Source organism: Amphiura filiformis, chromosome 14, assembly GCF_039555335.1.
Source record: "Amphiura filiformis chromosome 14, Afil_fr2py, whole genome shotgun sequence".
Lineage (NCBI taxonomy): Eukaryota > Metazoa > Echinodermata > Ophiuroidea > Amphilepidida > Amphiuridae > Amphiura > Amphiura filiformis.
Window position 1 is genome coordinate 40,077,024 of NC_092641.1, and position 72,089 is coordinate 40,149,112.

The 72,089-nt window shown below is 36.0% G+C and overlaps 2 protein-coding genes and 2 long non-coding RNA genes across 5 annotated transcripts in view; 2 read left to right on the forward strand and 2 right to left on the reverse strand.

The window, feature by feature from the left end:
• Positions 1 to 4,301: 4,301 nt before the first annotated feature.
• Positions 4,302 to 10,730, forward strand: LOC140169021 (uncharacterized). Of its 2 annotated transcripts, none has more exons than XR_011861324.1 (4): positions 4,302 to 4,492; positions 7,318 to 7,394; positions 10,069 to 10,161; positions 10,557 to 10,719. It is a non-coding gene; the product is annotated as an uncharacterized lncRNA (long non-coding RNA). The 2 variants fall into 2 exon arrangements; XR_011861325.1 differs by lacking the exon at positions 4,302 to 4,492 and adding an exon at positions 5,571 to 5,868 and having other exon boundaries at positions 10,557 to 10,730.
• Positions 10,731 to 13,163: 2,433 nt separating this feature from the next.
• Positions 13,164 to 19,723, forward strand: LOC140170080 (uncharacterized). Its single transcript, XR_011861480.1, has 3 exons — positions 13,164 to 13,248; positions 13,820 to 13,882; positions 18,975 to 19,723. It is a non-coding gene; the product is annotated as an uncharacterized lncRNA (long non-coding RNA).
• A 36,955-nt stretch (positions 19,724 to 56,678) lies between these two features.
• Positions 56,679 to 66,464, reverse strand: LOC140169412 (uncharacterized). The gene is made up of 4 exons (XM_072192671.1): positions 65,579 to 66,464; positions 61,282 to 61,415; positions 58,830 to 59,857; positions 56,679 to 56,714 (listed from the first exon to the last, which is right to left on the reverse strand). Exons 2-4 carry the CDS (start codon positions 61,334 to 61,336, stop codon positions 56,679 to 56,681), a joined length of 1,119 nt encoding a protein of 372 aa, XP_072048772.1. The 5' UTR covers positions 61,337 to 61,415; positions 65,579 to 66,464.
• Positions 66,465 to 67,791: 1,327 nt separating this feature from the next.
• Positions 67,792 to 72,089, reverse strand: part of LOC140170081 (uncharacterized) — a 4,936-nt gene continuing 638 nt past the window's right edge. The window contains exons 2-3 of the mRNA XM_072193399.1: positions 69,647 to 70,152; positions 67,792 to 69,070 (exon numbers count right to left, since the gene is read on the reverse strand). Of these exons, the coding sequence (XP_072049500.1) occupies positions 68,417 to 69,070; positions 69,647 to 70,152 (1,160 nt within the window). The 3' untranslated portion in view covers positions 67,792 to 68,416. The remainder of the gene's footprint in view (positions 69,071 to 69,646; positions 70,153 to 72,089) is intronic.

Genomic DNA, 72,089 nt, shown 5'->3' on the forward strand with positions numbered 1-72,089 from the left:
GGGTCCTCTGGACCCTTGCCATTGACATTTTCAAGGGTCCCCACTAAATTTCAAGAAAATTGGAAACATGGGTTGAAAACTTGATGGGAAACTAAAATGCAAATGTACTCAGAGAGCTGGACATATTATGTGAACCAGATTTTGCAGTAGAACAACAAAACTAGGATTTTCTGCTCTTCGCTTGGTTCAATTTTTACGGGTCACGCGGACCCGTACCGTAGGTAATTTGCGGGTCCGCACCTACTTTCTCGGGTATTTGACGCAAGGACGCGCCTTATTTCTAACGCTGGTCAGTTGCCTGATGAAGTCTGGTGGTTCCAGACGCAACGTCGCAATATTTGCAAAAAGTAAGTTCCAGTATTAGATTTAATTCCAAAACTCTGTTTGAAACAACTGGATGACTAAGAACATTCACTCAAATATCGTACATTATACACGTAGTTTAGGCCTATGTTGAATGTTACCTTGTTGGTAATAACCCACGAACGATGGCACTTAGATATGTTAAACTAGTAATTTTCTGAATCCTTATGACAAGAGAAGGACATTGTTTTATACTTATATACATTTATTTTAACCCATGCACAAAGTTTGCGTTCTGTTCAGGTGTCACCTGAATGGATGGCCTCATCCTACACCCCATGTTTGGATTTTTTTGATAAGGGATGTGTTGATATCAACTGGAATCGCGCAATCCATATTAAACTGCAAAGATTAAGTTAGGAAACAATCCATGCAAAGTGTATCTCTCTTTATAGGGAAAGGATTATAATTATTATTTGTTTCTTAACTTAATTAATGTTGTATTGTGGGGAGAAAAACAGAGAAAACATTCGGCTTCATTTGGCCTGATATTATTAGACTTGTCCAAACTCTTCTTCGAGAAAAAACATCACGTGTTAAAACTAGGATTAAACTCACCTTAATACAAGCAGTCTACTAGCTTCTGCCACTAAAAATGGTTTCTGATTCTGGTTTGAAATGTATGATCTCAGCTTCAAATTATTTTACCAATCAGCCACGTATGATGAGCGTTTTATCAGGAACTATGTAATTTTATGACGATGTGATATCAACCCTAAGATATCAACCCTCTAATAATTGTTTGCAACAAGTGGACGATTATATATACCTGGTGTGAACGACAATGCCGACAAACATAAAGTTAACTGAGGATGAACTGCCAGGGATGCTTTCTTTACCATGTAAGACAATATACGTTGTAGTTTATAACAATAACTACCAGCATATTGTCTTACAGTATAAACGTAATTTAACGAAAACATCACCATTGTTTCTCCCCTGTGACCATATTGTGTCATATACTGACCGCAACGGTTCGTCACCAATAAATCAACCCCCTATGCCACTATATTATAAATAATTATTACAATAATTATATCCAAAGTTCTAAGAAAATATAATAAGGTATCACTGGAGCTGGAACAAATAGGTAATCATAAAAGATGACAAAGTGTATTGCTAAATTTGTGAGATACAACCACTGACCTCTATACATAGATATCGGGCGGCGACCGAAAAGTGAAACCACTTGGCCGCCATATTGGTGAGGGAAAAAATTTCACCTCACTGAGTGAAAAAATTCCCCACCAACTCTGTATAAAGGTATACATTAAAATTGAAATTAAAATTGAAAAAAAAATCGCTTCCAAAGGCGGTGTAAAAGATCATTGTATTCAGTAAAAAGTTGTATATATACTGCGCCAATAAAGTATCCTTACACTTAGATAAATAATCACAATTTCAAAACCGAACAATATTGGGGGAAATTTATATTTTTAATAGATGCACTATCTAATCCTGCACATTGTGACACCACATTGAATCCAATGTGACCTCAAGAAGTAAAGTTACAGGCAATTGAATAGGCGAAGGTCTAGTTTTAAAAGGGACAAACTGGCCTATACAAAGCGCAAACAGATTTCAACAAGCACAACAAAGAGACAACACAGTTTCTTCAATGAAGCGTTATTTAAAGCAGTTTTTACTTCTCTGTACTTTTCATAACTTTCATTTTATTTGTCAGTTCTTTTGTTTCAGTTTTCTTGTGTTCCTTTTGTTTTAAATTAAAGCCAAACGCATAAATTAGCCATTCACCACTCTCAAACCAGATGTCTGGTCTGTGGAGTTTTGAATAGGGCAGTTTGTCACTTTTAAAACTGGACCTTCCTCTACTCAAATGCTTGTAACTTTGTTTCTTGAAGTTACATTGGATTCAATGTGGTGTCATAATGTGCAGATTTAGATAGTGCATCTGTTAAGAAAACAAATTTACCCCAATATTGTTCAGTTTGGAAATTGTAAATATTTTTCCAAGTGTAAGGATACTTTATCACCCGCGTAACGGTGGTAGTTGATGTCATGCAGTATCATTTTACACCTCTCCCGCTACAATAGATATGCATTGCATGTTATATTCTTTCTGTGTTTACTATGCCAATGTTTCAAATGTTTGAAAGAAGTACATTTTATGCAAGCGGTTACATTTCAGCACATCACATCAAATCTCCCATTGGGCGCCCCATTCCTTTTTGAATGAATTTTTATTAAATGCTAATGGCCATGTGTCTTGAGGTGCTTATACTTTTTTTCTTTTTGTTTCATCACTAAATTTTTATCCTCGCGCATCTATTTTTGGTTTTGGAAATGTATCTTTAAAACTAAAGTCCCAGTTACAGCAAAAGTTTACACTTTTTGGAAAGCTCATGTTCCAAGGAATCCAAATGTGCACAAATCAAGTTGTTATAAAGGGTGCGTGAGAAAATATATAGGGTGATATCATGAAAAAAAATCCCTGATTTTACTTGTAAAATGATAATTTATTGCATTTGCTACTTTTATGAAACACCTCAAAAGAAATCTAGTTTAGTTACAAGTTAATAAAATGTATACAACAGGCATAAAAAGAAACTCGTTAGCTATCATCATCCTTGCTGTTGAGCAACCTAATAATTTAGGATTATTCTGAAAAAAAAAACTTTATCAATTGGACTTTGCTTTCTCATTTGACATCCTGTTCGTGAAGATCGAGCAAGAATTGACCAAGATATGCGCCTCCAAACCCTCAAACCCCAAAATCAAAAGTTGCAATTTTAACGATTCAATTGTGCCTGTTACATTGTGTGATTTATCGATGGGCCCGTGGTGTTTGTGTGTATTACAACAATTCGTTCCCGATGCGTTCGTTGAAATTGCAACTTTTAATTTTGGGGTTTGAGGGTTTGAAGACGCAAAACTTGGTCAATTATTGTTCCATTTTCACGAACAGGATGCCAAGTGAAAAAGCAAAGTCTAATTAACAAAATGTATATTTTAGAATAATCTAAAATTATCAGTAGGGGTGGGCAAACAAAGACTTTTTAGGCAAACTTACACAGGAACCAGTTTTTCTATGGCCAAATTGCATCAGGAAATTTTTTTCTGTGAACAGGGACCCATTTATAATGAGTAATGTGTCTTTTAGGTGTTTTCATGTCGCAGACTATTAGTCTCTATACGATAATAATCGATTAATAGATTATAGTTGCAATATCTGACCTTGTTTTTTGGTAGGCACGTCTGTACCAATCATGTCATTTCAGCTTCATAACAGCTCATCATAGCAGCTGAAAAGCAAACACGGACCCACGATATCGCTAACGTCCTGCTGGATCCGCGGGTGGATCAGCCCTACAACGAGCAATGCAAGTTCAAGTCTACCGCTATAAGAAATGGATGCTTTGTGGTCGGTAGAATTATATTTCAGTGTCAACAGGCTAAAAAACTGACAACAGTCAATATCACAAATAACTTCAATATCAGCCAAATTGTGGCATGTGAACTAACAGAGGACTGAGTTCAGAAGAAAGTGTTGCTATACCCTGACTTCAATATTTCATCAGAGTTGAGCACTTTGAATGCCTATACATCAGCAATTATTATACTACAACTTCTAAGCATGTCATCAAGTAAATCAAATCCATAAAGTCCAGATAGACCGTCATGCCTACGAGACTATCAGTCCACGAGATCTAGCAGGCATCATATTTCACACAGTAAACATTGTCTTTGGTCAAGAGTTGGAAAGAAGGAAATGTTGATTTTCTTAGTGATATTTATATTGACAGTGATGATGCTGAGCCTGAGCCAAACAGAGATGGTAACACAAAAATGGCTGGTCACAAGCTCTACGACATGATAGCTGAGTGACCACATACAGGCGATTCTTTAAACAGTACGCATTAGCCAATATGTACTGGAAAAAAATAGTAAGCATTAGGCAATTTGCGAAATTATAATGTCTATATACTGGCATATGGATAGTAGCATTCTTTAATGCTACTACCGTACAATTCTCGTCAGCATAGAGTTCCGTTAAAATATGATGTGGAAATGTTTCGGGAACCAGCCAGTTTTACCAGTGATAACCAAGATGGCGATCTCCATGCACTGACGATCGAACACGAAATCAGGTAGGACCCTGTGCGGAGAGGTACGTAGTAGCAGCTTTTCTATGTAATTTATCCCTTTTCCTTACGTTTGTCGTGGATATACCTAAGGTATAATTATAATTGTCATTTTGCGCGGTTTTGATCAGGCACAACCACACAATGATGTGAATGCGTAGCCTCGGGAATGATTGAGGGTGCCGAATTCTGCGTACTTGTGTACGTACTGCATTTGTAGGGAATAGGCTTTTTTAATACCCAATTCTCTCGGTCGGGGCTAGTCCTAGAACTCTGGCCATAGTATCTGCTTTTACTTCCACTAGGGCCAGAGGCACTTACATTGAAAAATTTGTTTGAGATGCTTGAACGATCCAGTACAAAAAATCAATGCTTGATCGAGCCGAAATAGTACAAATGTGTGTCAGGTCACTAATTAACATGATAAAACCCACTTCAGAACACACAATCACCAGTCATTTCTAAAGATGCATTTATACTCAATCGCTTTTGCAGAAATCTGAATCGCACACATGATCAGTGTACTAAATCGCCGTCGTATTTGCCTGCTGAGCATGCGCATGAATCGCTGTTTTTCAAAAGCGACACGTAGGCCTATATTGACACCCTCTGTCGGTCAACGTTCTCTAGAACTGCACACATAACTTGTGCAGTTAACGACAATGATTCAGACAGTGTGATGATGCGTAACCTATGGGTATAAACTATAAACACAGCTTTAAACAATGACTAATTTACATAGGCACAAAAGACATGAAAGACCATGTTCATGTACTGTTACTCAGCCAAACAGGGCAGAGTACATTGTAGGTCCCGGATGTTCGGTACATGTTCCTATCTCGTCAACGTTAAATACCTTTCCAACAAGGAAAGAGATACGAAAAGCGAACGTCTAGTCGGGGCCACGTCACATCCATTTATGCATTGGAGTGAAAACAACTTATCGCAAATTTTTATTTGCAGAGAGTCGAACCTGGCACAATTCTCTTGGTCGGGCTGACGTCACAAAGGGGAAATAGCCTTGTAAAACCAGTGTGCGCATGTGCAGTTCCCCTTTCTCGAGCTGGTTGCTATGCACACGCTTGTGCAAAGGGACGAAGGGGACAATGTTCCCGGATGTCCGACCGAGTGAATACTCAATCATGTCAATAGTGTACAGGCCAGGGCAAAGTCAAAGTGGCAGAGCAGAGTTCAGCGAATGTTGTTTTCACTCCAGTGCAGTGCTATTGTCAGCCGGTTCATGCCCGGATGTCCGACCGACAGAATACGCATGATACACTAGAACATGGAAACATTCAAACATTAAAAGCTAGCACACGAGATCAAATTAAAGGAGTACCGGTACTTCTACTTCTACTTCTACGAAAATACTCGTCAACGCCTGCTCGGCAACTAAACGAGGGTAGTATTTCGTGATCCTATCATCTTCTTTTTAATACATGACATTTTTCAGTAGATATTCGCGAAAAAAGCTTATTCCCAAAATTTAAGTTGATTCCGATTTTGTGTTTGTGAGTTATTTTTTTGCATGATTATGTGTACTGCTCCATACGCCATAGACAATGTTACATGGGTCAAATCAACAGTGGTCGAATCCATGGGTTCCTACACTTCTACTTCTGTACTCAGTAGGTTCCACATGTGGATGTATAGCCGAGGACTTTGTCCATGAGTGGTGCAAGAGTGAGTGTGTGTATTAATACAAATACAGTGTGCGAGTAAAAAACCAATAGCTGCAGACTAGATTGATGCCGCCACAGCTCCCCTGAAAGTCTCAACAGACGGTGAGACTAGGATGGTGCCGGGAAGTGAGTTCCACCACAGTCTGAGGGCCAATGACCAGGCCGATGACAAACATTCAAATTTCACGATATCTTTGCTAAACGAATTAATCTGCAAGAAATATTTTGTACATAAACATTATGTAGCCAGAGGTTTCCAGTGCTATAAAAATCTCAACTTTTTTTAGAAAAGTGGGGATGATGATGTATGGCTCAAAATTTGGACTGCTCGCCATTCAGTTTTAAAGATGCTGCGATGGAACTGTAATTTAGGAAAAACAATCTCATAACTTGGGGAGTATAAAACCACAAAGGTCATCTGAGGTCAAAGATCAGGTCAATTTCAAAGTTGCTCCAATTGGTTTGTAAGTCGGGGGAAAATGATCCCTGACACTTAACTGCAAAAACCATATCAGCGGCTACCTGATATTTGTGTTTCTTGAAGCCAATCTAATTATCTTTGGTGTGAAGTCTGATCCCTTCCCTACTACTAAATTGAAATTGAAATGTGACCATGGTAGTTTAATTTATAATGCAGGTGTGCCGCATTCTATGTCATGGGTTCTAGGCTTTTCCTATTCAAGTACAATGTATTCATGCTTTGCTTGAAATGTTCAAAATGTCATGTTTTTGACCCGCGTTTTTTGAAGAATGAAGATATTTGGGCGTAATGGGGTCTGGCCCAAGTGTTGGGGTGGTAGGCTTGCCCATGAACATCAAAATGATTGGAGTCTGCAATACATTTGTTACCATCCATGAAGGACCCATCGGTGTTAAGTCGTAATTTTGAGTTCTTAATATTAAACAGTTGAAATCTTTTTCAATCAAGCTTTAAAATGATATATAACTTGTCATAGTTGCTTGAGAAATAGGTGCTCAAAAAGCCAATTTCTCTAAAATGTCTTTCTTTTGCTGTTAAAATATTATTGCAAAAAAATAATAAAATAAGTTTTCAAAAATGTTTTCTGAAAGCTTTTTATACCTATTATATACCTTACATTTTTTGTATAAAGCATTTTGTTTGCTGGGATGTAATTACAGAGTTGTATCTTTATTTCTTGTTTTTACAGGGCTAACATAAAAAACATGACTTACAACGGCATGGAGGTTGCATATTATGCCACAATCGTGATGCCCATTGCAGGAGGTAATTAAATGATATTAATGTCATCATGATCATTTAGACATGAAAGTGTCAGCCACAATACATCAGGACTGGGCTCCACCATGATTGTTGACACACACTATTTTAGCTGGCCTGATATCACTTATGGAGCGCTGCCTGTTCGTGGATAACATTTTGACCGTCGGTTGTTTTGGTGTTTTAGAGGAAAAAGAGGGGAAAAAAGGAAAAACAAAACAAAACAAAAACTCATTAGTCTGAGGAACCATTTGATTCACATATATGCAATACAACACATATGCAGGGTGGAATTTCGCGGGAGTCTGAGAGTCGACTCTCGCAGAGACTCCCCGTAAAATCCTATTGCGAGAGTCCATGTGGACTCTCGCTGGAAATGATCGGATCAGCGAACTTACGTTTAAGTTCAACCCGCCTTAAAACTCAAAGCCTGCAAAATATAAAGGAAAAGTCGCCAAAGATGCAATGACATATATGGAAGTGAGAGTAGGGCCTATGATGACACATATATTAAAAACTTAACTTTGTTAGTTGATTTGTTAGCTTGTTTGTTTGAATGCATTTTACGTAGGCCTACATATAATACCTTTTGGACTCCCGCAAGATTGTACAACGAGAATCCATTTACGGAATCCATGGACTCTCGCAAAACTCTCTTGCGAGAATCCACTTGGACTCCTGTGGCACTTTACGAAATTCCACCCCTGATATGGTCGCATGTCATGAACTGGTCATCTTTCGTGTAGCATAATGTAAAATGAGAAAAAAAATCACCAATTTTGATTCACTTAAACACAACCTTTAATGAAAACATTTTAGACCATTAAAAGTATATGTTTCTGGAAAGCTTATATTACAAGGATGCCGAATCAACAAAGTATAACATAATACAGGGTGGGTAAGAAATATACAAGGTGAAACAACAACAAAATTGCATCTTTCTTGTCATGATGAACCCCTTATTTTTCTTTTCTGAAAGCTATGTACATGTAGCTCAAAGTAAATATGGATTCAGAAAGACATTGCATGGGCCCTTCAAGCAAATTAGGAAAAAAGAGTTTGCTATCCCTTGCGTTAAACATACATAGTGGTCAAAAATTGTAAAATAATTGTACAATTTTAATGACATTATCAAATCAAAACTTTTCCCCTCCATTTCTGGCACTAAAACTAATAGCATAATTGAATTTCTCTTCAAATGTCCTTTCAAATATGTGTACTTTTGAATAAGCAGGGTGACTCTGGCAAGAGATAAGCCACTTAGAAATGTCGGAGTGTTACGTGCACACTTTGTACAGTAACATATAGGGAAAACTGTCTTAATTAGCATTTAATTAGGCAATTTATTAGTTTGTTATAATATTTGATCTACTATGAGGTAGATCTACAATCCAGGATGATATATGTTTATTCCCATTTCTCAAAAATTATAGCGCATTGGTGACAAGTAAGATATGTAGGGGCAAGGACTACAACTACTGCACTGAAAATTCAGCAATTCATGGCAAATAGTTATTGATATATTGTTCAAATATTGGTTTTCCCTCATTTTTGACTGTAACACCACAATTAACTGTTGTCTGTGCTGAAATAAAATTTCTAGTGCAGTAGTTGTAATCCTTGCCCCTATAATATACATGTACAATTGTACATATCTTATTTGTCACCAATGCGCTATAATTTTTGAGAAAAATGCAAAAAGAGGCACAAAATTCGGCAGGGGTGTAGTACCCCCTTAAGATACAAAGGTTTAATGTTGGCCATATTTTCTCAATTTTGTGTACAATCCTATGGGGCTCTCCCACCCCGGATCCTCCATTGACACATCTTACATACAGTCAATGGCACACATACAATATAATGATATTGGCTACAAAAACAAGCACCAAAGTAAATCAATATACGAAGCAAACAGTTTGCATGAAATGATTAGATCAATATCAGCTATGGAAGATACTTTTGGCCGAGATTTTCATTGATTTATCATCATTAGTGGCATGTCGGGGGGTGCTTTGGGGTGCTCAGGTGTATTTTTGGGATTTTATCCATTAAGCTCCCTACATAACTCTGAAAGGCCCTCCGAACCCCACACAAGAAAAGATGCTGGACACGCCGGTGATCATGCAATATTATTCAGAATCATTCATTCTAATTCTAAGTTTAGGGGAACTGTATAAGGCCAAAAAAACCAAGTTTGTTTCCTGTAGCGCGCACAAATTTAGTTTTTGACAGCTTATGTTGCGAATTTCAATTTTTTTTTCCGCAATAAACCGAAAAAAATTCCAAAAATAATATTAATATATAACACTACTGGAGTAAAGACATTATACAATAAATGAGCGTATTGAAAAACTACCAGAGATCAATAACATTCTTGAATATGAAGAAATTTGATTTTTTTTGGTGTGTGTTGGAGAAACCCACTGTAAATTTCCATTCCAATTTGCAGCAGAAATGGTAATTAAATTGTTGTTTATTTTTCATTTCAAGACATAGCTTTAAAAAAAAAGCTTTTTAAATGCATTTTGCATTTGACTTTTTAGATCTGCTACAGGAAACTGTTTTTTTTTTGTCATAACAAAGTTAATGTTTCATATCAAATGTTAAGATATAATTCAAAGTGGGGAAAATGTATCAATTTTCTGTTTTCACCTTTCCTTTTTGTTCCTTTTCTCTACAGAAAGCATACTAATAATGCATCGTAGTAACGGAGAAGATGGTTAGTAAAATGATGAATACAGAGAATGTGAAGAAGCAGTGGGGCAATTTAAGAGTAAGTGCAATCGGGTGTAATGATACTTTAGAAGCAGAAGAAATATGAATCTCAGAACATAGAAATTAGACGATATAGGTTCAAGTGTATAGGCTTTTGATCAATTTTTTTATTTTGTTATTCTTTGTCAAAATGTATGAAACAATATTAGCAGAAAGTCTTTTTGTCATTTTATGGCAAGTCGTTGCGGTGCATGAGCTAGAGCATTTGTGCTCATATATTGAAGAAAAAAAAGCCAGGGAAAAGTGTGGGTGGTATGTGAGATCCCATGCCTCATTGTAGTTTATTAATTAAATGAGATTCTGGTTATAGATAAAAAAAATTTGAAGTACTCGCTCGAAATATTTCAGTTCCAATCAGGAACCTTGTGAAATTTTTGGCACTTATTTTTTCAGGCAACCTACAAAAGTGGCGACGTCATCACAGCCACCTAGGACTGCCGACATCTAGAAACACCACTTACAGTCATTGCAAAGTGAACAAGGTTCCTGATTGGAACTGAAATATTTCGAGTGAGTACTTCAATTTTTTTTTTGATCTGTAACCAGAATCTCATTTAATTAATTGACTTTTGAACGATCCTGATGAATCTCATCAATAATCTCATTGTAGTTTGTTTTATGTGCATGATTTTTCAGTGGGGGGCTGGGGGGGAAATATTTTGTTTTTTGCCTAAAATAATGTCTAGGTTAAAATATAACTAAATAAATGCAGCACGTATGGAAATATCAATGTGCCCATTTCATATAAAGATCGATGTATCAGCATGCAGAACTAAACTGTATTTGCCAATAAGCCCTTTGGATGGTATATGGTTAAGCAAAAATTACCAAAGCTTGAAAAATATGGTACATTTCTTGGTAGATTGTACACTGATGGCCTAGTAGCTGTGACCCCACATCTAAGTTCATAGGTAATAAAAAGCAAAATATGTACATCATTGTGTAGTATAGTCCAATTATCACTAATTTGGTAGCTAGCTATAATTTGCAATAATACTGGCTTTAGACACAAGTCTTCACAATGCACATACAATCAGTTCAGGTGGGTTAAGGGTTGTCAGAGTGAGTAAATGAGTGTTGGAGGATTAAGAGGTGCTATCATATGTGAAGTGTGTTGTATTGTGTTAAGGGGTATCAAGCAATAATGTGTGATTTGCATAAAGATATTGATTCATATGTTAGTTTTCACTGATTACATTGTCCCCATTTAATTTTGAGCCTAACAAACGAGGTAAAATGAAGAAAATTGTTATTTCATTCCAGCGCATACAGTGCGTGTATTAGCTCGCTGATTGTATTAATTACTGGGGAGCTTTACGCAGCTGGGATGTATAATATCAGACGTACAGTATGAAGATAGTGATATGTACACAATTTATACATCACTGATTCATTGATACATCATGCTCATCACTCGGCATTGCAATCATGCAAGTAGAAATTCAAGAAAAATTAAGGGTGTTGCTGTGGAGCAAATCACACATTATGGCTCTAACCCTAACCGCCTAAGGGCTTTTTGGCGACGGGAAGGGAAAGAAGGAAGGAATAAAGAGAGAAAAGAAGGAAAGAAGTTGTTTGCTCTGGGTGGGATTCGAACCCGAGACCCCTCGCATGCCAGGCACTCACACATTATGGCTCTAACCCTAACCGCCTAAGGGCTTTTTGGCGACAGGAAGGGAAAGAAGGAAGGAATAAAGAGAGAAAAGAAGGAAAGAAGTTGTTTGCTCTGGGTGGGATTCGAACCCGAGACCCCTCGCATGCCAGGCACTGGGTCGGCGACACTTTGCCACAGGTCTTGGGCTTCGCTGGCCAGCGAAACTGTGCCTTTATATCACTTAGGGCGATTGCGTCATCACACCACATGGGATGCATGCACGAACAGCGCATATATCAAGTAGTATTTTGTAGTATACCGTCCTGTTAGGGTTAAGGGGTGTATATGATATTACAATTGGCTAAGGAGTGTTATGGTGTTTTAAGAGGTGGCACGTTTAAGGGGTGTCACAGTGGGATAAGGGTCTGTTATGGCGGGTTACAGTTCAGTGTTGGCAAATATGTGTGTTGCTCAAACACAGCTGTGCAATCTAGTTGTGTAGTAAAGTAAATCATAATTCATAATAATGCATGTTTTTTAGTGATTTTGGTCATTTTAGCCAAAAATGGACCCTTTTAACCATTTTTTTTTGCTTTTTCTTACATTCCAAAAGTTTGAATTACACTTAAGGTGGTACTACACCCCTGGCCATTTTTTGCCTATTTTTGTATTTTTCTCAAAAATTATAGTGCGTTGGTGACAAGTAAGATATGTATATTATAGGTGCAAGGACTACAACTACTGCACTGAAAATTCAGCAACTCATGGCAAGTAGTTATTCATTTATTGATCAAATATTGGTTTTCCCTTATTTTTTATTGTAACTCCACAACTGTTGTCTGTGCTGTGTAGTAGTTGTAGTCCTTGCCCCTATAATATACATATCTTACTTGTCACCAATACGCTATCATTTTTTTTTTTTTTTCAAAAATAGGCACAAAATTTGCCAGGGGTGTAGTACCACCTTAACTTTATTAATAAACAAGGCTTCTTTAATTTTAGGGTATTGAGAGCATTAAAAGAGAATGCAATTTCCATGGCAATGGCCATTAATGCTCACTTTAAGCAGTGTAAAATTTCCCAGTAAAATTCACAAAAAATGGGTGTAAATGGCTGTTTCCATGGGAATTTTAGCTTATTGCAGTCAGAATAGAAATTTCAAATTGATAAAGAATCATTTGACCCCACAAACACTATTCATCTGCATTTATGCAAGAAAATTGAGTTTAATGTGCTCGAAGTTCATCTGGGCAAGGAACAAGCAAATCTAGTGCCACTTGAAACTTGTTAGGAACTGATTTTCCTTTTACTGGAGGGCAGGCAGTCTGAATCTTTATTTGATACTTTGGGTGGCATCTAGTTTAATTTAAATCTCTCACAGTATCTTGGAAATATTATTTGAATGTATTTCTTGTTTGCAATTAATAGAACCCAGAGCAGTGGCGCATATTGGTTATGTAGTATCAGGCGAGAAAGAAGGAGCCAGTGGAGGTAAGTATTTATGTAAATGCAAATTGTAATTTAAATGGAAATACTGAATTCAATGAATAGCTTTGCAGTCAGGATGGAAATCAGCAAGGCAGCAGTTGACCCCGCACACTGTTCATCTAGCTGTACTTATTAAAGAAAATTGACTTTAATTTGCCGTTGTAGTGAGTGATTCATCTGGTTTGTGCTCAAGACTTGCATGGGTTGTACACCTGTTAGCAACCCATTGACTCAATTTTTAACATCGCACTACAACGATGAATAGCTTAAAGTTCCTTTGCCTTTCTCTCGACCCAAAGGCAGACAGTCGAAATGTCCATTTGATATGCTGAGGTATGTGTTTCTTTTCAGTTTAAATCTCACACTGTTTCTTGGAAATATTTGCTTGAAGTTCATCTGGGCAAGAAACAAGCAAATCTAGTGCCACTTGAAACTTGTTAGGAAACTGACTTTCCTGTTACTGGAGGGCAGGCAGTCTGAATCTTGTTACTTTGGGTGGCATCTAGTTTAATTTAAATCTCTCACAGTTTCTTGGAAATATTATTTGAATGTATTTCTTGTTTGCAATTAATAGAAAACAGAGCAGTGGCGCATATTGGTTATGTAGTATCAGGCGAGAAAGAAGGAGCCAGTGGAGGTAAGTATTCCGGGGTATTTACATTTCCGGTGTAAACTCCAATTTATATTGAATTACTAACCTTTTAGGTAAGTCATTACGGGCAAATTTCTCTTAGTAAGCCTTAGGCTTAAGGTGGCCTTGAGGCTAAAGCCTAGCCTGCTCTCGAAGCCCGAGTCTTAACTGTAGCCGGATTTCTTGAAGGCAAATTCAACCTGGTCTTAGAGGCCTTGCAGGCTTAACGCTTGACAACCGCGTCCCTTTCTACCAGCGACTTAATTGTATAGGCAGTTGGAGGTAGATGTGCATAAGCTGTTGTCCGTCACGGTTTACCGTACTAACAAGGTTACCCTCTTATTATCGCAATGATATCAGCGCAAAGACTAGCCTAAACCAGCGGTCTTATGTTTGGGCTTACACCGTACACAACTTGATGCAAGACTATTTTTTCTGTTTTTTGTGTCTTTTATGTATTATTTTATTTTCACTTTACTTAATTATGAGTCCTGCTTGCATGAATGATACTTCTATGCTTTTTACTTGACTCATTAATTTTTCTTTGCATTTCAAAAAGGGTCAAACTGCAAGCCTACAGAAAAGGAAACTTTGATTCCCCTAAAAGTAGGCCTAAAGCAAAAATTGTTTCACAATCATACACATGTTTGTCAAAAGTAAAATAACATTATTTAAGGATAATTTTGGTGCAAAAACAAAAACATAACCAAGCATTTGACAACCATCTTGCGTGCTATCTACTGCTGATATTTTCATGTTCTATTTGCGAATTTAGCATGAGTGTATAGTTGATGATGATGATGATGATGATGATGATGATGATGATGATGATGACGATGACGATGACGATGAGGAGGAGGAGGAGGAGGATATAAGAATGTTTTGTACAGAATTGCTTCATGTCATTGAAAGCAAGCAAATCTCAGGCAAAAAGAGGAAAGCATGGGAGCAAGTTCATGTGAAACGTCAAGGTTTTTGGACATGTCAAAAATGGGGGGGCACTTCTTGTATAGCAAAATATCGTAAGGTTAGCAATATTTGTTGAACAGGAAGGAGAGGGTTGCTCCTATTTGTTGACCGTTACAAGTTAGGTTCAAGCCAAGCAGATCAGTAGGCCTTAATACCGGGTGTCCCAAAAGTAACTTAACATTGTGAATTTGCCATAACTTGCGTTGGGTTAATAGTGTTGTTAAAAAAATTGCACAGTATGTAGATAATTCTTTTAGAAATGTTATGATACCAAACATGCCTATGTGGTCATGACCCTTTGGCATGAAATTAACGGATATCTACCGTACCGTACAACCCACCTTTATAAACGCAAAATAAGTCTCGTCATTTGAGACGTGATAACACGATATAACGTGTTATTGTTTTAAAATCTGTTTTGTTTAATTTTGCTGTGTTTGATTATTTGTTTGTTTGTTTGTTTGTTTGTTTGTTTGTTTGTTTTCAATGCGTAATCTTCATTTTCTCTTTATCTGGATTTTATTTGGAAACTGCTTAAGATCTTTTCTGAGGATTCGGTGAACAGTTGTACGCGGTACGTTGTTTTCCATTAAAAGTCGACGTACTGATCGTCTTGGGCTTATCGCCACCGCTCTTCGTATGACATTGATGTATGTAGCCGATCTTCCTGTTCTTCCACGTCCTGCCCGAGATATGTTGATAGGAATTTCTGCACTAGTTGCTTGATTGTATTTCGGCTGGTTAATTTACATTAAAATGTTGCTTAAACTTTGCTTGAATGAGTTTGTCCGACGTCGTCTCGGCAAAGAACCATACCATCTGAATCCGTTGATCTATAGGAAATTTATCTTCACTTAAAGTTTAATATTATCAATATAATCCTAATTATAATCTAAATCAGCATTCACGCTTACCATGCTTACGTTAGGACATGTAATCCATGAATTTTCTTAACTAAATGTAGCGTGTGCTGTGAGTGAACCAACTCTATTGTTCAGAGAAGCACATCATTCATGTGCTTGAACAAAAGAACATAATTATAATGATCTTGCTTTTGTGGGTATGATACACACATATATACAGTCGCGCAAAAAAGGTCAAGGGGTCATCAATAATGCTGTTTTGGTATCAGAATAATTCTAAAAGATCAATCTACGTGAATATGTTCTCCATTTTGGTATGAAGTAGGAAATATTTGAGATATAGCAAATTCACAATGTTAAGTTACTTTTGGGACACGCTGTACATTGTCTTTACTGAATCGGCAGCGCGATTTAAATTTGGTATCCGAATACTTCAGAAAAGGATCATTCCTCTCCTGAAGATGCTCACAACATTTATTATTATATTTAAAATGTTGAAATGTTCAACTAAATCGAACAATAATTATTACTTACTCTATGTTGAATGAAAGACAGCATCTGTTTCGATTTCTCAAAAATATGAAAGAAAAACTTTGCATTACAATTTAAGCAATTTGTCAATTGAAATAGATCACAGCTTACGACCCAAGACCTGCTCTGAGGCAGGGCCAAGAAAAGCCGCTGTAAGCCTGACCTAACAGGCTTGCGTAGACTACGGCTACTAGAAGACTGATTTTGAGAAATGCAAATTTTACCGAAGCCTGGGGCTAATCCTACAAGCCTGGCCCACAGGCTAACGAAGCCTCGAGGCTATGGTAGCCATGCTTCGGGGAACATGTTTTCAGTTAAGCCTGATCTTACGACCTAAGCCTTGAGGCTAGACTAGCCAACTGCTAAGCCACCCATCGAGAATTCACCCTACATGTACAATTATAAAAATAACCATTTTAGTATTGTTTTAGCCTGTGTAGTAGATCAATGGGTATAGATTTTCAAGGCATGTGATGGTTAATCACTCATTCATTACATTTCATTTGATTAACAAAGCACTGTGGCCCTAAGGCCAAATTAAGCAATGTTTACAGAGAAACATCAAATATTTATCAAGAAATTGATTAAACTGCAATGATACCATCTAAAATAGGAAACGTAATTAACCTATGAAGCGCTCTGTTGCAAATCCACTTTTGGCTGAAATTGAGTTATTGGTATAATGTTATAAATATACACTTTTTTTTGGTTGTTTGACTTTCATACCACCTTCCTTCTGCAGATATCGTATTTTTCCTGTTTGGAAAATCTATGGGACATACATACATACATACATACAAAGGCATTTATAGGGCCATTTCATAAAGACCATGGCGCCAAGATGGAACACAAAACATTTGAAAGGCAAAATAAAACAGCAAACTGAAACAAAGCCACCAGATTATTGAGGGAACAGGAATGTTATGAGACCTTTCTTGAAATTTGGCAGAGAAACAGCAGGACGGAGTTCAAATGGAAGTGAGTTCCAGAGTGCAGGTGCGGTGAAAGAAAAACTCTTGTCGAAAGCTGATTGCAGGCCTTTATGGTTGACTTTTAGTATAGAGAGACGTTTAGTGTCCATTGCAGAATGCGAGCCAGGACAAGTTTGGTTGTACAATGAAATTGATTCAATGAGATAATTTGGTCCATATCCATGCAGACATTTTAACACATAAAGCATGATCTTATATAATTTTGATTTGATTTGTTCGGGTTTGGACGAGCCTGGATAACCCAAGAAAGCCTACATTGAAGCTTATTTCCATTGGGGTCCATTTGAATACCGGGACGGGTTGGGAACAGTCAGGAGTTAAAACCCTACTCTTTTCGAAACTGGCTGCGAGATACATGTACAGTAATGGCTCTCTGCACACGGGAACGACGGCTTAACATCCCATCCGAAGGACAGGGTAGTATCATGATTCATTTACACAATTCTAAATGAACCATGGGGAGAGCGGAAAGTTTTTGACATCATCCAGAAGAAAAAGAGCTATATTGATGAAATTTTGTCAGTGTAATCACTGGTCCTTATGTACATTATGGTCCAAAAATGGTCTCATAAGTATGTTTACTTTCTTTACAGGTGGCGCTAGATGGGTAGTAGGCGCATAACCTGTAAGGTAGTGAAAATTGAGGCACGCATATTGATTAAGTTCCTGCATTTGGAGGGTTAGGCCTACAATGCTCAGAAAATCTATGATGAAATGAAAGCTATCTGTGGTGATGATTGCCCATCATATGGCACTGTTGCTTTTTTATTATTTAATTTCCAAACTGGCCGCATGTCCCTTACAGATGAGCCAAGAAGTGGACGTCAATCATTTACGGATGATGCGGCCACAGTAAAGAAACTCAAAAAAGTGGAGGATCTTATCATGAAAAGGTTATGTGCCTATTGCCCATCATAGCGCCACCTGTAAAAATTAAACATACTTATGAGACCATTTTTGGACCATAATGTACATAAGGACCAGTGATTACACTGACAAAATGTCATCAATATAGCTCTTTTCCTTCTGGGTGATGTCAAAAACTTTTGGATTCCCCCTCGTATATCATAACTGTGGAAAATATGAAAGGGCTGCTATTTTCAGATATGAGGGTTGAGGCACAACGTTTTGAATAACCCTTGTACATTCAAAGGTGGTGAAGAAAATATGGATGGATGAAGTTGAAGGTGTTTCTTGTCCGGTTGAAAAAAAATGGAGTAGATGATGAAGGCATTGTTTCCTGATCACGTTAGTCAAGTCTGTCTCTCAGTCTGTTTGCATCTCTTTACTTCCTTTTTTGTCTGTCTCTATTTATCTCTCTCTTCATGATGAAGATGGGGTATTATTTTCTATGATTTTAGTCAAGTCTATCTATATGACTTGAATCTGTTCCGATTAGTGGCGGCACTAGAGTTTTTTGGAGGGAAGTCAATTTCAGGAGGGTAATACCAACTACGTACTTTTGCGCAAGCAAACACTGGACATTTTCATAATTAAGGTTTTTTTCTTTGGTGTGCAACTGGGGAGAAAGAGTTCTGACTGGAGGCATATGCCCCTGGCAATGCCACTTGTTCCTATCTCTCTTTCCCTCATTCTCTCTCTGTCTGTCCCTCTCTTAGTTCTCCAGCTTTCCCCCTCCTGATTGTGTGCCTAGTGTTGTGTGTCAGTGAGTTGCATACCCACAGTGTACAAATATAAGGTGCAAGTAGTACAATTATTTTCCTCTTTTCATATTTTTTCCAGGTGACACCTCTTGCAGCCCTAAGATCGTGCCATGCACCGTGATGTTAACAAAGCATTGTGCCATACATGCACCGTATTAAGCTGTAACTATAATGTAGGTATTTATGTTGATCTGTGACAGTATTTGGCTTATTTTGTGTTTGCAATGTTTTGTTACTATAATAACATTATAATGCTCTTATGCCAAACAGAATTGCATACTAAATCACATGGTGACAAATTCCAAATAAAGGTTAAGGTACATTTTTCATTTATCATCCCAGATGGGGTAATTTGAAAAGCCAGTTTACTAAAATATCTATGTACCATGCTAAAAAGTGTCTGCAAATATGCTCAGACTGAAAATCACTAAATCTCCTTTCAAAGTTTTATTTTTGTTGTTGGTCATCAGGTGACACCGCAAAGGTCTTTATTTCAAAGTGAAACTCATTTCTATGTACAATAATAAAATTACGCTATGATCAGCTCGTAATAGGCAGGACTTGTAACATCATGGATTGATATAGAATGGCGTACGCATGCATAGCTGGCTGGCGCAGCTCCACATACATGAACTGCACTTTTCATACTAATTTAACATGCTTTTTTTAAATTGATTTGGCACTCTATTGTCCCATGCAGTATTAAAAATAAACAAGTCTTGCCTTTTTCTAGTCGACTATAGAATGGAGATAGCTATACATATTTGCTGTACCCATCATGATACTATATCTGACCGTATATTTGAGATCAAATCATACAGTTAACTTTTTGAACTTGCCATGGCAAAAGTTTGTCTATTTTGTCATCAATTGCAATGAACTTATGAATAAACAGTAGTTTTGAAAACACCAAAACTGAATATAGTTGTGTAATGGTAATAACATATGTGATCCGTTCTGACAAAACCAGGAACAAGTCACATTTTTTCATGATTTCATGATTTGAATAGAAATGTAAGCAGTAAGACAATAAACTTTAAAATGATTTTAAGATGTACTTTAGTAGATAATTTTGTAAATGGTACCTTAGTATTTTATCCAAATTGCAATTGAGTAATGGGCCAAATAGTGACATGCTTTACACAGGATTGAATAAGGATTATCACAGCTCAACAGTTACTTATTGATTAAATAAACCTCTTTTTGATAAGTACTTTCAAGGATTTTAAAGTCCACTTAGTCCCACAGTCAAATACCATGAAATCAAGAATTTCAAAATTTGATATAGTTTTTATGGGAATGTCATCTTAAAGGTGATACTACACCTCTTGATAAATTTGTGACTATATTTTTGCATTTTTCTCAAAAAATAATAACACACTGGTAACAAAGGTTATGTATATTTAGGGCCAAGGAATCCAGTTATATACTGGAATTTCAGAGACTCAAGACAAGCAGCAAGTCAGTGGCGTAGCGTGGGTCATCACATGGGGGAGCACCGACCATGATGGGGGGCACCGTATTTTAAGATGTACTTTAGTAGATAATTTTGTAAATGGTACCTTAGTATTTTATCCAAATTGCAATTGAGTAATGGGCCAAATAGTGACATGCTTTACACAGGATTGAATAAGGATTATCACAGCTCAACAGTTACTTATTGATTAAATAAACCTCTTTTTGATAAGTACTTTCAAGGATTTTAAAGTCCACTTAGTCCCACAGTCAAATACCATGAAATCAAGAATTTCAAAATTTGATATAGTTTTTATGGGAATGTCATCTTAAAGGTGATACTACACCTCTTGATAAATTTGTGACTATATATTTTTGCATTTTTCTCAAAAAATAATAACACACTGGTAACAAAGGTTATGTATATTTAGGGCCAAGGAATCCAGTTATATACTGGAATTTCAGAGACTCAAGACAAGCAGCAAGTCAGTGGCGTAGCGTGGGTCATCACATGGGGAGCACCGACCATGATGGGGGCACCGTATCTGATTGGGGAAGGGGGACAAGCCATTTTTGGCAATTTTCATATGGGATTTTTTAAATTTCATGACGCTACACCCCTTCAACAAGTTATTTATGATAAGAAGAGAGGTACTGCTAGAATGTACCTCATTTCTTAACATATATAATGAACAACTTGTCTTGAATCATTGAAATTTCAGTGAAGTAATTGGATTCCTTGCCCTATAATGTACATAACTTTTGTTACCAGTGTGTAGTTATTTTTTTTAAAAAAAATGCCAAATTAGCCACAAATTTATCAGGGGGTGCAGTACCAGCTTAAAGGCCTACAACTCAAAAGACGTGTCTGGCAACTTGTTCCGGGTGTTGTTGGAGCTGGTCACATATACTTCCATACATAGGTGGAATTTCACCGTGAATGCACGTTCATGGTTTTTAAGCATTCATTCCCTATTAGGCTAAAAGATTTGTCTGTTAATTTTTATTCCAATGTGGTATGCCATATTTTAATAAACAATGTGCAACAAAACACAATTTTAAGGGTAAAAAAATTAATAGTTTGTCTATTATTAAAATTTTAATCCAATGTAGTATGCCATATTTTAACAAACAACATTATAAGAAAATACAATTGTTAAGGGAATTTGAGTCACTATGTGTGCAACAGACAGATTTTTGTGTCACACAATGCAAAACATTAGAAAGCAATTCATGGTTAAGGAGTATTTTGTCATCCTAGCATTTTCAGTATCCATGAAAAAGCGTATTCCTAAAATTTCAGTTTATTCTGATTTTGCATTTGCGAGTTATGCATGATTATGTGTATTACACTGCTCCATACGCCACTGTGTTGTAATTTCATTCTGGTATACCAGAACGTAAGGCCTAAAACAAAAACAATTGTTTGATTGGCACAACACGACTGACCTTAAAAGTAGGCCTGACCCAAGCTTTTTGGTTGTTTTTTTGCAAAAAATAATAATAAGTAATACAAAAATAAATAGATAAAGTTAAAAGTAAAAGAAATAAAAAAGGTTCGCAAGGCCCCAAATTTACGCGATTAACAGCTTTAAAAGTTTAAAAAAATCCCTGCCTACCTACCCCTTTTTTTGGTTACGCCAATCAAACAAATTTTTTTATACTTGTGATATTTCTGCTTAACGAATTGATCAGGAAGAAATATTTGGTACATAAACATGATGTATAGAGACAAAGCTTTCTAGTGGTTTAAAAAAAGTTTTTATTAGAAAAGTGTGCATATGAGAGGATGGGGGTAGGGGGCTATGGATTCAAAAATCCCCATGTTTTCCTTGTTAGCTGTTGTGGATTGGTCAAATCATTGTATCATGTGAATAGTAATGACCACTGGCATTTGTTGCAGCTACTTGAAAACAGGCATGATGAAGAATAAAAATACCACAGTTGCACTTTTGTATGTCTTATGGTTCTTGATTTCTGATGTAATGATTTTCAAAAGAAACAGCTTCATAAAACAACCCATATCTCAAGAACCACAATACCTTAAGCAATTTTTGAAAGTGCATGTTTTGCATTCCATACCATTACCCATTAAAGTCTTAAGGTGTCATTTTTCATTAACCACTAATCTAAACAATGAAAATTTATTTTGGGGGGAGTTGAACATGTTGAGTGACCATGAATACCCCGACATGCTTTAAGACTATTTAGAGTTGTCATAATCTTTCAACTTACATGAATTGTCATTGTCTAGATTAATTCATGTACTGTGGTTCTTGAGATATGTGTTGTTTTATGAACCCACTGCACATCAGAACTCCAGAAACCACTCCTGCAAAATTAAGTGTAACTGTGATATTTTAATTCTTCATCAAGCCCGCTTTAAAATAACTGTGTAACAAATTATGCCAAAGGTCATTATCTTCACAGGATACAATAATTCGACCAATTCAAAACAGCTCTCTCGCAGGTTTTCTCCGGGATCTCCGGTTTCCTCCTGTATCGCAAAAATCGGTGATTAGTTGTTTGGTTATCAAAAACTTCCTTCACCCAATGAAATTTGGGGAGCTGCACAGATAATTGGTGAATGTTACAATCTAAATGCGGATAGGTGTGCGCCGTTCGGCAGCAACCTAGTTGATGCGATCTGATTGTGATGATTCACCATTGCAGCGAAATTACAGCGCTTTGAGTCCTCTAAGATCTGGAGAAAGGGGCTTTATAAATCCAAAATTTAGAAACTTTATAGCTATCTAATCCAACTCGCATTTCTTTATTTGTCTCAAATTTAAAAAAAAATGAACTTCAAGGATTTCAAACAATTAAAAAGGTGTGGGCTTTAAATCAATATATGTGTATCAGAAAAGAGACAAACTATTAGTACCTTTACCTTGCTGACCCACACTGGTGTTGCTAACTCTTCGATGTACCAATGAACATGTTCAGTTGTGTGAGATCAACATTGTGCCCATGCTGACAAAAAGTACTTAGTGAGAGGGAAAACCTATCATAATAGCTAATGTATGGAAATAATCCAATATTGGAGAATATCTAGAAGCAAAGATTCTTAGCTGCTCAAGCAATTGCTATAAATGTCATTCTGTTTCTTTCTACATCACTGATAAGATTTTAACTCTTTGTTTCTGTTCATTTGTGACATTATCAAGAGGAATGAGTCACATGTCGACCGTGGTCAGAAATGAGTTTTATCTATGTTTCTTAAGAGGACATTTAGAGCTTTCAAAACCGGAAAACCCCATGTTGATACGACTTTTCTTTGCGAAGTTACATTAATATATCAATCGCTAAAAACAGTATAAAACAAAATAATTTTAACACTTTCTTTGCCAATATCTCAAAATCAATATTAGCGACATCAGACTCATTTCTCTTGATCTTGTCACATTTGTTCTCAAAAAAGAAGCATATTGGTCTGAGGGTAAATAAAAGTGCACCTTTTAAAAATAAAATTTGAAGACAGCAGGCAATACCATTTCAGTTACATTCCAGATACTGATTTATTTATGGTACAAGTTATTGTTGCAAAACTTGAAAATATCTCAAAATTACCGTACTAACGTGAGTATAGTGCCACCTTCCAGTAAAGTCCCACCCCCAAATGTTCGAAACATTTCAGAAATTGTAAAAAAAATATAAAAGTGGCCTAAAGTAATTATTAAACAAGCAGTCTAAGTATAGCCCTGGAAAGAAATATTCCACTCTTCTTTCTCAGTTAGAGGGTAAAACTTCAGCAGGGATGAAATCTATCACATCGTCTAATATGTGTATCTATTTGGTGGTGTGTCATATATAACTCATACAAAGATACTTTTATTTGGATTGGCTAATTACTATTGAATACTTTTGATATAGTCTATTTTTTCCACTGCACTAGCTATAGTAATAGTTTCTCACATGTCGACCACCTCAATCCACAAATCAAAGGTGTGGGGCATGATATGCTTCTAAAATGAATGCAATTATAAGATAATTATGTTTCATTTTGTTGTCCTGGTGATTTATAAAGTTCAAGTTATTGTAAACAAATATTGAATATTTTATTAGTTCAATAGGAAGAATATTTTCATTCAGTGAAATATTGTTCCATTCAACTTGGCAAAGCCTCATTCAATGGAACCGTGCATGTAATCATAAAAATTCAATATTGCACAAAATATTGCCTAATTATAGCTGATTGCTCACATTTAGTTTCATGTATATTGTGCCTTTGCAGTATGACCTCCCTGTTTAAAGCATTTATATTCAAAGTACTTTAAGATGCTCAATTAAATATTCTTAAAGTAGGTTATCAGGGCAACAAGATAGACCTTGCAGTGTTTGGACTCAAGTTTTGAGTCTGAAATACAGCTGACACATATTCGTTGGTGAAGGTTTACACTGGGAGAATTAAAGGGGCATTTCGTGATCCACAGCCTCATCCCCCCACAAAAAAGAGATTTTTTATACCACTGGGGTACCTTCTGGATACAGAATGTTTATGTAGAAACTAATCTTGGAAATGAATTTGTTAGACAAATATGGACAAATTTGAAAGTTACAACACAGTGGCCCATGGAACAGTATAATACACATAATCATGTGTAACTCATGCAAATGCAAAATCGGAATCAACTGAAATTTGGGGAACAAGTTTTTTGTGTGGATATCTGCTGAAAAGTGTCATAAAAAGAGGATGCCAGGATCACAAAATAAACCTTTAAAGCACCTGTTCTCTTATTATTAAGTTCTCAAAACTGCCAAAATGTGAATTTGGCACTTTAGTTATGAGGGTTATGCTATATGGAAAAGTTATATGTATCACAGAAAGAATCAAAGAATAAAATTGCTTCATTGAAATGTAAGTTGATAGTTTTATTTGTACTTTATACTTGTCTTGTTGTAGATTTAGCTAAACATTATAATTTTCATTATTCTCAACATTATTATTCCAATAATGACAACGTAATGAAACAATGTATTGGTCTATTCAAACTAGGACAACCATTGAATTACACCCTTTTCCTAAACTGTATTGTGCAGACATTGGGAACTTTCTTGAAAACAAGTCACAATTAACTATTTGGAGCCTGTTGCAGTGAAAAAGGCCTCTAGCCCTGTTAGCAATGAAATAACCTCATTTAGTTACCTAGCTCTGTCCGTACCCAGGCAGTCAGCAGAGCTTCTATTTTTATAATAGTTGGCACACCACACATTGTAAATTGTTAAGCATGGTAGAATGGCATATAACATAGCGCATGCTTTAAAGGCCCATTCAGTGATCCCTGTGAGCAAACAGCTCATGGTGGATCTGCCGCCGAATTAAACATGTAATGATTTTATTCTTTCGTAAATGTCTAACAGCCAAATAAAAATAATTAAAGAGTGAGACGGCCTATCTGCTGTGTCCTAGCAGGACATTGGTCAGTGTGAAATATTAATGTGCTATGTGAAGATAGTTTTGGAAATTAGGATATGCTCTGACCATGTTTAACATTCAAGCCACATTCATAACATTTCTTTAAAAATAGATTATTTTCCATAAAATGTTAGCTTTTACTGTCAGATATGTTCCCTTTTAATTTTGAGCCGAACAAGTGAGGTACAGTAAAGCAATGAAAAATGTAATTTACTACTAGCGCCAATGCATGTTACTCCAGCGGTTGTAATACAGTACAATCCTCTGGCATGTGTGTCCCGCACGTTGTGTACGTATATAGTACTGTGTTATGAACAACAAATACACGTTCGACTAATATTTCTATCGTAATAATAAAACGACGGTTCCGGCAGTTTATTCAAAATCACGGATTTTGGCAAAACTACAGCAAGTCTTGATTTTTGCAAAGATTCTTTGTTTACTTTAAAAGTACATTACAATCATGTAAAAACGTGAATTTAAAAAAATGTTGAGGGCGTTCTTCTTAGCAAATGTTATAATATGGCTTTAAGCAAGTAGAGCAAAGTGCACTGATCAATACTATAATTATGCTGTGTGAAGCAACTTGGACATATGGTTTTCTTCATAAATCAATTTATATTTTTGTATCTTATTGTTATTATATTGTCTAGCCATCATTAAACCTGCATAATTCTATATTATGCAAATATGCAAATTAGAGGACAACTTGATTATGTAATATATAAGAAACCCTTTGACCAAGTTTCAAGGCAATTGTATGCATGATAAAAATACCATGCACATTATTGCATGGAATTTAGCCAAATATTGGCAAAAATACATATGAACCTTTCCAGTCAGTTTAGCTCATTAACTTCATTGATTATTGATAAAAACAATAAGATACATGGAAAATATAAATTGATGTATTATGAAAACAGCTAAGGCAATAAAAACAAATTAGTTTGATCTTTCAATTGACTATCAATGTTTGGCTGTTCGATATCATTTATGAAATCAATAAATTGACTATTGTTAATTGTGATAACATATGAACCTCTTTGCATGTTATTAATACTGTCCATGTTATTCATATTGACCAATACAAATGTAACATTAATTCTCATTATTGTTAGTTCAAGCATTGAAGTATCATTGACGTTTGATTCAGAGATCAAATAAATTTGGTTCTGAAGCCTTTAAACAAACTGGCATAGTGATCAGTTTACATTATGGTACTCAATTGTTCAATTATACCTAATTTCCAGAAACACCCACATACCACTTTAACTGTCTATGAGTGTCATGGTCAAAATAAAATCATGAGATGAAAGAAGGATTGTTCAGCTCTGAATAGAACTACAAATCTTGCACAGAGTGATTATATTTTGACAATTACACAAGTTTAAGACAGTTTGTTTCATCACTCATACTCATACATGAATTCTATTACAGCAAAATATGTTAGGAAATACATTTTTTCACCAACAATTCATTTATGAGTTTAAAAATATCAATTAGTAAATGTGAGGATCACAAAGGATACACGCCTAAGAAAATATGTTTGTCAGGGTAATGATGAGTGTAATGATAACGCCTCGATTTAGTAAATGTGTGGGAGGATGTACATACACCCTCTATGAATTTCATATATAAGAGCATTTAATTACATGTATATATTGATCACAGGGAATTGAACATTTTCATATTAAACACAACAGGATATCACACAATAATGGTTTACTTCGCGAGGGCAGCTTTAGCAGCCCGAACGAAGTAAACCATGCAGATGCGACTTGTTAAACGGTGATGAAAATGGCAAAACATGATTGAATCCTTTCCAACAAAGATCGTCTAATTCACAAGATTATATTGGTCATTGCTACTCAACCTTACAAGAAGATTGTTGATTTCTCTGTTGCATGATATCAGCAATAAAACTACAAAATAAAACAGCAATGTTTAGCCACTTTCTCCAACTGAATTCAACATGTAAACCAAGCTTCAGCCATGACAAATTTTATGCGCTCAGAGCGTAACGCGTATGCGCACTTCCGTTGTGTTCAGTCACGCTACATGAAAAGTGTGGATTCATCGCGGATTAACAACATTTGGCTCAGGGTACAAAGGCATAGGAAGAGTTGTTAAATACATTATCAACAATATATGGATAAAAATCATGATAATCAATTTCATATTCTTGATTTCAGATGTACAATTCAAGTCTGTCTTGGCAAGGCACTGGCATCATCAACATGATGAGGCATCTATTTTGGCATGATCTACAAATGTAGGGGTGTGTGTGTAATTATGTCTGCCCTTGGAACAAACACTCGCAATTCAAAGCTGCACATCCCATGGCAAGCACACTGATGTAATTGCCTTGCCAATGAGATGGAAAACATACACAATACAATTGCATGTATCAATTGGGGTGGTTGTACACGAGCTTACATGCATGGGAATAAAATCTGTTTATCTTTAAATCATCATAATTATGCATTGCTTCTATAATTATGCTCATTCTGTTGTTGTTCACTGAGAATTACATTATAAACAGTTTCAAAAAAGTAAGCCCCCCCCCCCAAGACATTTTAGTATAATTCAAAAACAGCTTGATAAATTATCTTGTTATAAAGTTTGGAACATAGATGAATTAGTTTTGCATCAAGTTAGCAGTTTTTGTTGCTACTTTTGATCATAATCATTGCAAAATGCAGCCATTTATGAACTTTTTGGCCCCCCCAAAAATTGCATATTTCTGCATAGGCTTGAATGCTTCAATTTGTGTTTGACAATTTTTTCCCTTTAAGTGAGTATAATTTAATCAAAAAGCAGCATAATTTAATTAAATTTAATTTAAGCTTTTCCTGATTTAGGTTAGGTGTGACACGTTCAAAAACAGTTTTTACGGTTCAGTGAATAAATTAAAATTAATGCTGCAGCTTATTAATGTCTTTTAATAATAAATAGGCCTTCCTTCATGTGAGATTGCTTCCAAGCATTGTTCTTCTCTGCTGTTGGTCAAGCTGGTGCCCTGCATGCTGCAGGATTTGCTGCAAACTCCTTTAAGGTGGTGTTGTCCCTCGATCACTTGTCCACTTATAACTAGCTGAGTCTTGATTATGGCCACCCATATAAATGTTTTTGAACCATTCGAGGAATGACCAATGAGTGTATAGGGATCCAGCATAAAAGATCTAACCAGGAATCTGTTGGTCCGTTGGTAAAATTAATCAATGAACACAAGATTTGTCATTGAAGTTGCAGTTGTTCCTTCCTAATAAGTTTAATTAGAATGAAAAACTTGTTAAATTTATGCATTTTAATGCATACAAAAAGCCAATGTAGAAAAGTGCAACATTTGATAAATAAAATTTCATAAATGGCTATATATGATTACTCACTGAACTATAAAACATGTTTGAAATGTGTTCAAATTAATTCATGAACATCTTAAGTTCTCATAAAGTTATTTTAATAAAAAACCAAAAAACATTCCTTTTTGATTAATTTTCTTCAAGTGAAAGAGGTCTGAAACCAAAAGTCATGCATAAAAAGCCTATGTAGAAAAGTGCAACTTTTTTTTGACCGAAAATTTTATAAATGGCTGTATATTTCTCAGTGAAGATGATAAAAGATAACAACAAAACTCCGTTCACGTGATGCATAACTAAACTATTTTTATTGAAAAATTAATGAGATGAGAACTACAACACGTTGAAATGACACCATTCTGGGCATCAGGTGTTGAAACGCAATTATCTCCAAATTTGGATTGATTCAGACAAGCAAACATACATACAGTCCAACCTCTCTTATACGGACCTCTTTTATATGGATCTCTCTGTTATCCGGATGTGAAATCTTCACGGGAAATATGTTTTTGATGATTTACCACAGGTAATTCCATGCTCTGAATGCTTAATTAGAATGACATCTATGTTGCAATAAGCACTCTAAAGCCAGCTTTTACTGTTATAAACACCATGTTTAAACAATATTTTGTTGTCACCATTTAAGTACTTGGGACAGTCAATGCAGAATTACATGTAATTCACTTATCCGGATTTTTTCACTTATCCGGACAATGCTTGGTCCCATCATGGCCGGAGAAGAGAGGTTGGACTGTACTCATAAAATTTAACTATTTTTGAAGACAAAATGTGCAGGATGTTAAGGGGTGGGGTATGAATGTTTGGACAGTATTTATTGTGGGACATTAGAGCACATCAGACATATCGAATTGCATTCTGAATACGAAGCATGTCCTTCTGATATCAAATAATTTTGATTTTTGCAATTCGCAATGTAATACACATTTTATGGCAAATGATTAAACATTTACATTTTTGATATTTAACAGTACTCAAAGTAAACTTTATAAATCTGATGATTTATACTTAAAGTGTATGTAGGTGGGATGAAAAGCCGACGATCAATTGAAAATTTTGACCTTTCGTATTGAAGATATGGATTTTTTTCCCCAAAACACCAAAAAAAATTAGGTCCTTTTTGGGAAAAAAATCTATATTTTATAAGTTCAAAATTTTCAATTGATCATCGGCTTTTCCTCCCAGCTACATACACTTTAAGAATATATCATTAGATTTATAGAATTTGCTTCGAGGACTGTTATATAACAAAAAAGTAAAAAATATCAAATTTTAATACTTTGTCATAAAATTTGTATTATATCCTGAATTTCAAAAAATGAAAATTATTTGTTATCAGAAAGACATTCTTCGTATTCAGAATGCAATTCGATATGTCTGATGTGCTCTCATGTCCCACAAAAAATACTGTCGAAACGCTCAAAACGCTCATTTCAGATCCCTTAAGTAATTAAAGAATGTTTAAGCCTTCCAAAACCCATCTCAAATTAAGTATTTCTGACCACCATGTCCATTTTAGATTATGCTACATCATGGCTTCCATGCACACACAGTATATTGCTCAATGTAGTAAAGATAACCTTTTGAGTTAGAGCAAATTTTTCAAAATTGATAGTGATTAATGTTACCAAACTTATGTCATGATGAAATATAATCATTTTTGAAGATAAAATGTGCTGATCTTAAAAGATTGAACAATGTTAAAGACTTCCGCTATTCATTTGAAATAATGCACTTATTGTTCATCTCCTCTATGGAGATATTTTCCATGGCAGCCATCTATGATCATACTTGAGGTTCCACCAAACAAACCATGGGTTTTGAGGTCTTATATTGTTTGTTATATGTCAACAAAATCGCTTAAATTTTCAGGATGATCTTATTTCATGTTGTATAAGCAAATATAATGTTCCAGAAAATGCTAGTTAATAAATACATTAAGAAAAAGTACCTTAAAATTGCACTTTCTGTTAGTATTCCTTTTTGGTCTTAAACTTTTTAACATGTTCTATCAGCCATATAAAACTGTGACACTCGAAAGCCATATCTCTGTAATGAAATGTCCGATTAAGATTACTTAAACGCCAAAATGTTTCTTTCATCAATTCCCAGCCAATAAGTTAGGTCTGAGTCAATTTAAAAGTACTTCAATTTTTAGTGGACATGCGTACTATTAAAGCCATAATGTACGATCTGTAACATGAAATTGGCTTATCTTTTTAAACTTGATTTTGCCATATTTGTAATGCTTACACATTAACTTGCAACTTAATGGAGTCAGCCAAATTAGTTGTGTTTGTTGTGTTGAGTTGTGTTAGGTGAACAGAGCAAAGTTAGACATCCAATAGAACTGCATGTTAAATGGCAAATTATTTCAGCATTTTGAGTATTATTTGAAGGAAATCATACATTAGGATTGTAACAGAACTTTGTGAGCAAAACATAATCTACTACCCAGCAAACACAAAAACGTTTTAAATAAGTTACATTTTGGCTTTTGGTTTAGGTAAAACGTTTCAATAACATTAAAATGTCGGTTTATATAAATGTCATGAAAACGTTTTAAAACGTTTTGTATGAAAACACACTACAACAATATTTTTAAAATGTTTTCAAAATGTTATTGTAAACTATTTTTGCAAACGAATTGCCAAATATTTTATCAACACTTGAATAACATTATGTTAAAATATTTGCACCCAGCAAACACAGAAATGTTCTTAAAATGTTTTTTTTTTTCAAAACGTTTTAATAACATTTAAATGTCGGGTTATATAAAGGTCATGAAAACGGTTTGTATGAAAATACACTATAACAATATTTTTAAAATGCGTTCAAAATTTTATTGTTAACTATTTTTGCAAACATTTTTTGCTAAATATTTTGTCAACACTTAAATAACATTATGTTAAAATATTTGCACCCAGCAAACACAGAAATGTTCTTAAAACGTTTTTTTACAAAACGTTTTAATAACATTTAAATGTCGGGTTATATAAAAGTCATGAAAATGTATTTAAAACGTTATTGCAAATATTTTGGACAAACATTTTTCAACCCCAATATAACATTCTGTATAGAATGTTTTGTTTTGTATCAAGTTTTCAAAAATGTTTTTGGAATGTTATTAAAACGTTTTTATACCCTTTATATAACCCGACATTTTAAAGTTTCTGTAAAACATTTTGTGTGTACTGGCCAGTAGATTATCAGAAAATTTTTTTTATTGTTATGAAAACTTTTTATACTCTTAATATACCCTTTATATAACCCAACATTTAAACGTTTTCTGAATTTTATAACCTTTTACGAATAATGTCGAAAACGTTTTGTGTTTGCTGGGTAAAGTCATTACAAAACACAAACAAAGTTCAAAACATGCTTCCCTGGGTGGCTTTTCCTCCATTTCTTATAAACTTTGTCCCATTTATGAAAGTTTCTTTGATGTGGATGCAAGGAATTATATTAAGATTTATTTAATACATGATTAAAACAAACACACCTATGGACAACTCCTAATCCATGCACACAGGCACAAATAAATCCTGAAAATGTGATTTAAGGAAAAATAGTTATTTTTGACAGTAAAATATGCTGCAAAGGGCAAAATGTTGAAAAAGAAGACACATGAACTTACACTTTTAAATGTTAAATATAAAACATGCATGTGAATCAAGACATTTAGAATCTTGAAAACAAAACACTTAAAAGCTGAAGCATTTAATCTTTAAATGATACATTGGTTCACCTCAAGTTTGTTAGCTCCATGTTTTGTATTTCACTGATTGCAGGATGGAATCGTGTGCACAAAGTTAATCACGCACTATACCTGCACTGGAAGTCGATCGGTACACACTTCCAAACTTCAGGTGAACCAAACTATAGCCGGAAAGTCACATTAACAGTAGATGATGGGTAATATCAGGTCACCTTTTTATTTATGGTTGCACAAATACACAAGCTTAACAATTGTCCTACTCAGATGGACAGTTGTCAACAGTTGGGGCAGAATATAAAAATAATGGATGGTATTCATGACAGAGGTAACATTGGTAATCCAATGGCCATGGCTCCTTATGATCATCAGGTTTCAAAGCACGACTGAAATCATGAAATGACATATATTCATCCTTATTACTCAGAGTTTCTTTTCTGAGTTTCATACGAAGTCTCTCTGATGGCTAAAACGGACCATGCAAAACACTTGGGAAAACACTGTTTATGATTTTCTGACCTCAGTAACTTAAATGAATCTGAAGGTGACCTGAAACTCTCCATCTTCTGGTGTTAATGTGACTTTCTTGCTTGCACTTGAAATATTAAAGCAATATTATAACATTATCATACAAAATAGATTAGCATTTCTTTGACATAAAATGTTAGTTTTACTGTCAGATATATCCCTTTATTTTTGAGCCGAACAACTACGTCAAAGCAAAGAAAATTGGAATTTACTACCAGCGCGTATGTCGCCAATACGTACCACTCCTTCGGTCATGTTATGGTACGACCCTTTGTTGTGTAGATCACCGTCCCGCACTGTGTGTTATGAACATCGTGTATGCGTTCGACTAATAATTCCATCGTAATAATAAGACGCCGGTTCCGGCGCTTTATTCAAAATATCGGATTTTGACAAAACTACAGCACCTAGAGTCTTGATTTTTGCAGGGTATATTGGTTTATTAAAGTACAATATAATTGTGTAAAAAAATGAATTTTAAAAAATCAGTGAGGGCGTCCTCAACAGCAAATGTTATAATATGGCTTTAACTTCATGGCTCAGCAATGTTTCAGTAAATAAAAAGATAGCAGGGTAAGTATCAGATCTTGTACTTGTGGATCGTGTCACTCGCTGTGATCTTGATGGTTGGTGGTCATCTGTTGGTGGCCCTACAGTGATTTGCTCAGCATCCCTATCACCAAGCGCCACTCTTTTGGTAAGGTGGCCTCCTTCCCAATATTCTTGGCATCGTCTTCTACATTTTGAAACCACTCATCTGGAAAGTCTGTAAAGCAAAATGAAAGCAATAAATGATAATGAATTGAGATATAATATTTTATTCATTGTTTGCAATCAAACAGGGAAGCCATAGAAATTACATAAAATACATAATAATGAGCATGACTTGAAACATCTACCTTCTTGTTTATGATAACTGTAGACTTTGCATTACTGACTTTGGCTCATAAACTGTTTACACATAGATGAGCAGGAGAATTTGCCTATGCAATCCGGAGACACTGAACCGAACCGGGGCCTGGGCCTGTTTCAAAGATGATCGTGATGCAAGTTGCTCTAAATTTCCATGCATCATCTGCCAAGACCCTGCACTTGGACCCAAAGAGCTGTTCAGTGCGATGAATGTGACGGTTGGTTCCACACACAATGTATGAGCATGAACACCGTCATGTATGAGGCTCTTGGTGGTTCAAATGTCTCCTGGATATGCTGCAGTTGTGGTATGCCCAATTACAGTACCTCCCTCTTCTCACAGTGGTCAATGAACATGTCTAATAGTTTTTCTGGGTTGGAAAACCTAAGTAGTGATGGTGCACCGTTAAGTCCACCAATGGCATCGTCGTCTCCCAAACAACCTCAAAAACAGGGTGATAAACAGCAACTGCCCACAAACTAAATTGGAAACCACAATCAAAGGTTAAAAGACCTTTGAAAGTGTTGGTTATTAATTTTGGCAGTTTGAAAAACAAAGTGGCAGATTTTGCTGCTTGTTTGGACAGTCATAAACCTGATATTGTCATCGGTAGTGAGACATGGATCAACCCCTCTGTGAAAAGCGAGGAACTCATCCCTGCAGGTTACACAGCTTTCAGAAAAGACAGGGAAGATTCCTATGGAGGAGTCATTATTGTTCTTAAAAATGACCTAATCGGTGCTCATAGGTTCGATCTTGATACTGCTTGCGAGGTAGTTTGGACTCAGGTCCAACTTGTTGGATGTAAGAACTTGATAATAGGATCATTTTATAGAACACCTGATAAAAAGGATCTCAATTATCTAAATTTTTTGTATGATTCCCTGGCCAAAATCAAAAGATCAAAAAATGATCATATTTGGTTAGGGGGGACTTCAACTTGGGTGATATACAGTGGAATTCTCAATCTGTGCGTCAAGGTTCCCCAGTCAAAAATATCTGTCACCAGATGATAGATCTTGCTAATGACTTCAATCTTGAACAAATGGTGACGGAACCCACCCGTAAAAACAACATTTTGGATCTGTTCTTCACCACCAATGCTACGCTCGTTGAGAAGTCCATTGTGATTCCCGGAATGAGTGATCACGATGGGATCGCTATGTTGATCATCAATACCTCCCCAAACGTAACAAACAGAAACCGCATAAAGCCTATTTATATAATAAAGCCGATATGCCTGGTATTAAAAACGAGCTCAACAGGTTTAGCAATGAGTTTTGCAATAAGTCTCACACAAGTGGTAATGTCTCTGTAATCACATCTGAATACCACAATGGATAAATACATACCATCCAAGATCATGAGCAAGCAAAATAAAACTCCTTGGATAAGTCCCACAATAAAACGCATGCAACGGCGTAAACAAAGAGCCTATAACAAGGCCCGTATAAGTGGTAATAGCTCTGACTGGGACAATTTCACATCAATAAGGAAGGACACACACAAAGTGACCAAATTCTCATATACAAAATATGTGAGAGATGTTTGTCTGGAAAACAAAAAGCAATTCTGGTCCTTTATTAAAAACATCTCCAAGGACTCCACTGGTATTTCAGCACTAAAAGACCATGGTGCTCTAGTGTCAGACAACAAACAGAAGGCTGACATCCTGAATAACCAATTTTGCTCAGTATTCACACAGGAGGACATTCATTCTACACCTAATATTGCTCAAAATACAACACCACCTGTGTGGCCCTGTAGGGTTATCGGTACATGTATTGATTGCATAGCCATAATGTGTTGTTTTAGTACACATGTTCACACACAATACACACAGCACCACAGCTAGCAGCTCTTCTTATTTATCATGATTATTTCATTTGTGATATTATGTGATTAATAATTCCCATACTTACTCATGTACTCGATGACATTAAGTAGGACCCCCTACTCTATTTTCTACGCAAGAAAATCACAACGTCAAGTGTACTTCTATCCCGGGACATAGTATAAAAATATGTCCAATCGTAAATAAATGACAGTGTCTAGCAATAGCATGAATCTCGCTGGAGTACCCTGAATCTTGCGCTTCCTTCCGTATTCGATCACAGATAAATATTTTGGAGACTTGGACAAGATCTTACTGACTGCAACGTAGGATGATCTTTGACCTGCTTCTGTCCATACACGTCAGGTACACGTTGACCTCATTAATATTAATTGTTGACGTCATCACGTTGCAACAACCGTTTGACATTGCTTATATTTAGGACTGCAAAAAAAACAAACAAACAAACAAATAAGAAATAAATACAAAAATAAAAACTAACTAACTAACTAACAAACAAACAAACAAACAAACAAACAAACAAACAAACAAACTAAATAACTAAATGACTAAATAAATAACTACATACTAAATAACTAAATAAATATTAAAATAAATATATAAATAAATAGATAAATAAATAAATAAATAAATAAATAAATAAATAAATAAATAGATAAATAAATAGATAAATAGATAATAGATAAATAGATAAATAAATAAATAAATAGATAAATAGATAAATAAATAAATAAATAAATAAATAAATAAATAAATAGATAAATAGATAAATAGATAAATAGATAAATAAATAAATAAATAGATAAATAAATAAATAAATAAATAGATAAATAGAAAAAAATAAAAAATAAAAAATAAAAAAAAATAATAAAAAATAAATAAATAAATAAATAAATAAATAAATAAATAAATAAATAAATAAATAAATAAATAAATAAATAAATAAATAAATAAATAAATACATATCCGTACCTGTTTCGGGTGGCCAGTTCTCAAAATGAACTGCCAAAATCGCATGACACCATAAAGCGTAGCCAGCAAGGGGGGGCAGGGGACATACTGCCCTGCCTGGACACCTAAAATGGGGGATGGAGAAGTGGAAAAATGGGGACGAAGAATGGGGAGAAAGAGAAAAGAAGGAGAAGGAGAAGGACTGTAAGAGAAAGCTAGACGATAAAAAAACTACTAACCAAAACTTAAAACTAGACAATACTGATGTTCCTGCCCCCCCCTTTCCACAAGATGCCCAGTAGCATGGCGTCGGGGTTACAAGGGGGCGCGGGGAGCGCTGAATTGACCGATTCGACATCGATTCTGCGCCCCTCCAAGCGATTAAAGTCAAAATTTTTGCAAGCTTCGCGTGCATTTCAGCGCAAAATCATTTGAAAGATCATTAAGACCGATATTCACCTTCATTAAACCAAAATTAATTGTGGTTGGCCATATTTATCCAAATTTTGGCACGCATCTGTTCGCAATTGTTTCAAGGATTGTATTTGGGGGTGCCATTATGTATCCGTATCCGTAGCCCTGGGCGCCACAACCCCTACCTAAGCCCGATAGCTAAGGGGCTGTGCAATAATTATGAGCCCTGTGGGAGGGTAAAATTGGGGGGGGGGGGGGGAAAGACAATTTTTGGCCAGCCGAAATTTTTGGCGAGCCGAAAGGGGGGGGGCAAGCGATTTTTGGCACACATTCATGTTGCGCCTTTTAAACAATACGCTCTAAAAAGGCTTAGGAAAACAGTACGGATCACGCTTATATACGCAAATTTTCCTGCTCGCTCCGCTCGCAACATGCATCTGCACCATTTAAGGTTTGTAAATTGGGATCCCATGCGCAAGGGGTGGGGCAAAGAATTTTTGATGGGCCGTGCCTGAGGGGGGGGGGGGAGCAAGCGATTTTTGGCGGTCTGAGAGGGGGCAAGCGATTTTTGGCGAACCATTTGGAAATTTTACCCCTCCCTGGGGGCTCATAATTATTGCACAGCCCTAAGCCACTGGATGCAATCCTAATAATGACAGTTTTTTGTCCAGCCCGGGGGGTGGGGGGGCAAAGCGGCCGCAACTACAAAAATTTGCAATGTGCATGGGGATTTTTGGCAGGCCAAGAACAGGAGGGTGGGCCAATCACCGTATTTGGACATTTACGCCCCCCCCAGCTTGCTAATTATTGCTCAGCCCCTACTATAAGATTTTGGAATCTGGCATATTTGTGACGTCATTATCATGAATATTGAAAAGTATCGTCATTACTGGGAATATAGTATGCCAACGAGTTGCATTCTGGGTAAAATAAGTACTATAAGGGCGCAGACCACCAAATAACTTCCCTTTGAAAAGCACGTAAAATCAACTTTTTTTAAGCGGCGTTTTCTACCAGGCGTGACAATATTTTACACTTTTTAACGTCATCCCTGTATTAATTAAGGTTAAGCTTCGATTTTGGGAACTTTACAGATTCAGTTTTTTATAAAAAAATGTTGAAAAGCGACGCCGCTATTTCAACGCCAAAACTAGTATTAAAACTTGTTCCGTTAGGGGTGGTGGAATAATTATGTGTACCCCCAGGGGGTGAATTATAGGGGGGCAAAGATTTTTGGCAGGCCAAAAGGGTGGGGGCAAGCATTTTTGGCAGGTCGAAAGGGGGGTCAAGTGATTTTTGGCAGGTCGAAAGGGGGGGGCAAGCAATTTTTGGCACAGATATTTTGGGCACTGTTTCTATATTACGCCCTAAAAGGCGTAGGAAAACGTTACGAACACGTTCAAATATGCAAAATTTCCTGCTCGCTGCGCTCGCATTATATGTTTAGACACTTTAAGGTTTTAAATGTGGTTTCCCCAAATCTTGCATGTGCAAGGGGGGGCAAAGATTTTTGGCACGTCAAAAGGGGGGGCAAAGGTTTTTGGCACGTCGAAAGGGGGGGCAAAGGTTTTTTGTCATGTCGAAAGGGGGGGCAAAGGTTTTTTGGCATGGCCAAAGGGGGGGGGGCAAGCGGTTTTGGCAGACCATTTTGAGAATTCTCCCCGGGGTACACATAATTATTGCACCACCCTTAGCAGTAATTTGGACAGGGCCTACTTTTCTTGTGAAATCGATTGGTATAAAATCATATCTATTTTAGTCATTAATAGGTTAGCATCTTTCATTTAAATCAGAACATGCCAACCTCACGAAGAACATGGTCCCTAAGGATGCCACATCCAGTGGCGTACCATGGCCGCTCCTATCCCGGGCCCGGATCCCGGGGGGCTGAAGAAAATTTTCCGCCCCTAGTCAACAGCCCGAAAAGGTTGACCCAATTTTTTAAGGTTGTTTGAAAAAGTGAAGAGAGAAAAAAATTTAAAAAATAAGGATTATAGGCGCTAGCGCCCTAAAAGCAATAAATGTAGGCTATAGTCACAAATTTGTATACTTTTTCAAATTTTTTCCGCCCTTTCTTCTTCTAATACTATTTGCCGTCGCTTCTTCTTTCGCCGCCCCACTTTTTGCCACCCCTTCTTCCACCGCCCCTTAGTTTTAGCCGCCCCCTGCTTTTACACCGGGAGGCTGGCGCCCCCCAAGCCCCACCCAAATACGCGCATGTCATCATCTCCAGTAGCCATATACTTTTAACTGGAACTTGTTAGAGACTGGAATCAGTTAGTCCTTTCTCGTTACCCAAAAGGCTAGAGCAAATATTGTACCGTCCAAAATGGATTGTCAAGATGCAAGTCTTACAAAATGGCATTTCCTGAAAGACGTAAAAGTTTGTAGAAATTGGCCTAGTTGGGCCAGCTTGGCGTAGACCGAGGGTGGGGTAGTGCGGGCCGTAACCCTCTCCTATTATGGGTTGTTGTCGAGTTCCTACGGGAAGATCATTTAAAACAAACAAACAAACTCATCACAATTGCACCTTTCGCGCAGTGATTTGGTGTAATGCGCCCATAATATCGGCCACTACAATATAGGGTTGGGCAAAATTTGGTTTGCAAGGCTGCAATCGGCTTGGGCGGTGACTAACTCGTCCACGCTGGCTAGTAAGTACACTGTAGTACATGTTAGTAACATTGGGAAATGGGTACTGCATACACGGCAGTATATGGACATATAATTTTGCACATTGCCTAATGGTTACTATTTGTATGTAGTACATATTGGTCAATGTGTACTATTGTCTGTATCGGGTGCCACATACATGTAATGATCGATGGGCCTAGACAAGACAATGACCACTGGCTATGTCAAAAGTTAAGGTTTTCCCATATTTTTCTCTAGCTCTTTCATCCGATTTGGTTTGGGATGCTTCATGGTTTTTTCTTTCGGTTTATTGAAAACAGTAGTATTGCCGGTAGCTTTGCAACTCACCATGCAAATATCTAGATGTAGACTTCGTCATTTCTTTTAACATCAAATTCTGCTTTAAGTATCTTTGGTAGGTATCGGTTATTGCACGTATGTCCTATTTTCATTCATATCCCAATTGAATTGCCTGACTTATCAAACAAATCTTCACATTTTTTGTGCCGCTTGTTAATATTCTCTTGTGTAGAGATTGGAATTGGTCATAGTAAGCGAGGATTCTTTTGCTCACAGAATATGCTGCCATTGGCCACTCTTCTTGATCCAGTCCTCTGTCATTTCACTTGCCTCAATTTGGCTGGTACCATTTGCATATTGTTCATTGTCCTTTTTAGCCCTTTGACTTTGAAATATCATTCTACCGATCACAAAGCATCTGTTCCTTAGATTAGCGATGGACTTGAACTTGACTTTAGCAAGACTTGAACTTGACTTGAGCAAGAACTTGACTTAAGCAAAACTTCAGCGATATTATGACTTCGTGTTTGTATTTCCACTGCTATGGTGAGCTGTTATGATGCTAAAATGACACAATTGACACTATGTACAGTCGTGCCTACCAATAATATAAAAAAATGCATTTGTGCGGTACATTTAACATAATGGTGCCTCGTGTACCATTATAAATGTATAATCCAAGGTCAGACATTGCTACTATGATTAATAAAAAACAAAAAGGTGATTTTTACTATTATCTAACCTAAATATTCATCTGGCCATTATAATAATGGTAGATTTGGAATCAGCAGCCTCAAAACACATAGGAAGACATAATACGTGGTTCTTTTTGCCTGAAACTGCTTCCTGAAAAAATATGGGTTAGTGCCCACCCCTATTATCAGGTTGTTGAACAGCAAGGATGATTATAACTGACGAGTTTCTTTTTGTGCCTGGTGTAGTTTGCTGTGTTATGATTGACCAAAGTAGTGTGTGAGAAAGCAAGGTGTGAGAAAATACGTAAGTCCATGTACTGAATGTTTTTGCATTTTTGAATATATATTTTTTATAGTGCACACTGAGAACCGCAAGTCACAAGAATCACAATTGTCCCTGTTCACTACACGGTTTTCAGTCACAATGTGCGTTTTGACTGTAAAATGTCTTAATCTTGAAAATTATACACCCTAAGATAGAAAAAAGTATACATTTTGGGAAAGCCTTTACCACAGAAATTTAAATATTCAGTTAAAATTAATGTGGGAAGTGCTTGTAAACATGATTAAATAAAATTAATGACAGAATATGAATAAGGAATGACATAAATATGCATTGGGCTTTCAAATCAAACCATATTCAACAAGTCTAACTATTCTTTTGAATAAATAAAATAAGATAAAAGTCTTCAATCTTCGCTCCTCCATTTTGCGTCTTCGTTAGCTTAATTAGTCCTGATTAATACATTTTTGTCCAATTCATTTAGTATCAAATTATAGGAAACATTCTACGGTTTAAAAAAGGTGCCTATTTGATAAATATTACATAAATGACATAAAGGAAAGGTTTTTCTAATGGGCAATTACAGCTCAAAATTTAACGTCCAAGGTTAAATACCACTAATTTTGTATTACACGGGTTTCAATGGGAAAATGGCTAATTTCGGGTGGAATTTTCTCATATTCAGAACTCGCACAGTTAAATGCCACTAAGATCAGGTGAAACTATATGATTTAGATGCCAAATGATCAAAAACTCAACATAGGTTGACCTGAGACTTTTCTTGTTTTAACGCACTGAACCGTAAACACCTTAAAATGGCAGTGCGCCCTCAAAGCTAAAAGTTACAATATGGTAGGGCGAATATTTACTAAAAACTGAAGCCGTGCGTATAAATTTTGGCACTATTACAACAAAAATGTCATATAATGAGAGAAAATATACCATTTTGAAGCATCAAGCCCTAAAAAGTACTTTTTTGTCTATATAACTTGATCAATTTCAGCGATTTTAATGCAGTCTTTTCAGATGCCATGCAAACAAATAGTTACTCGTCGTATTTCCATGTATCGCCCAGGCCTATTAGTGGTATGTAACCACTATGAAACATAGCCACTCTAAATGACATACCAGTTCATGACGCATGGCCAAATACTTTATTAATAGCCGGTGGCTGTAAAACAATAATTAGTCTGCTAGAATTTACAAAGCTGGAATGATGAATGATATGTATGCATGGAATTATGGAGTAAACTTGATGAAAAGTAAACATAGCGATTTATCGCCAATACATGTACATGAAGGACAGAGGATGTATTTTGTGTGTGTAGTAATGGGGACTTTGCCTTTAAGATTAGGTTATATTGATCAAATTTCCCAATCATAGTGCATTGTAGGAATGTCTTTAAGCTTCCTCTGCATGAAGGTCGGCAGGAACTGAGGTGGGATATGACCCCACAATTTTTAGTAAAAATATGACTATCAAGTTTCAATTTTTACTAAGCAATTGAATCCACATGAAAACAAATCTTTTTTTTTTTCAAAATGTTTATTTCATCTGACATCACGGGACTTCACAGTAACCAATATTTTCGTTTGTTTCAATCATCGTTGTCCAAAGCTTATTCCACGAAACCACCAAAGCTGACAACATTCGGCTGAGGACGCGGCTGTTCCACGTGTATGAGGATCTAATCTGATATAATTAATCTTCATAGTTTAATTTATTTCTAGGCTATAACGTTTAGCTTATTTTATATTTTTTTATTTCATTATATTTCATTTTTACACTCCGGTCACAATACTATTGTATTCTATTGTATATTCTGTTCTGTTGTCTTGTATTGTATTCGATATTGTATTGTATTGTATTGTATTGTATTGTATTGTATTGTATTGTATTGTATTGTATTGTATTGTATTGTATTGTATTGTATTCTAATTCTATTGTATTCTATTGTATTCTATTCTATTCAAAATTCTATTCTATTCTATTCTATTCGATTCGATTCTATTCTATTCTATTCTATTCTATTCTATTCAAAATTCTATTCTATTCTGTTCTACTGTTTTGAGTGGCACATTTCTTATCTGCAAGAGCATCAATAGCAATTAAACATCAAAACTCTAACATTGGTGGCTTAAATTTCAATTTTTCATTTATTATCCTAAGTCAAGGGTATTGAGTCAGTGATATAGCGACAAACGTTAAGTGCTGCGATCACTGTTCCAAAGAGCTGACAATGCTTCGTTGAACATTGAAAAGAAACAACATGAGAAGACTCACATCTGTCAAGCTTTGAAGCTTAACAAGTATCCCGACCTGCAAGGACTGACACGACTTACGAACGTAGCTGAGACCTCTGAATCTATACGCAAAGTTCTTCGGAAGAAAAACCTCCGCGTTTACTTCCAAAAGACCAATACTCTAATACAGCAACTTGTACACTCAAATGACCCTATTCCCAAGGATCTCCAATCAAGAGCTATCTACTCTATAACTTGTGGATCTTGTGACCAAGTTTACATTGGTGAAATGGGCAAAACTTTGAAGAAAATGAACTAGAGAACACCAAAGAGACACTGATTCTGGTAACACACAAAAATCAGCAGTCGCTGAGCATGTGTGGCAAAACCAACACGACATTGGCTGGGACAATACCATTTGGACATGAACACCAAGTGGTCTGAAAGGAAGATTATGAAAGCTTGGTATATGCATTCTACTCTGAAGTGTACATATATTTGATGGAAACTAATACAGTTGTGTTTGCATGAGGGATCAAGCTAAAGAAACACAGCAAAAACAAAACTCTGGTTTTTTTTTATTTTACAGGTTAAAATTATTCGGTTTCAGCTGTTGCGGACGTACATTTTTTGTGTTGCGGACGTACGTTCTGATTTTTGTCAATTTGTACGCCCGCAACGAGTTCCGGATGTTATTTCTAAATATTGGACATAGATCCATACAAGGAAATATTTTCAAAACAAAGTATTTATACTCAATTTTGAAAATGTGCCAAATTATTTTGTTTTAAACAACAACAAGAAATGGTGGTTGAAAGTGGCATTTTTGGTAATGTACAGCCTGTCTCAAAAAAAGTTGTGCAAGTGAAAATCGCCCTCTTTGGCAGTTAGAAAGCATTGTTGTGACATGATGCTTACATAAACGTCACGGGTGCAGTCTTAGCTCTCAAATGCAGTTTGCCCTGTTCAATTTGCTTGTTTTAATCTCGAGATATGTTTATTTAACAACGAAAGGGTAAAATCACAATTGTGCCACTTTTACTAGGGAAGAGAGCTGTACATGTAAATCAATGATAGCTGATGTTGATGAGTCAAATGCACTCCCCCTTCGGGGCTCGTGCATTAGACGCATCAACATTGTCAGCGCGCGTGCATTATTTTGTCTAACTTCTCTCCCAATAAGTAATACGCGTTCATTAACCTATAACATGTATAAGTGTGCAATATTTGTTTGTCTTTTAACATACATGTCTTGAGTGACAAAGAGAACAGAATTTACCATGATAAAATCATTGACATGCACAAGTAATTTTACAGCAGAATGTGTAATATTTATTTATCTTTTGATCTTTTTTTTTAGTGGAAGAAGAGAATCATTATTCCTGTATCATGATAAAACAGTGAAAAGAGTAAAACAATCTTTGTATTGTTGTGTAATTGGTGCATTCTTTTGATTTCACGAAGGAACTCTTGGTAAACTTGATACTATCACTGATTAACATGCAAAACCCTCTTCCCTAGTAAAAGTGGCACAATTGTGATTTTACCCTTTCGTCGTTAACTAAACATATCTCGAGATTAAAACAAGCAAATTGAACAAAACAAACGGCCTTTGAGAGCTAAGACTACGCCCTTGACGTTGATGTAAGCATCATTCCACAACGGTATTTTCTAATTGCCAAAGAGGGCGCTTTTTAGTTGCACAATTTTTTTTGAGACAGACTGTACGTCAGCAACGTGCCATTTTTCATATTTGCCCATATCTTGAAAATTATGTTAGATGAAATTCAATAGTAGATTGGTAAACTACATTCTATATCCTTCGAGTTATTCATATCCAACCAAAATAGATCAGGCAATCAGTCAGGCTGATAATTCTACATCTTTTCGATATTCAGAAATGTTCTGTTTACCCAACAATGCTGTAATTATAGACGTATCATTCAAATAGGATGATAAGACCTGTTCAGTTGTACCTGTTTGTTTTCACTTTGAGCAAGCAAAAACTGTCCCTAACGTCCCATTATTGTTTTATGTAAGGTTCAATATCACTAATTATCTATTACATAGTTTTCAATGGGACAATTTCGGGCGGAATTTTCTCATATTCAGAACTCTCACAGTTAAACGCCCCCAATATTCAGATGCCAAATGATCAAAAACTCAACAAAGGTTGACATGAGACTTTTCTTGTTTTAACACACTGAACATTAAAATGGCAGTGCGCTCTCAAAGCTGAAAGTTTTATTTTTCACAAGGTATGACGAATATTTAGTAAAACTTTATGCCGTGTGGATGAATTTGTGCAACAAATGAGAGAAAATATAGTCATTTTACAGCATTTAAGCCAAAAAATATTTCCATGTATCGCCCAGGCCTATAAGAGGCATATAAACGTAAGATTTAAAAATTGCTAGTAGGATGTGTTTATCATCAAAAATAAATAAGTAGTCTTCCCATTATTGTCAATCAGCAGTTACAGTGGCGTACCAAGGTGATTTTGCCGTCCTCTTTCCTTTATCAACATCCAGATGGGATGGGTTGAAAAGGTGAAAAGCAAAGAAAAAAAAGTTGAAATTTTTTTTTAATGTTTTTTTTTAAACATTCTGAAAAAATGCTCATGACTTTTAATAAGAAGCTTTCATATTATGTTTATTTCCGGGGACATATTTCGGCCACTTGAAAGACGCGCCACATTTGAAAACCGTTATCCAATCAGCGATTGGTATTACGACGTTGTCGCCCGAAGATTTGTTTGATGACGAAGGAACACAAACCGGCTACACTCTAAATTTTTTGCAACGGATAATGTAGTTGTGAACAAATGGTTAAACCGTTTGTTGGACTGTCTTGATGCTACGTACTTTGATTAAACCTGTGTATACATACAGTGCCTATATGACATAATAAATCCAATAAAACAGGAATAGGTGTCAATCGTCTTTTGGAAAAGGGCTCGCAATTGGTAACAGTCATTTCTTGGCTATTTATATTGCACTGAAAATACATGGTGTAATTTGTATAAAGAGCAAAGAATTGTCTTCTAACAATTACGAGCCATTTACCAAAAGACTAATGTTGACACATGTGGCCATTTAATGGTAATTATATATATCATAATAGGCACTGCATATACACAGCTTTATTCAAAGTACGTAGCATCAAGAGAGTGCAACAAGCGGTTCAACCATTTGTTCACAACTACATTAAAGTTTTAATGTACGATTTTTTTTAGAATATACCTTTAGTTTTTTCAAAACTGATTTGTTGGCATATTTGTAATACTTACACATGTTCCAACTTACATCTATGAGCAAACTGTCAAATTCGCCCTATTGGTAGTAAAACGGGTTGATTTTCTTTTGGTCCGACATATTATCATATTTTTCAGATTATGATAATATGTCGGAACGATCGCAAATCTTAGTCTCGTACGAAGCCAGTTTGGTTACGCTCCCTCTACATGTACCAAACTGGCTGCATATGAGACTAACTCTGAAACCGCACTCGGCGTCCTAATCCACAAAGTGCGAGATATTTCGAGTGATAGAGGTGAAGTTTATGATGTTGTTTCTTTGCAAATTCGCAATGTTTTTCGCGTTCAAATGTATTGGGAACTTAATGATTGCATATTAACTATTTTATCGTTTTGGAAGAAAAAAAAGAAAAATCTAAAAATTTTAATTTTAATTAATTGCAAAATTTAGAGTGTAGGATTGATACTACTAGTCGCACAGGTAGTTTTAATGATACCAATTAATACAATAATTATAATTATTTACACTGTTGTCATTTCTTTCTTGTTTATACGCAGAAGAAAATCATCTTGACAGTGCGGATGTTGGAGTCAATATACCGAAAAGTGATCATAACAACTATTACTTTTTATACATTTGATTGGTATGCTAAGGTATTAACTTATTTGAATTCAGCAATTAATCCACTAATATACGGCTTAACCAACGATCGCTATAGGTCACAGTTAGTAAAGGCATTCGTACCAAGGTATATGCTTAAACAAAAAGAAAGCAGTTCTATCCGCCATACACAGGCTAGTGCAGTTTCATCAAATTAACGTATTCAATACTCCCATTATTTAAGGCTGTGTTTCCACTGATATATAATTATGTTACTTTGAAATGGCCAGATTTCCCCTTCATTAAAACTAATTCAGCAGTGGCTATGTTCCTTGTTTTGCGGCAAGAGAGGCATTCTGAAGCCCTTCTGCTCAGGCCATTTTGTTCCCAAATCGAATGTGCGTCAACAGACTTACACATCACGCACTCACTGCACAGAGAGCGAGTTTCACCGAGCTTTTAAGATCGGTATACGTACCTTTGACACAATAATTAAAAAATATCAACGAGAAATGAGCTGCTTTTTAAAAAGACATTGAATAACGAAAAACCTTGCCATCTTGACTGAATGAAATGCTGATAATGAGTTTTTGGCGCTATTAATAAAGTGTCCCAGTCATTAACGCGGCTGTGTACTCTAGACATGGTTTCTTTCGCAAAATTGAGTTTTTTTGATAAGTTTGTACTTTGTTATGTTTTTATAAATACAAGGAATGAAAATCCAGATTTGTAAACTCCAACTGCAATATTTTAAGGATTTTATTTCACTATTCCACTCGTATTTGAAATTGAAAAGGAAAGAAAATCTTTGTTGTACCAGCAGGGTACACGCGCGCAACCGCGCATCGCGTTGCGTATCGCGCAATTTGTTAACGCACAAATACGCTACGCATACGCAACGCTTATCTACATGCGCGGCGCATCTTATGGAAGCACCACGGAAGCACTGATTTCACAAAACCTAGCGGTCAAATGGCTCCGTTTTAGCTGATAAAATGTGTGTTTTTCAAGTTCTTTCCCCCGATTTAAATATCAAGTTATGAATGGATTTCGCTCAAACTTCTCAAGGGGCTGTGGATTTACCCGATGTTCACGTTATATAAGGTAGAAAAACGAAAACTGCCGCATTCTCCTGTAAGATTCGATGAAAGTGCATAATGTGACCACTTTAAACTTCAACGGCCATTATTTCAATGTTCATTTTCTAAGTAAAATGACGATTTAGGTACACGATAACTCAATAAATACAACATCTATAGGTAAGCAAATATGATCATCGTAAAAAGCATGATCGACTCAAGAATCGGTTTTCTCATTTTTTTATATTTTGGTCTATTTATGATTTTAGGCATCATTTTGTGCAAATAGGCGTTTGTGAATTTTAAAAAGTTCAATTTGATACCTTATATGGTCAATATCTCCAAAAATAAGGCCAATATCAAAAAAAATAAAAAAAGTTTTTGGAATGGAGCCTCAAGATTGAGCTAAAAACAAAATAAAATATTTTGGAAAGAGTGTTTTTTGTTATGATGTACCTAACAAATATTGCCAAAAACTCACTTTTTTGTGATTTTCTTCATAATTGTTGTTTTTACCCCAAATCTGTATTTATATTAAGATTTATTGATGTCTTGCCTTCATAAAAATGTATACTTTTATATATCTTGCGCGAATAATTACAAAGTTATTGCACTTTTACTACATGCATATCTGAGAGTACACAGCCACCTTAATAATGTAATTGACTGAAAGCTGTAATATGAAGATTTGGCCCAAATGATTGTTTTCGTTTGGCCAACTTAAAAAGAAAGCGAGATAGAATTGACATCATAGTGCTGCAAAGAACATAAACAGAACTAACTTTGTGGCCATTAAGTTTATGTTTATTTTTCTTTTAAAAATTACGAGGGGTGTAGAAACATGTTTAGTGTAACAGTTCTTGGGCATGTTTACATATTATTCATGGTACCAATCTATACCTGGAATCTTCAAAACATGAGGGGGTAAAATTGGTACAGAAGCTATGTAAACAAAACTTGAAGGTAAAACATGAAAATAGAGCCAAACGCAAGTACATATGTTACCAATATAAAAATAAGCTATAAGTATAAAATTGATTTATTTATTTCACGTTATATATTATATAGTTGTAGTATATAAATAAACACACTTTTTAAGACGGCATTTGGCATTCAAATTGTCTATCAATATTTGTTTTATGTAACTCATATTAAAAAAGAAATTTCTTCCACTTAATTTTATTAATCACTAGGAAAACAAAATAAATTAATAAAATATTATAAACCATATTTATTCTAGAAGCGACACCGACACCTATGTGGCCACCGTGCGTGCTATATGCTCGCGTCTGTTAGCGTTGCCATGGTAGCTGAGTCTAAGTCCAATAGAAAATGAACTATTGCACTCCCGCGGAGTGCAATAGTCTTTTTCTTTAAAATCTTTGTATGAGTTACACAATTTAAAATAAGGATTGTGAAGAAAGGAGAATATGTTGCACTTCGTCCGGTTCTATGGTCAATCGTTGATTGTTATTTTTCTCTTTGAATGCCAAAATTGCATTGTGTACTTGACACTTTAAGTCATAGTTGCTCGTTTGTCTATCTGACTCTGAACTGACTATGCTTTGAAGAAGGGGAATCACCAGCGGTATAGTTAACGTGTACACGAGCTTAGATGTGTCGTCAACCTGCTTGGGGGCATTGATTAAATTTAGCATTGAGTAAGCAAGCCACAGAAAAATACCTTTAAACAACACAGTGCATAAACTTACTACGATTTGAAACCCTACAGCTTGGCAACTACAGACAACGTACCAAAATAATTCAGAACTAATCATAGATGATGAAGAAGGATTGCAATTTGGTCTTGATTTATCAATTTCCCTAGATTCTGCAATGATACTTTGGGAAAGGCTAAAATATCTATTATAGAATTTATTGACTTCGGATATTGCATATCCACACATTGCAATTATTAACAGAATTGCGATGTCGAGCTGTGCAAAGTTGAGTACCAAACCTACCCATGTGTAGATAATAAAATCTGTCATAGTAATAGTATAGGCAGATAAGATTTTAAATTCAGACAAGAATATTATTACGAACAAAACGATTAAACATAGGATTTGTTTACTATTTTTGTACCCACCTTGAATACAAAAATACCGTAAAACACCAAGTAGTATAAGATTAATAACATTTAATGGTAAACAAAAAAATAAAACGTATATTGTGTAAATAACAGAAAATGGAAAATTCATCCAGGCAGAGAAGGGAGAGATGTCATTCACAAAGTCGAATGTATATTGCTTTTTAAACGGTACCCGGGTGCAACGTCTAATATAATTCCGAACTTCGATATCCCAGGATATATGCGATTGCAGATTCATGTCCGAGTCTGTGTAGCCTTTCATACTCGGTACAAAATATGTACTATGCACCTTTATAGCATATTTCACTGCATGTTCTAGATGTTCATATTTGTTCCAAAGCAAAAATGAAATAATCGCTATAAAAACAAGGGTGCATAGGCAAAACAGCACGAGAAATATCAAATGAGTGTTAAAACTCACCATATACCGAAATACAGATGCACGTTTTACTTTGTATGTGTCATCAGTGAAATACATGACGATTATATCTAAGAAGCTAACTACGCTTATGAAAAGAAAAGTTAATATAAGTCGTACAGAAGACACGGATCTGGAACCACCATTCCAAGAAAACAGCAAATATTTCAGCCCAACGGGTACACTGTCATTTGATCCTATCCATACTTGGGAGTTTGAAATTTGAGTTGGTGCTTTTTTCTGCATTATCAGTTCTAAAATAATGAGGGGAAAATACCAGAAAACCAGAAGTTGCGTTAGTGTATTAACAGTCTTATAGTAAGCATGATGTAGAGTGACCTCTTCTTGTATAGTTTCAACCAGTTCATTGTTTGTTACTGACCAGCATTTGTTATAAGTGGATCTTAGTAGTACAAAATGAAGTGAATAGAAAAGTGCCGTTACATCTAAGAAACGGTCAGATATGAAAGATTGACAAATCTGATAATCGTTGCATGTTTCACGTATACTTCATTCAAAGTTGCGCATGTTGTATTACTATAAAGTGACAAAAAGTTAGCCAATATTAGAAGTCTGGCGGAGTCGGAATAAATCATGAAATTTGGACAGTCCGTTGTATCAACTCGAATTCTTGTGTAATAAACGTCCGAACTCAAGATTCCGAAGGAGGCGACTAAGTAGTTATCGTAAAAATCCCGCAAAAGATAACCTTTTCCCTTGCTTGACCAAATCCACGTGAATGGATCCAAAATGTTGGGGGTTTCATTCAGATAGGTTTCAGACTCTAAATCGGTGAAATGTAACTTCATGTATATGATGGCTGGCGAGAATGACATTAAAAGTTCAAGTTCTGATAGTGAATCGTTTGAAATTGTAAGCGCACAATTCGCTGTACTCAGGATTTGGTACGTTGACATAGCTGTTGAGTCATTGGTGGCAGACACAGTTGCGTCCATATTGGTAGCCTTCATTGCTGCAAATGTACGTGAATTCTCGGTAACCGCTGTTAAGAAAGATAAATGAAACGAATGAATTCATCTTTTGACAGGTTTATAAAAGAACTCGTTTGCTTTTTAGTTTAAGAGGTATTTTATTGTTAAATGTTACCCGTAATTATAACGCCATGATTAATTAAAGATAACAATGAAACAATATAGACAAGGTTATAAGGACAACACGGAAAAACAGTGGCATGCTTTGCGGGGAGGAGATAAGTTTAAGTGACCGCTTATGGGTTCGAGTTTCAACCAGCCTAATCATGAAGCTCCCGTTGTCAAGTGGTTAAGGCGTAGGTCTCGTAAACCTGAGGTCCTGGGTTCGATTCCCAGACGGGATCACTTTTTCTCCTTGTCTCCTTTATTATTTGCGACGGCGAACCTGATGAAAAATAATGTTTAGTTATAAGGACAATTTGGTTAAAAACAAACCGAGGTTTGAAAGACGGAAATTAACACATTTCAAAACGTTTCGACGTTTTACAGTGCAAGTGCCAATTGTCACCACAGAAGTACATACTAAAAAAAACAACTATACACACTATAATAGGCTGTTGCGCCGCAATCACGGGATTTCGGCAATGCAGACATTTGTTGCCAAAATCCAGGGATTTCGGTAGCTCCGATATCACAGGATTGCCATCCCAACACTAACCCTAATCCTAACCCTAACAATAACCCTAACCCTAACACTAACTTTAACCCTAACCCTAACCCAAACTCAAACCCTAACCCTACCCGACATAATCCCTAACCCTAACTCAAGCTCTGCCGAAATCCCGGGATTTAGATTTCATTGTAAAGGACGAATTACAAGTCAGGTAGAATTGAAGTTTGCTGTGACTGTAAAGTTGGGTATGACAACATTTTTTGCCTTTATGTTGACGTCTGAGGTGAAAAAGGTTTATAACAACCACCAACGTCGGTGCACGTAGTAACTGCGAAGTCGACACTGCTTAGCAACAATTTGGGCACGGACGCAAACGAGGGATCCTCAGCTCCGGTCACGCCATTGTTCGATTTAGAATACATATTTCGTCATTTTAGAATTATTAACGTATAGTCCTTGTCTGTTAAGGTTTCAACGGATAGTCTGTGGTCTAGTCTAAGAGCTCCTTGTGCAAAGAATAATTGACTACATAAAATCAGGAAAACGTTTAAATGTCAAACGTAGATATCTCAAAAGCCAATGTCATATTGGAGAGATTTACCAAATGATAGTTTGTTAAGTACTACTTATTATTTAGTAATTGGAAATCGGGAACATTTTGACAAAATCAATGTTTTTACATACCGGTATTACAACCCGTGAATAATAATTAGAGACAGAGCCTGGCTGACCTAATCTACTAAAACGTTAACGTTTGCCTTATGAACTCTAGTCTTACTGTAAAATGGCGCCTATTGTACGTCTAGACCTAAACTACATGTTCTTGAATCGTCACGTGATTTATTCAAATTAAATGGTGCAGGCGTTGAGGGGCTGCTATTTCTCCTCGCCACGTAATCACCATGGATACGTAGCTTCATCTACCGCCGTGGTTATAGGGATGGGCGGTCTAGATAGTCTGGGTTTATTTATTTCTTTCTTTATTTCTTTCTTTCTTTCTTTCTTTCTTTCTTTCTTTCTTTCTTTCTTTCTTTCTTTCTTTCTTTCTTTCTTTCTTTCTTTCTTTCTTTCTTTCTTTCTTTCTTTCTTTCTTTCTTTCTTTCTTTCTTTCTTTCTTTCTTTCTTTCTTTCTTTCTTTCTTTCTTTCTTTCTTTCTTTCTTTCTTTCTTTCTTTCTTTCTTTTTCTTTATTTATTTATTTATTTATTTATTTATTTATTTATTTATTTATTCACTTATTTACTTTGTAAAACTTATTATGTACTTTATTCATAGTTATTATTTAATAACATTCTACGATACTTAGGATTTGACATCTTACTATATAGCTGTATTGTTCGATACAGCAGTATTGATTTATTTAGCCATGTTTATAAATCATTACAATCATGTGACAACTTATCAGTGGTTGGTGTAGCTGAATGTTTCATAACCAAAGGGTCTCGCTTTCGACTACCACCTCTGGCGGTAAAGCTCTCCGTTCTTTGTGGGGCGCTCAATAAATGCCTATTATGTAATATTATTGTTAATTAATTATATCATCAAGTTCTGTTATTAACTTAGTCTATTTCGCGCTATAACCATTAGTTTCCTGTGGATGTTCATTTTAAAAAACAACCTCCCATGCGCGTAGCCAGCATTGTCAGTCGGTGGGGGGGTAAACGTCAGTATCGTCCATATTTTCCACTCTCCATCCCCTTTCCCTTCTCTTTCTCCCTCTCCTTCCTCTTCTCTTTCTCCCTCTCATTCCCCTTCTTTTCTCTCTTTTCTCACCTTTTTTCGTCCCCATTTTTTTGCTTCTCCGTCCCAATTTTAGGGGCAAATGACAGTCTGCCCCTGCACCCCCCTGCACCCCCCCCGCACCCCCGCACCCCCCAATGGCTAAGCTAATGCAAACTCCCTCTACAATATACTGGCTGATGAGAGTCCTTAAGGCTCCTAAAGCCACGTATTCAATTCAAATTCAAATTCAAATTAAAAACATGAACAGAACGATAACATTTCTTCTTATGCTTCCCTAAGTCAAGAAAAGTATGCATATAAATTGTATATAAATTGGCAATGGTTTAAATTTGTAGCCTATATACAACAAAATATCAGTATTTTCCATTCACATGCTGAACAGTTTTCCTTGCACAAAAAATGTTGAAAAACATTGCAATGAAATATATATTCATCAAAATATCCGCATTTTCCATTCAATGTTTAGCATGGTCAATTACCCAAATGATCCATTGTAGTGCAATGATCCATGTAAATACACACCGGAGTAATGGAAATGGAATGTTTGGTTTACTTCCCGGACTGCTTTGTATTTTGTGTAGCAAATAACCGGATCCATGATTTAAGGTGGCTATTTTAGGACGTTATGTCTTTGAAAAGGTTTAGTATGTCTTTAAAAAGGTTGAATATGTTTTTGAAAAGGTTTAATATGTTTTAGAAAAGGTCTTATATGTTTTCTGAAGAATGATGAAAGCAAAGAGAACATGCATCCTACAGTAATCGTTATGAAACTTTTCTTTAGTTTGAAGAAGGCTCTTTGTTCATAGTCAGTGGCGTAGTGACGGGGGATGGCCTTGGCGCCACCCTTAGGGGCGCCAAATCGACCAATTTAGCATCGATTCTACGCCCCTCGAAGTGATAAAGTAAAAATTTTCGCGTGCTAGGCGCGCATTTCAGCACAAAATTATTTGAAAGATCATTTTAAAACAAATTCAACTTCATTATAAACAAAAGTAATAGTGTTAGGTCCATTTGTCGCGCAATTATTCAAGAATGGGGAAAGGGAGCCATTATGTATCCTTAGACCTGAGCGCCACAACCTCTAGCTACGCCACTGTTCATAGCAGCCACTAGCCAGTGCAGTGGTTACTAAAGCCTCAGCTGTGTTCAGTACCCATATGATAATGGAAGGAAAAAAATAAGCATACGGTATCATACAGTATATCTTCAATCAGCTATTATTTCCTTTTAATGTTGCACCAACTCACTCAATATTAAAGTTATAGTCTTAAATTGTTTAAGATATATCAACACAGCATAAATTACACTGATAAATTGTGGCTGATACTGTCTCGATTTTGTGAGCCAAAGGGACAAGCCCCCCCCGGCCCGATTCGTGTGCCTAATAGTCTTCCTTACTTTCCCTTATATGCTTACCTTTTCCAGCAACCCCAGCTGTTAACAAGAGAAGACTAACAAATAAAACTGACATCTTTTGGTTTTCTGACGATTTCTGACAAAGTTATGGAAAATTCGCCGTTGTGTTCAGTTGAGACAAATTATATAGTGATGTTGTCTTCTTGTTGACTGGCTCACAGTTGACGTTGTATGTAACTAGAATACTGTAGAAGTTACGGAGCTGACTGATTTACCCAGGAAAGTTGCGTACACATATGTCGAGTAGGAGTAAGTGCAGCGCGGAAGTCAACGAGCCATGAATTTATGATGACGTGTTCCGTTAAAGTCCTGTTCCATTAGGAGGCCTTCAAAATTTACGAGGCCACATTTCCAGTTACACCCCGGTTAAAATTAGAATTGTGTAATTGCTTAAAAGTGATTTAAATCAAAAATGTATTTTTGAAATGAAAAATTTGGCAAACAACGAGAGAAACAGCAGTATTGACAAAGTTTATCACCATACAAATACATGTAGCCGATTTCTCTACTTAAGTAGAGACATTGCAGTTTACTGTAAAATCTATGCTACTAACTGAATATTGATGATGTTTACGATGTTTTGAATGTGCAAATCGCTCAATAGGCCTTTAATCACACATAGATACGTATTGTTGAATACATAGACAAACGAAAAAGGAAGTGCTCAAAGGTAATTAGGATCACCAAAAAATATTCAAAAGAAGTACTACAGGGGCTGGTTTTATTTAATGTAGTCCTACCTGGAGACATGTGTTACCGTCAAATGGTGGAAGGAATTTTCTTTTTTTACTTTTTTACTGCACTTTCTCCTCCTGTTGTATTGTGTAGTCCTACAACAGATGGAAATGTAATGTTATTTAATATAGTCCTACTGGGAGACATATTTTACAATGAAGTCCTAAAGTTTTTTTTTTCTTTTTCATTATGTAGTCCTACAACGAGGGGAGGGGGAGTTAGTCCTACTGGGCAAATTTGTTTTACCGTGTAGACTGTCAGTGTAGCCCTACAATGGAATTAGTTTACCTTAGTTTACTGTCTAGTCCTGCGGGGTAGAATATTCCACAGTAGTCATTTTTATTGAATGTGTAGCTGTACGGGGGACCTTTTTTACGGGGAGGGGACTGGGGACTTAAATACTTGGGGGGGGGGGGGACTGGGGGCTTAGTCCCCTGATGTCTTCAGCAACTTAATTCTCCAATGGTCACAGTATAGATTTCATTTAAAACTTGCCAACAATGAGATCTCTATGCATTTACAATCGCGAACCACGGGTGATCTATTTGTTACACAAGTTTGGTATCATACCGCAGGTATCGAACTTTTTCAAACGTTCGTATTGTTTTAAGATATGACCCCACAAAGTAGTGGAAACTGTTTTTTTTTTTTTTTTTTTTGTTTTTTATGTGTTTAATATATCGAATATCGTAAAACGTTCACCCACACTAAATTGTTAATCATCCTAAGCTTATACAGCCTTATGTTAATACAACAGTGATTATTAGAAATGCTGTGTTTAGTGCGTTTTATATATGAGACCGTACACTACGAATCAGCCGTAAAGTCGGCCCGGCAATTTTGTTTTATTTCGTGTTTAGAAAATATATGTATCCGATCTGGAGCAAAGAAATCTATTTTCAATCCAGCTTCAATTTACAAGAACAGGGCAGCAATCTTATTATACCTCGTGAACTCCTACAAAATGACATCGTTGTTGAAATATACAGATACAATTGCTAACGCTACTTTTTGTATGAACTCCTTATTTACCGTACGAATTTCCCTCTTTTTATCCTTTAAATCGAAGGTTCAAGGTGGTAAAATTATTTAGATTATTGCGATTACTACTGGCATTTCCTGTGAGTCTTCTTCTTCATTTTGCAGGTCATCTGGTTCTTTTGTCAATCTGTGATTGCTATTTTGAATATTGAATTCCAACACTGCACTGTGTACCCGAGATTTTAATTCATCTGCGCTCATTGTTCTACCTGATTCTGAACTGACTATACTTTGAAGAAGGGGAATCACTAGCGGTATGGTTAATGTGTACACGAGCTTAGATGTATCCGTAACCTGCTCGGTAACATCGGCTAAATGTAGCATCAAATAAGCTAGCCAAAGATACGAACCTTTAAAAAGAACAGTGCATAAACTCACTACCACCTGAAACCCTACAGGCTGGCAATTATTGACGACGTACCAAAATAATTCAGAACTAATCATTGATGATGAGGAAGGCTTGCCGTTTCCTCTTGATTTATCGATTTGCCCAGCTTCATTAATGGTTATCACAGTAAGGTTGTAAAATCTACAATAAAAGTTGTTGATTTCTGATATTACATATCCACACATTGCGATTATTAACAGAATTCCGAGGTCAAGTTGTTCAAAATTGAGCACCAAGCCTGCCCATGTAAAAATTATAAAATCTGTCATAACAATATTGCCCGTTGATATTTTATATTCAACCAAGAACGCTATGACAAATATTAGGGTTAACAATATGATTTGTTTACCATTTTTGTACCCACTTTGAATAAAAAGATACCGTAAAACGCAGAGTGAGGTTACATGTATGACAATAAATGGTAAACAAACAAATAAAACATATATTGTGTACATTACAGAAAAGGGAAGTTTATCCAGGCAGGGAAGGGGGAGATGTCGTTTACAAAATCGAATGTATACCGCTTGTTAAACGGTACCCGGATACAGCGCCTCATATAATTCCGAACTTCGATGTCCCAAGATATGTGTGATTGTAGATTCATGTCTCTGGAACCTTTTATACTCGGTACAAAATATGTACTGTGCATCTTTATAGCATATTTCACTGCATATTCCAGATGTTCATATTTGTTCCAAAGCAAAAATAAAATTATCCCAATAAAGAGAAGGATGCAAAAGCAAAAAAGAACAAGAAATGTCAAATGCGTGCTAAAACTAACCATATACCGAAAGACAGATGCACGTTTTACGTGGTATGTGTCATCAGTGAATTGCATTAAGATCAAATCTAGGAAAATAACCAGGTTTATAAAAAGGAAAGTTAATAGAAACCGTAGAGAAGATACAATTCTGGAACCATCCTTGCCACCATTCCAAGAAAACAGCCAATACTTAAACCCAACCGGTAGATCATTATTTGGTCCTATCCATACTTGAGTATTTGAAATACGAATTGGTGCTTTTTCTGGCTCTATTACCTCTAGAATAATAAGGGGAAAATACATAAGAACCAGAATCTGCGTTAGGGTATTGACCGTCAAGTAGAAAGCATTATCTATAATGATTTTTTCTTGTATAGTTTCAACCAGTTCATTGTTTGTTACTGACCAGCATTTGTTATAAGTGGATCTTAGTAGTACATAATGAAGTGAGTAAAAAAGTACGGTTACATCTAAGAAACGGTCAGATATGAAAGATTGACAAACTTGATAATCCTTGCACGTTTCACCTTTTTCATTTGAACTTGTGCATGCTCTATTACCATAAAGCGTTAAAAGGTTTGCCAATGTTACGAGTTTTGCCGAGTCGGAAACATTCATGAAATTTGAACACTTTGTTGTATTAACTTGAATGCTTGTATCATGAACATCTGATCTCAAGATTCCGAAAGAAGCAACCAAGTAGTTATCGTAAAAACCGCGTAAAAGATAACCTTTTCCCTTGCTAGCCCAAATCCACGTGAATGGATCCAGAATGTTTGGGGTTTCATTCAGATATGCGGTTTCAGACTCAAATTCTAAATCAATGAAATTTAACTTCATGTATATAAGAGCTGGCGAGAGAGTCATTAAAAGTTCAAGTTTGGAGAGAGAATCGTTAGAAATTGTAAGCGTACAATTCGTTGTACTGAGAAATTGGTCCACGGACATATTTGGTGAGTCTTTGGTGGTAGTTATAACTGTATCCTCAGGTACAGGTGTAGTCATAGTTGCTACAAATATACTTGATTCCTTGGTAACATCTACACCTGTAGTAAAAAGATAAATAAAAAGATGGAATTATTTGTAAAAGTTTTATAAACGAATTCGTCTTTTGATTGATGACGTTTTATTGTTAAGTGTTGCCCTAACATGATTATAAAAAAGAATGGTCATAGTATACCAGTGAACAATGACTTCTACATCTGATATTTATATTATCATGGTGACTTTTCGCGCATGCCATATTCTTTCCTGTCACGTTTGTGTATGAAAATACTCCGCCACCCCTTGTGAACGCATGCTGTGCAACACATGTCCCGCGCATACAGATTAAAGTCTTTCTTTCATAAAAGTGGTATCATGTTTTCTTCTCACATACATGAATAGGTATAAAACGTAGAGATAATACGCCACTAATAGGTAGGGTATCCAAGTCGAGGGTCCAGGGATTTCTTTTTCTAGGTTCCCTCACGCCATATTTTAGGTACAATTCTGGTTTACCCTGCACACCCTGCGTTTTCAATATAGTTCTGGTTTACCCTGCGCACACCATTTTTAGGGTTAGGATTTTGGTTAGGGTTAGGTTTGGGTTAGGGTAGGTTAGGATTAGGGTTAGAATTATACTTGTGCGCAGGATACATCATAATTATTAATCTATTGATGAGCGAAAGGCGATTAGTATTTGACCAATGAGGTAGTGGCGTGTTTCCCAACACAACAAAAAGCGCTCTACTTCATTGGCTAAAAATCAATCGCTGTCTCTCAGCGATATAGTATAAATTCAGCTTTAGGTGTTATGATTGCAGACAAGATCTGCTCCTGTTTTAATCCCCTGCTTTTAGATTTCTGAACAAAAGAGAAACTAAAACTCAGAACTTGAAACTAGGGAATGTTGTAAGTTTTTTTTCACATATAAATTATTATATTTGAGTTCGGGTGTCGTGTAATATTGGCCGGATCTGGTCCGTGAGACGTCGTCGACAGCCCCTGGCTCTAGGTCGTCTAGAAGGCTCTGGCAGCTAACTTATTTTTCATAATTGTCACACTCCAGCGTAGTGACTATTAAAATATCGTTAGCTGTGTGTATCACTCATAAACGCGGGGAAATAAAACCCAAATGCGCATTATATCAGGAGGGTGAGAGTTCATAGGGACAATGTCGGGAACTACGTCACGCTATTGTTCGACCTAGGCTACATCATTTTTAACGCATGCGTGTTCGTCAATACAGGTTTGGTTACGTCATTTCGGATGCCCATCCCATTGGTCCATTATTCTTGATTATATATTCTTTCAACTAGCGCTTTTCATTTTAACATCTTTAATTTGAGTACTTCTTCGTATTCAAAGTGCATTAAACTATACGTTGTACATTGTTGTTGATTTAATTAAATAGGATAAGTTTCTCCCTAATCCCGGTAAGTATGCCTATACTAATATTAGCCTTAATATTTTCCCTGTATACACTTACCCTTTTCAGCCACCACAGTTGTTAACAAGAGAAGACTACAGAAAAAACCTGACATCTTTGGTTGGTTAACGATGAACTAGTTCCGCACTTGTCAGGTCCACGTTGCCTCAAAAAAGATGTGGCAAGATTCGATGCTGCACATGTATAGATAAAGTTAAATCGAAAACTCAAAATATGTTCGCAACTTACATGCTACAGTTCCGTCCGGTACCACGATATTTCATCTGGCATGTGATTGGTCACGTGACCAACGACGGGGAAGATTTTGCAAAGATTTTTCCCGGGCATATGACAGTTGAAACCGGAGTCCATCTTTTCTTTCATGGCTCATATCTCCCGCACTCTCTCCAAATAAGCTTCCCTGGACGCTCCGTTTGGATCTTTTGCAGTGATTGCATAGTTCTGAGCTTCACCGGCGTTATGTCTACGGTGCTGGTTTAACCTAGCACCTAGGGACTGTCTCTCTTACGTAGGTTTCACTACTATTTCAATAGCCGCACAGGTCATACTATAAATCAGATTGCCCTGTTTGTCTCAGAACTCTACAGTGTTTCAATGACTGCAAAACATCCAAACATTTCTTCAAGCCAGAGAAAGGTGTGATCCTCGACAAAGAAGAAAAGGGACGTACCAGGGAAGCCATTTGGGAGACATTGGAGGAGCCAGCCATTATCAAAAAAAATTGTCCCCTCTTTTAACTATCTTTTGCCTGGCACCATTCTTTGCAAATTTTTTCGCCGTAGTTTGTCACGTGACCAATCAGATACCTGATGAAGCCTGGAAGTACCGGAAGCAACTGTAACATGTGAGTTACAAATTTATTTCCAGTATTTGAGTTGAATATATTTGAAGAGCTTTGTTGCAAAAGCCCTTTTAAACAAGCTGTTTTAATTGTTCAAGTATTACTTGTCGATTTGTTTCAATTTGGGTTCGGTTAAAGTGTTGATAAATAGAAACTAAAAAAATAGGTTTGATACCATTTTCAAGCCTTCCTATTTTTTATTATTTCTTTTATATCGCGCCTTTTGTGGATGTAAGCAGTACGACAGCAACTTCGTGACCTCTTTTGTTCGACAGAAAATTTATACGGGTTGGTGAACACGGGTTACGTAACACAATGTTGAAATTTTAGCCGGCAAACGCTTTTTATCAAAATAGCTCCAGAAATGGAAGACACGGGTCGTATATTGCATCATTCATGTACCCTGACCTGACCACAGATAAGACATCAAACATTTGTGTAAAGCAACAAATAACGTGTAAAAGTTGAATTAAATGGAAAAAAAGAAGCTTGAACATGTCCAAAGTAGCTCGGAAAATGAGAAAATTGCATGTCACGAACACAAAAATGTTCATATCATCAAGCAAGAAAAAGCGCCGGAATCAAAAATGGGTGTCATGTTATAGAATAACTTAAGTTAGCTTGCCTGAAAATTTCGTGAATTTTGGTTGGGGTATATTCGTAGTCGTATATTGAACATGTTGAAATGTTTATCTTTGTGCGTGACTACTGTCACGCCATATATTGTACGGCCGATGTTTTTCCTGCAAAGAAACTTTCATTGTCAATTGTCCATTGTTGGTTATTTAACTTGAAAATAATACTCCCAACGTTCAAACAATTTTAAAAGTCAGCATAAAGGTTTGTGTTACATTATTTGGACGGTGTTAATTCATTCCAGAAATAGAATGTACGAGTGAGGCACTGAGTGGGAATAACATTGCTATTATTGTCACCGAATTAATCATATCTCTGGTATGGCTTAGTGGTAAATACATGTATTTGGAAGTTCGATCTTGGTTCGAACCCCGCAAGCACCTCTCTTTGATTTTTGATTTGATTTTAACTCATATTTTTAAATCCTAGTTTTCATATTTTTATTAAAGCCATAATATACGATTTCGGGCAAATTTGAAGTTTTGTTATTCCAAAAATTATAACAATATTTATAATATTAGTAAATAACTGTCAGGAATGGTTTCACGTTACATTTGAAGCAGAAGTAGGGAGATGTCTTGACCGCTTAACTGTGGTGTTCTATGGGGGATTTGTCTAGACGACGAACTTGGCTGATTCCAATTATATTAGGTGTAATCCGAGGTGTAAGTTGAACATTGTGTAAAAATTACAAATATGCCAAAATATTAGGTTTGAAATTCGTGCATCTCATGATTTGATATGTATGCATAAAAGCTCATAAAATATGTTGCCGATATGGGAGGGGTCTAGTCCAATTAAAAAATCGTGAAAATCTGTGTTGACGTTCCTTTATTTGCTAGGCCTAGGCCTATATATATTCTTGAACTTTTAAAAATTACTTAAGTTTGACATGCTTTATTTGATTATATCATATTGAAAGCTACTGAACTTAAATGCTTTTTTTTTTAAAGATATGAACTCGAATGTAGGATTAGGCTTAAACATGAACAAGAAATAAATCATGAAAAAAGTGGGCCTTCAAGCCGACATTCATTAGGCCTATATTATTAAAGACAAAATGGAGAGGAAAAATAAAAGAAAAACGAACTGAAAAATTCCACATCATCGATAAGATAACATGGGAATCGAACTCTCAACCTTCGGCACTGCACACCTTCGCTCTGTCTACTAAGCCATCGCAACTTGTTCGGGCAAAGGGTATTCTTTTGCTATCTTATTTCTCGTTCAACGTTCTTTGACGACTACAATATTTTGTTACACAATAGAGTATTTTGCATTTATAAAATATATAACAATAGACGTTTTTAATTGCTATATTAATCAATATAACATGTATAATAGACAGCACCGGCTGGGATCCATTTCGTGAAGCATCGTGACACTTGCAACGTGCGCTTCCGGCACGAGGACTCAAAGAACGCAACTTTTCAACCTACGACTAGGTTGTTCCACCGCTCATTTTCGCTGAAATTTTAATACAAGCTGTGGTTAATTAATGTCTATCACAACAGAAAAGCATTAGACCGGCGTTTTCTCAAAGCTGCAGATATAACCATTTTAGTGATCGTGACATGCATTTTTTCTCATTTTTAGGCTACTTCGCGCACCAAAAGCATTCATTTTTTCCACATAATTCAACTTTTACACGTTATTCTTTGCCTTATACTCATGTTTCATATCTTATCTATGGGCTCAATATGGAAATGAAGGGAGAAACGACTCGTGTATTCCATTGTTTTGATGTTTTCTAAAAAACCGTATTTGCCACCTGATTTTCAACATTGCGTTACGTAACAGCAGAGGTCACGCCGGTAAAAATTACCGGAAGTGAGCTAAGTTGCTCTCGTACTGTAAGGGCTTTTGAAACAAAATAAATTTACCCCTTTTCTAGAAACCACCTTTGCAATCAAATATGAGCCCATTTGTGTGCACTACTTTATGTAACTTGACTATGCTTTCAAAATCGAAAAGAAAAAATGCAATATCTCATTTACTTTTTTAATTATATCCGGCAAAATGACATTTTTGAGCATTTCAGGAGCTACAGCTTTCGTTAATTACAATAATTTGTTTTCAAACATACTGACCCCAAAACAGTTCCTTTTGGTTTTAATAGTTAAAAAACATTCAAGGCTACTATTATACATCAAAAACGTATTTTCCCAAAATTTTATATTAATTTTAAGTTCAGATTTCCGGAAATTCCCCAAGATTTCCCAAACGGAAAATATACGATATCTCCGGAAGGGAATATGGTATAAAGGTCAAACAACCACCAAAATGTGCATTTCTACCCACACTATAATTTCATGCCAATAACTCAATTTCAGCCAAAAGTGGATGGAAGGGCTTTTGCAGCAGAGCTCTTCATTTACTGAATGACTATTCTACACCATGATATTCGATGATGTGCTTTAATAGCTGAGACAACTTACAGACAATGTTGTATATTCTCTAGATCAACACAGTTGACTTGTATTTAACCTTCCAGTGCAAGCGTTGTGAAGAGTTGTTCGGAAGTCAGCAAAAAAGTGTGCTAACCTACACTAAAGTCAGTATGATGTCAAAGGTATTGCCATAATCGCCTTTGCGCTAGTCGGTGTGCGGACAACGATTAAAATCTAGCGGTCTTTCGATGAGAGATTTGAAACCAATATTATGTACTGTGCTCATTCGGTGAATTTTGGGTCGAAATATAAAATATTAAAAAATAAATCAACATTTTGAATTTTTTTGGGTTAAAATGGGTATATTTTATCTAATGAATCAAATGGTAAAATAGCATTTTTGATTTAAACGTATGTCAAAAACTACATTAAAGATTTAACTTCACCACTACACGATTTGTTTGCTCACCTGGAACATATTCACTAACTCAACTAGTGTCTTCAAGATATGGCGATGCTATGATGGTATCTTATCAACAATTGGAATATCTCTCGCTGATGACGTCATGTAATTGAGTCCTTATGTGTATGGCTTCAAGAACTTCCGTTCGATCCCCAGGTTGGAGCACCTTGACGTTATCTCAATCAATCTAGTGACCTTTTGATCTCACTACATGTTCTCTGACCGCTGATTCGGAACTGCCAGAGGTAGACTTGTGTTCACTAAGCCTTTTCTCAAGCTTCCTGGCAGATTCACCGATGTAACAAGCGTCACCATCAGCGCCGGCGATTTTATACAATCCCAGACTGTTTAATGGGTTCTGTCTTTTCTTTATGGGCTACAAGCGCACTCCGAAGTGTATTTTGTGGTTTGAAGGTGGTGGATACTCCCGCAGTCTTGAACGCTCTGCTTAACTTTTCAGAAACGCCTTCTATGGCTGTTTCCGATTCTTGGTTCTGAGAAGATCGTTTTCTTTGGGGTGACCGCGAAGGAAAGTCCAGTATTTGTAACAGCAGTTCCTTAGCGCGTACTTTACATGCGCTATATCCTCTGCTTTATCTGTCGGGCTGTGACGACAGTTTCCACGCGGTAGAGTAGCGTACTAACGACAATGAGCTTGTGCTTAAGTGGATGATGAGAGGAAAAGTTCAAATATTGCTCTGTGTGAGTAGGTTTCTATAAACCATGACTTTGAGAGTTCCAAGGTTGGCGACAAACCAAAGTGTCAAGGAAGGGTAAATTTGAACTCCCGCATAAAATTGAAGTTAGGATCAATGTTATTAATGTAATCTACTGCTACGTATGAATATCCACTCGTAGAATACAAAGTTGTTACACATTTCTTACTTCGAGACTGTACCATTATTCCATTCTTATTATGATTCATCAAATTTCTATCAAAACTGAAACTATGCTAAACAGATAAATGTAGATATTATCAAACTAACGTCCTGTGTGTTTCGTTTATAAAATTATTTGAAGCAATCTTTACATTTGTGTACTTAAGCTTTTTGAAACTATTAATTAAGGTCAAGTGATTATTTCTCAATTACTTAAGAATGATACATCCGCTTCATTTAATAGTTGAGATTAGAAGCCATGGCCTGGTGTAGCCAATACGGTTGTTTGATGACATATAGAATTGTATTCGTTTTTAAGAAAAGTTGAACTCTGATGTGGCTATTTATCTGAAATTGTGTTGGCATCTTTACAAGGGGTATGCACGTGTAAAAATGTGAAATTTTCAAACTACTTTTTATCATAAAATAAAAGTAAAACGTCATATTATTGGGCTAAATTAAAAATATGTAAATATGTGAGAAACATGTAATAATGACTTAGGCAGTTGGGTTATGAGTGTGACGGTTTACAGAATAGAAATTACCACAAAACGACAGAAAAAGATTATCGGGTGATGCTGATGAGACTTTGACTGCTTGTACGCGGTCTGTTATCTTTTTCGTCCATGGTAAACTACAAAGTAATTTACAATAATTATAGAATAGGTGCGTGTTAAGGAAGGGGTATGAACGTTTGGACAGTATTTATTGTGGGACATTAGAGCACATCAGACATATCGAATTGCATTCTGAATACGAAGAATGTCCTTCTGATATCAAATAATTTTGATTTTTGAAATTCGCAATGTAATACACATTTTATAGCAAATCATTAAACATTGATATTTTTGATATTTAACAGTACTTGAAGTAAACTTTATAAATCTGATGATTTATACTTAGAGCGTATGTAGGTGGGATGAAAAGCCGACGATCAATTGACAATTTTGACCTTTCGTATTGAAGATATTTCCCAAAACACCAACAAAAAAATAGGTCTTTTTGGGAAAAAAATCCCTATCTTCAATATAAAAGGTCAAAATTTTCAATTGATCGTCGGCTTTTCCTCACAGCTACATACACTTTAAGAATATATCATTAGATTTATACAATTTACTTCGAGGACTGTTATAATTTCAAAATGTGAAAAATATCAAATTTTAATAATTTGTCATAAAATTTGTATTATATCGTGAATTTCAAAAATGAAAATTATTTGATATCAGAAAGACATGCTTCGTATTCAGAATGCAATTCGATACGTCTGAGATGCTCTCATGTCCCACAAAAAATACTGTCGAAACGCCATAAACGCTCATTAAAGGAAATGATGCACCATAAGAACAGCATGTCTAGCGTTAATTGTTCATTAGATGGTTTTATTAAAGTTCTGTATATAATTTGAACGTAAAATAAAATAGTTCCATAACATTATAAGACTATAAGCATGAGCTATTAAGGATTTTATGGAATTTCGGGATTTTAGCCGTCATCTTGGATTTAAGGTGGAAAATGAGGTGGACAGAGACTTTTGTTTTATTTCTTTCATCCAAAGTAACATTAATCAAAGTGGTATTGGCAGGAAAAAGGTTTTTTTTTCTGGGATGGACCTCCCTTTTATACGTCTCCTTAATATTATAGTTCTTCTGGTTCCTTTGTCAATCTTTGATTGTTATTTTCCTCACTGAATTCCAACACTGCATTATGTACTCGAGACTTTAAGTCATATTCAATCGTTCTTCGATCTGACTCGGAACTGAGTATGCTTTGAAGAAGGGGAATCACCAGCGGTATGGATAATGTGTACACGAGCTTAGATGTATCTGCAAGTTGCTCGGTGGCATGGGCTAAATTGAGCATCGAGTAACCAAGCCAAAGAAAAGCGCCTTTAAATTGGACAGTGCACAACCCCACTACCACTTGATACCCTAAAGGCTGGCAATTGTTGACGACGTACCAAAATAATTCAGAACTGATCATTGATGATGAGGAAGGCTTGGCCTTTCCCCCTTGATTTATCAATTTTTCTAGTTTCGTTGATGATATTCTGAGAAAGGTTGAAATATATATTGTAAAAATTGTTAGCTTCTGAGATTGTATATCCACACATTGCAATAATTAACAGAATTGCGAGGTCAAGTTGTTCAAAATTGAGCACTAAGCCTGCCCATGTGTAGATAATAAAATACGTCACGGTAATATTACCACATGACAATTTATATTCAACGAAGAGCCCTATTACACAAAATACGATTAAGCAAAAGATACGTGTACCAGTTTTGAAGCCAACTTGAATACAAGAAAAACGTACAACAAAAAGTAGAATGACATTAATGACGACAAATGGAAAACAAAGAAATAAAACATACATTGTGTAAAGTAAAGAAAGAGCGTAGTTTATCGAGGCTGGGAAAGGGGATATGACATTTACAAAGTCGAATGTATATCGCTTATTAAACGGTACCCGGATGCAATGTTTCATGTAATTCCGAACTTCGATGTCCCAGGATAAGTGCGATGGCAGATTCATGTTTGCGGAGCCTCTCATACTCGGTACAAAATATGTACTATGTATATTTATAGCATATTTTACTGCAGTTTTTAGATATCCGTGTTTGTTCTGAATTAAAAAGAAAACAACCGTTATAAAGACAAAGGAGCAAAGACAAAACAGCACGAGAAATATCAAGTGAGTGTTAAAACTAATCATATATCGAAATACAGAGGCACGTTTAACGCGGTATGTTTCATCAGTAAAATACATTACAATTAAATCTATGAAACTAACCAGGTTTATGAAAAGGAAGATTAATAGAAATCTTAGAGAAGACACCAATCGGGAACCACCATTCCAAGAAAATAGGCAATATTTCAGCCCAACCGGTACACTATCATTTGGTCCTATCCATACTTGGGAATTTGAAATATGTATTGGTGTTTTTTTCTGCATTATCAACTCTAAAATTATGAGGGGAAAGTACATGAGAACCATTATCTGCGTTATGGTATTAATAATATAATAGTAAGCATTATCCATTTTGTTTTTTTCTTGTATAGTTTCAACCAGTCCATTGTTTGTTACGGACCAGCATTTGTTATAAATGGATCTTAGCAGTACGTAATGAAGTGAATAGAAGAGTACTGTTACATCTGTTACACCTGAGAAACGGCGATCAGACATGAAAGATTGACAAACCTGAAACTCGTTACATGTCTCACGTTTTGCATTCAAATTTCCGCATGCTCCGTTACTAGAAAGCGTCAAAAGGTTAGCCAATATTAAGAGTTTTGTTGAGTCGGAAACATTCATGAAATTTGGACACTCCATTGTATTAATGCGAATGCTTGTGTCATGGACACCAGATTTCAGGATTCCGAAGGAGGAGACCAAGTAGTTATCAAAAAAACCTCTTAGAAGATAACCTTTTCCCTTCCTTGCCCAAATCCAGGTGAATGGATCCAGAATATTTCGGGTTTCATTCAGATAGGCGGTTTCAGACTCAAATTCTAAATCGGTGAAATGTAACTTCATGTATATAATTGCTGGCGAGAGTGCCATTAGAAGTTTAAGTTCGGAGAGCGAGTTGTTGGAAATTGTAAGCGTACAATTTGTTGCACCCAGGAATTGGTCCGAAGACATAGCCATTGCGTCTGCATTGGTAGCCACCGTTAATACAAGTGTTCTCGATTCCTCGGAAACATCTATTAACAAAGGTAAATGAAAAGAGTGAATTCATCTTTGAACAATCTTCTTAAAGATCTTTTTTCTGTAAAACATGTTAACTGATAGAACGGAAAGGTCATATAGCTAGCATACCATTACTTGTCACTTTGAAAACAAAGATGAGGTTAAAGGGATGAGACCGCTAGTCCAAAGATTCGATAATCATATTTAATGTTCGCTAGTCCGAATATAAGATTTGTTAGTCTTAAAAAAAGTTCGTCAGAACGACAAATAAAAATGGTTCGCCAGTCGAAAGTTAGTATTAGAATTAGGTTTTTGGTTAAGGGATAGGTTAGGTTGATGTTAAAGGTAAGGTTAGGATTAGGGTATTTAATTCGGATTAGCCACTATTAGACTAACGAAACTTAGGACTAAGTTTGTCTCGTCTCAAGTTGAGAGTAAAGCTATGTTGGATTTCGCAGTTGCAGATTGGAATCAGTTCGTTTACGCGGTTGCGTCGCCAGCGTACGGATAAATAATCCTTCAACGCGTGTGTATACACCGCGTGGGATTAGATTGTCGCGCCATTAGACTGCCACTGCGAAATCGAAGATGTCGTGACGTTCAACTTGAGAGGAGACACGCCATTCGCGATGCAACAGGATCACTTACCATAGCGATAGGTGAAAACAGTTTTGTAATGTATTGCCCGGCACTATATAAAGCAGGCTGCATTCATCACTTCCGTTTTGTATTTACGATCCTTTTATATTCAATGGTGCGATGCGTACGTCTCGTGCAGGGCAATACATTCAAAAATTGTTTTTACATTTTGCTATGGTAATAAATCCTGTTGCATCACTACTTCTATGACAAATATCGGACCTACAGATAGCGGATGTAGAGCCCTTTAAAGACGGTAAATAACACATTTAATAAGGTTAAAAACGGTTTCAATAGTTTTGCCGTTTCACATGCGAGATTTGTGTCAATTCTCACTGCAGAGGAACATAATACAAATTTTCACAGCGTTTTAATAGTTTCGCCGTCATAACGCATAATAAAGGAGGAATTAAAAGAAAAGGGGTCCATGGGATTTAACCTACATGTAGTACCACCTTTTAAAAGTTGTGACTTCACCCACGGGACCGCCATTGGCACTGGTTCTATGCTCTAGGTTATGATACACTTGGTTGGTATTGTGTAAAGTATTTGGTAATAATTATTTATCTGTATTTCACATTGAATGATTGGCGTGGGTGTTCTTTATACTATTGCATTGTGATTCAATGATCCATATATGGATAGCCATTTTCGTATATAACTGAAATCACATAGAATGTTTAATTTCCCGACTTCCTCGTCAAGTATCACATACATGTATAATAGACCTACAACAATTTTTCATACCAACAAAGTATGATATTTTGCATGAATTCGTGCTTTTTATCGCGCATACTAGCAAATTACTGACCCTCATTTAATGGGCATTAACTTTAATCCAATGCACGGTAAACCCCATGTAGTATGTAGGCCTACAGATGTACAGTACAAAGAACTGCTGAAGTTCACGCTGTATATTAAAACATGGATTAATGTGTGTAGGAACATGTCTCTCCCATGGGTTCAAAGGATATGTAATAATGCAGGGTTATGGGGGCAATGAAGATCCAGGTTATTGCTATTTCTATACACACAAATAAGTTGCCAATCTAATTAAACTGTGAACGAGGATAGCTAGCTCTATACTACTTTGCAGATTACTACTCAATCATGTTATTATTATGTACATTTTGTCTTTTCTTTGGTAGAAGAAGGCTCTGAGGCTCACGACTATTTCCCTTTAGTTGCTAATGCTACTAAAACTACATTATAATTGTGTGTAGGCCTACCATTCATTAAAAATAAATCCCACAATGAAGTCCGTGATCAGTTTACATGCCGTCAATCAAATCATTTATTACAAGCTAAATTT

Excerpts from the sequence above, each read along its gene's own strand:
- LOC140169412 (XM_072192671.1), bottom strand. The coding sequence starts at position 61,336 with ATGTCAGGTTTTTTCTGTAGTCTTCTCTTGTTAACAACTGTGGTGGCT. Across the intron at positions 59,858-61,281 it reads AACTGTGGTGGCTGAAAAGG|GTGTAGATGTTACCAAGGAA; the intron begins GTAAGTGTATAC and ends TTTTTACTACAG. Across the intron at positions 56,715-58,829 it reads CATCTGTCTTTCGGTATATG|GACTACACAATACAACAGGA; the intron begins GTTAGTTTTAGC and ends CATCTGTTGTAG.